Here is a 68,242-nt window from a genome sequence, read left to right on the forward strand (position 1 = left end):
TCATTGTTTTTATTGTTATTGCTTTTACACAGTTGTTTTGCTTGGTGGGGTGTAGGGGGTTGGGGTTTGGGGGGAGTATTTTTCACACCAGTGCAACTTAAGCCAAGCTGATGCGGGCACTGGTCATTTCCCACTCAGTAACAAATTTACAAACCATGTAAAACGTGTAAGACAAATGTAGCAGGCCAGGCCACTATATTATGTTATATATTTTAAAATTTTATTCTTAGAAGACCGTTTTCTTTTTGTCCCTATCCTTGGTACCTTAGTGTTTGACTTCCTCAAACTTTAAGACTGACTCCTTAAAATTCTGTAGGAAGACCATTTAAAGTCATAAGAATTCGCAAGGTTCTTTATCATGAAATTATTCAAGCTAATTATCCACGTGTGAACCTACTGAAATGGGATAATAATTTAGGAGGGAATTATACTCCATATAATTTAGGAGGGAATTAATACTCCATATGCCCTGAATTCTAACATTAGTGCATGGATATTTATTAAACATCAAAGAGGACAAACTTGTAGGCATCATATATGTTTGTTTCTATTATTGTCTATATATTAAGAAAAAGTTCTTGGGTTTTTTTTTTTTATCTCATGACAAAGGCTGTGATGGTGGAGATAGAAAAATGGAGAGCTGGATATTATGTAATGAATTTGATCATGATATAAGTTGCCGATTTTCGTGAAAAACTTGTTAATTTTTAAAAATTGCACAAGCAATGCACACAATCATTATCTTAAACTTTTATGAAATTCAGAAGGGTGAAAGCTAACTTTAAACCCTCGGCTTGCTAAAAGATTTTTTAAAAATCATAAATAAATACTATTTTAACAGCTACTGAAATACCGTAAGGATTTTCTTTGTGAATGTTTCGGTACAATGAATTACCTCGAAAGATTTCCTATATGGAGTCAATCTTGTTTACCTGGAATAAACCCTACTAGGTCATGAACTATTATTCTTTTTATATGTTGTTAGATTCCATTTGTTAATATTATACTTAGAACTTTGGCTTGCATGTTCATAATTGGCCTAGAATGCGCTTTCCTTTCCTTGCCTTCCTGCCTCCCCTCTCTTCCTTTGCGCTATACAGCCTTGTTCCCTTTTAATAACAGTTATATAATTTTCTCAAAAAAAAAAAAAAAAGAAAAAGAGTTTGAAAGCTCTAGGTCATTTCCTGTGCTCTGGAACTCACAATTATTTTAAAATACCCAAAATGAAAAAGTTCACTTGGATTTGAAATCCACTTGATTACAACACTGTACTTGTCAATTAAAGAAAGGGAAAAACTATTAAAACATTAAAATATAATTTCAACTGTAAGTTCTGGAATGGCTTAACATTTTCTTTTGTCACCTACTTGAGGTTACAAAGTCTTGTTAATGCTGACTACCAAGAATTTGAAGAGATCATTGTTAAAACTTTGATCAGGAACTGTGTAAACCATTTTGATCATAAAACCTCATATAAAAAAGCTGTGTTCATAGGAACAAACAAGATCAAGTGTCTCAAGGAAAAAAATTTAAATAGTGTATTTAGATATATTAATCAAAGTTAATTCTTCATATCCGATGAAATATGTTGTATTTCATCTCTCATCATAAAAATATATAGAAATGGAATGAATTTTCCCCCAGGACCCATATAGACAGTCCAAAACCACTTCCAGCTTTTCCTCAGTGTGCATTTCCAGTATTTTGTGTGTGTGCCATGGCATGCTTAAGGTTGGAATCACTGAGTTCAAGGCCTGGTTAAAAAAATGTGGAATATTACATGGCTAGAAAAAAGAATGAATCTGCCATGAGTTAACTGTTGAAGCTGCACAACAGTGGGAGATTCGCGTATGAACATGGAAACTTCTATAAGATACACCATTTAGGTGGGAAAAGCAAGGCACAGTGTATCTGTTACCATTTTTGAAAAAAAAAGTATCAGAATATATTTATATTTATGTATTATGTGAAAAGACGTTTCTGGAAGGATCTCAAGAAGCTGGGGAGGGGACTTGAGTGGCTAGGGTAAGGGATGGGGGCCAGCGTCATGGGCCTAGAGGTGGCGGGAGCCTGGAGGCTTTGGAGAATGGTGACCTTGAGCCCTGAGAGAGCCGTGGTAAGCTGTGAATCCGGTACCCAAGGGGTGGTAGTGTAGACGTCCTTCTGGTGAGCAGGACAGAGGATGGAGGACTCCACGGAAAGCTGGTCAGGCGGGAGACAGAGGTCGCGGGCACGCGCAAGGGTATCTGGGGTTGGAGCAGCTTTCAGCTGGCAGCCCCCGGCCACCAGGGGGCAGTCAAGCTCGCTCCTGGAAGCGGGCAGGGAGGAGCACCCGAGGCAGGTCCCCCGCCTCCAGGCCCGTCCCCCGGCCGGAGCTCCTGGCTCTGGAGTCCTGCTCCCTTTCCCAGGCCCTTCCCCGACCTCCGGGTACAGCCACGTGGAGCTCCGTGTGGAGCACCTCCTTCTTCCTCTTGGGGGTCTGCTTGATGGCAAGGTCATTGATGCCTCTCCCCTCAACTTCCAGTCTTCGTTAGGTTATCTTATTCAATTTTAACCACAATCGCTTGAGATGGGTACTGCTCTCTTACCCATTTCATAGATGGGAAAGCTAGGGCATAGAGAGGCTAGGTAACTTGCCCAAAGACCAGGAATGGCGACCCAGGATACACCCCTGGCCTGTCCACTCTCAGAACTGGAGTGTTAACCAAACCATGGCTTCTCCACTCTGCTCCCCCTCCAGAACCTTCTCCACATAGCAGCCAGAGGGTGCTTTGGGGGCTCTAAGTGGTGTAGCACTCCCTGACAACCTCTCTCTGGCTCTCACTGCCCTCAGGACCAAGTACAGTCCCCTCATCCCACCTGTCTGGCATCATATTGACCCAGGAGCCTCCAGACACAGCAACTGTTCTTCAACCCGGAGAAAACTCTTGCTCATCCTGTGCATTTCCTTCTTCTTCACCAGGACCACTCTTCTTGCCTCCCTGCTTCTTTTGGATAGCTCTTATAGATTCTTCAGGCACTGGCTGTGATATCACTTCCTCCAGGAAGCCCTCCCTGACTCCCAGACAGGCTCAGATTCCGTATTAAATGCTGTTAGAGCACTCACTATGAGCCTCTCGTGTTGCACTGGCCTCAGATGTGTGCTTCATTTTGTGATTATAATAATATCATTATTTCAAAACCTCAAAATCACCCTTGGTTCCTCTTTCTTCCTAGAGCTCTCTCCAATACATCAGCTGATCTTGTGGGATTATCTTTAAAATGTTATCTCAAGTCTGACCCCTTCTTACCTCCTTCCCCACTACGTCCTTCATGTCTTGCCATGCTTCCTCAGGGTCATCCTGTTTCCACTTTTGCCCTGCAACAGCCAGCCATCCTTGTATTCGTCTGGCTGTCTCCCCGACCAGAATGAAGCTCCATAAAGGCAAGGGCTTTGTTCCCTGCAGGATCCCCAGTGCCTAGGACTGTGCCTACACAGAGCAGGGCTCAGTAAACACTTGCCAAGTGGCTATTTGACTGTTTCTCCCACTAGAATGTCAGCTCCTGAGGGCTGGGACTGTGTCTGTCCTGTTAATACACAGCCCCAATGCCCAGCACACAGCAGGTGCTCAATAAAAACCCAGTGTACAGGTGGAGAAATTCAGGCCCAGAGGGAGGAAGAGACTTGCCCAACGTCCTCCCCGGAGAGCAGCAGAGCTAGCACCGGTACCCAGCTCTCCTGCAGCCCCTCTGCCAGCCAAGCATCCCTTCCTTTCCCTGCCCCAGAGCACACAAGAGCCCAGGCTCTTTGCTCACCAAGTCAACACAGTTTATTACTGAACTTCACTTTCACTTTCACACAATTTCAAAGAGCTGGAACAAGTGTGGGGTGGGGGTTGGGGGAGGGACAGGTGCCCCTCAGGAGCCAGGACCCCTGGCTGGCTTCCCCGGACCAGGGCAGGGGAGGGAGCATCAGGCCGTTCAATCTCTGGGCACCAGCTCTCCACGTGCACACGCACAGCAAGCCAGCAGCTCCTCACACATAAATACAGACACGCTTAACAAAAATAGTATATCATCTTCACAAGGAATAAAAATTAGTCTCAAATATGTACAGCAGAGAGCCCGGGGTGGCCAGAGCTAGGCCAGGATCCCCAGGGATGAGACAGGCCATGGGTGGAGCAGAGGAGAGAGGGAGGCCTGAATAGCTCCTGGCCAGGCCACCCTGACCTTGGCAGCCCGGCTGCCCAGGCTGAACGGGGGTGGGGCACAAATCGATCAGGCCAGGCAGGACTGGCCCCTCCAGCCAGCCCTACCTCCACCCCACACACAAGGCTCTCTTTCCCGCCCTTCCTGCCTGAGGTAGGGAAGACCCCAGGGCTCCCACAGCTGTTCCCCGTGGCTCCCCCTCACCTCTGGGCGGAGGCCCCTGAACCCCATGGGCAGCAGCCCAAGGCAAAGGTGCCACAGGACGATCTCCTTGCAGGAAGCGAGGCAGCTGAGGCCATAAACAGCTCTGGGGCACCTATCTTGGGCCCAGTCGGTCCCTCGGTCGTGGTCATGGGAGCCGGAGAAGGGGAAGGGAACTGGGGTGGTGCTCAACTGCAAGGGCCACCCAAGCTTTGGCATGGGGTGCTTCCTGCAGCTACAGCTCCCCCATCCCAGGTGGGGCTGAGCTCTAGCCAGAGGCCTCTAGAGGACACTGGGATTGAGGGTAGGGACTTTGGCCAGGCCAGAGGTGGGGAGGGGGTCCTGGTCCTTGTTTCTGTATCCCAAGCAGTCTGAATCCCTAATTAGTCAGAAGTGGCCCCTAAGCGGCTCTTGGAGGGTGGGGATAAATGGAAGGGGAGCCCAGGTCCGGGAGGAGGGAGCGACAGGAAATGATCAATTCTGAGGCCACAAACATCAAAATGAAGGCAATCTAGTCTCTCTTTCTGGGGAAAAGGGTCAGAAAATTTTCCAGCTCCCTGGCAGGAAAGCATCCTCAGTGAGGCTAAGGGGGCAAGGGGTTCCACTAATCAGGCAGGGCACTGCAGCCCCCAGTCACAATCCCCCCAAACCTGTCAGCTTCCACGGGACAGATTCTGGGGAAATTTTGTGGGTTTTGAGGCCGGGAGAACTGAGGTGTCGGGGAAGGCGGCTTTCACAGAAGCATGGTAAATTCTAGAAAACTAAATGAGGGGACCAGGTCTAGGCCCAACCCTGTGATGTGTGGGTGGCCGTGGGCTGCATGTAGTGGTTCTCCGGGTGGCGACGGTGGCTGGACGGAGGGCTGTGGTGAGGGCAGGATGGCGGTGGGCGGGTGAGTGGGTGGTCAGTGTCTGGTCATTTCCGACTGAAGAGCGAGCCCAGCAGAACCACGCCAGCCACAGTCATGCCCGTCAGGAACCAGCGGTTGAAGCGCTCCTGGCCCTTTCGGCTCTCGGCTGCTGCATTGTTCCCATAGAGTTCCACGAAAGTGTCCTGCAGGGAGACAGAAGAGAAGGGAACATGCTGTTCGAGTCCTCAACAGTAATGTGGCTGGGACAAAGGGGGACCATCTGCATGCGATGGCCTTGGTGAAATGAAAAACTGTAGCCGTCCATGCCAGATAAAGGGTTGAGGGCTGCCCTTCTTCCTGACCCTCAGTTGGGGATAGCCAACCCATTTTATTGCTGAGAAAACAGGTGCAGAGTGGGGAAAGAGTTTTGTCCAAGGTCAGACAGCTAGGAAGTAGTACTTCAGAACCTGAGTTGGGAAAGAGATGGGCAGGGTCAGGGAACTGACAGGAGGTCAGGGGTCTGGAGCAGGGTGGAGAGAAGAAGGGAGATGAGTGTGCAGGGGTGAGCAAGAGCTAGACCACGTGTGGTCTGGAAGCCTCGGAGGAGCCTGGAGTTGAGCCCAAGGGTGGTGCAGAACCACCAGGCCTCAGCCTTTCCACTGCTGCAACAGAGGGAGGGAGGGAGAGAAAAGAGCCAGGGCTAAATTCCCAGAGTGATTCAGGAGCAGAGCAGATCTGGAGGGAGCCTCTGACCAGGGCAGGCTGATGGGTGGGCAGAGCAGGGCAGAGTAGAGAGGGTAACAACAATGCAGGACTGGGATGGGGTCTATGAGGCCCTGTCCCCCACCCCAGGGGGTGTGACCCTGGGCCCAGGAGGAGGTGAGCAATAGCCCTCTCCCTGAAGCTAGTCAGGAGGGAAGCACGTGATCCAGGGAAGGAGGGGCAGTGGGTTAAATGACCAGGCCTGGGGTGGAGTCAGCCTGTGGCGCAGGGAGAGGGGAGCTTGGAGCACCCTTTAATGAGTGTGCTTCGCACCCTACCTGTCCTTTAATCCTCTCAGCAATGCTGTCTCTCCCCACTGACAGACCAGGAAGCCTGGCCTCTGAGCACTGAGGGACTTGATCAGGTCACCCAACTCTCTGGTGGAACCAGAATCCAAACCTGGTGCCTGGTGCCTAGAAATCAGTGTGCTTTGTGTGCCTAGAGAGGGAACAGATCACTGGCTGGTTCCAGAGACTGTGTTCTTGCCTCTCCACCAAGAACTCACATCATGGGCCCACACCTCTACCTGGGCCCGACTGGCTGAGCCACCAGGCGGCTCCCTCAGACAGCACCTGCCATTTCTGGTTGGCCCCAGGTCCCACCCGGCCAGTTTGCTGACTGTGATATCTGCTGGGCCCTACTTCTCGTCTTGATGACGTTCCCTTAACTCCACGCCAAGAAGATTTTTAAAAACATAGGTCAGATCGTGGCACACCAACAGCTTTCCCTTGCACTTAGAAAGCCAGCGTCATGTCTGTTCATGTCCCTGGTACCTAGCAGAGGGCCATGCGCACTGAGCTGCCACCTTGACTCAAAGAATCCGTAACATTTATTAAACCATTAGGGAGGTAGCAGTGATGCATGAGCCAGAGCCCTTCCAGAAAGCTCACCATCTACTGGGGAAGAGGCATTGGGAGGGGAAGGCAGGCAGGTGGGGAAAACCCCACCATTCAGACCATGTCACTCCACCATCTCAAGCTCTCCAAGGCTCCCCATCACACACAGAATCAAGTCCTCACCACGGCCAGCGAGGTCTGGTAGGACTCGGCCCCTCCCCACCGCACACTGCATTCTAGTCGCACTGGCCTCCTTGCTGTTCCTTGAACATCCGCTGAGCTCGGTCGGGACCTGCTGCCCTTGCTGCCTGGAGCACTTGACCCCAGGCTCCCTCATTTCACTCCTAACTCTGCTCAAATGTGATCTCCTCAGAGATGCCTTCCCTGGCTACCCTGTCTAAAATGGTACCCACCACCCTGATCTCTCTCTACCTACCCCCTTACCTTGCTTTATTTTCCTTCTCAGCACTTTTCAGAAGCAGAGCCTACCCTTGGTCTTTGTTTTGATTTGTCTCCTGCAGTAGTCATGGCTTGATGAGGCAGAAAGCCTGTCTTGTTTCTAAATACCCAGAACAGTGTCTGGCACATAGTTGGTGCTCAATAAATACATGAGTAGAACAAAGGTCTTACATGTCTTCTAAGTGCCAGACATTGTCATCCCACTTCTCCTTCATCAGAATCCCCAGATGTAGCGATCTGAGCCCCATTTCACAGGTGAAACAACTGAGGTTTAGAGTCGGAAAGACCTTGCCTGGGGTCACCCAGCTAACAGATGGCAGAGCTAGGATCAAAACTCAGGACTGCCTGGCCCCAACCCAAGTGCTGCTACAGCAGGACACTTCCCTATGTGGGGGGCTGCAGTGGAGGTGGAGCCCTGGCTCTGGGGAGAGAAGGGCAGGGGCAGTGGCAGCAGCCAGCGTCCTTACTCTTTGGCCTGCATCCTGGTTAGCCTCCATGAGTGTTGGCAGACCAGAAAATTCTTACAGGAATTAAAATTTTTCTGGTCCCAAGTGAAGTAGGGCCAGGTGAAGTCACAAAAAAGATTATCTGTGATGAGGGAGAGTCCCGGGCTGTGGGGAGCATGGGAGAGGGAGGCCATGGCCAGAAGGCTCTGGGTTATCCCAAGGGACCAAATGTCCCACAAGAAACCAGGGACATTGGGTTGCAGCCAAAGTGGGAGAGGCCTGGCTCCCTCGATGGGAACTTTCCTGAAGTAGAGGGCTGGCAGCCACAGGAAATTTTCAGCTCTGAGGCTGAGCTGGAGTAAACAGGCCCTGCTGCAAGGCACAAAGCACTCACTGTCCAGGAACAGTTATTCTAGGGTGGCGGGAACATTCTCCTGTCGGTGCCACAGAGGCAAGGCTCCGATCTGCCCAGCCCCACCCCACCCCCACCCCATGCATTCGCGGCTGGACAACCTTCATCTCCATTTCAGAAGCTCCTTCTCCTACGGAGGGGGGAGAGAGGATTCTGGGGATTGCTTTTGCAGAGAGAGCAAGAGCAAAACGGGGCGTGCTGTTCCAGGGCGGTGCCGGGGAGGCAGTGGTGTGGGTATATTTAGCCCACGGTTCACACGACACACTTGGAAACAAACACAGCCATTTTCTCAGCGGGCGCCTGCTCTGGATAAATAAACAGGATTGCGGAGCTGCCCTGGTCTGGAAAAGCAGAGATAAGCCCCCACTGCTGCGAGCCAGAGCTGGCGTGGTGGACAGGGGGTCAGACGTAAGAGTGGGCTGTAGGGAGGTCTCTGATGTCACAGAGGCTTTCAGGAGACCTATCCTCAGTGTGGGTTAGGGCAAAAGTGGGGCAAGTTTCTCTTTGTAGCTATGACCACTACCATGGGACCCATGTGGGGTTTTCAGGACCACTGGGGACAGGCAGTGGCTAATGACCTCCATGGGAGAACCGTGGACTCCTAGGCTGACAGACCCCGAAGTCAACAAGGCCAACCCATTTGCGCACTCTACAGTTTCAAATAGCCTGTTTGTGGTAGAGCTTGGACTCAACCCTCTAGCATCGGGGGCCCTTCAGAGTGGCGAGACAAGAACCAGGGTCCCCAGGAGAAGCTAAGGCGGGGGCCATTTTCAAGGTCCTCCCTCCAACAGTCCTGGCCACATGCGTGGATTGGCCCAGCCCCACACTCCGGAGCGTTTCATGCCCCTGTGCCTTTGCCAGCATTGTGTCCTTTAACTGGTCACCCTCCCCACACCTCCCTTCCTCAGTCAGCCAACCCTACTCAGCTTACATGACTCCACTCTGGAGTCCTGTCTTCCGAGAAGACTTCCCTATTTATCCGTCTTCAACTCCATGAGGAATGTCTCCTTTGTGCTCCCAGAGTTTTTGGACCTTCGTTCACACCGTTAACTACTGAGTGCCTACCATGCTCCAGGCCCAGTACTGGAGACACAGCAGTGAACAAGACAAATAAGGTCCCCACTTTCCCGGAGCTTACATTCTAGTCCATGCATTCTCCATTGGTTGGGGGGCGGGGGGCATAGCACAGAAAGAGATCACACAGCTGTGGTATTCAAAGTCACGGCAGGGCAATTAGGACAAACATGTCTAAAAGGACTCCTTCGTGGGAAGTGGTGAAGAGAGAAAAAGGTTGAGAAACACTGTCCTAGTGGGAAGCAGAGAGAATAAGAAGCAAGACAATTTCAGATATGATGAGGTTTTGAAGACAGTAAGTCCCCGGCAGGTGATAAAGAATACCAGGGGACTGATGTAGGTGGAGTGGCCAGAAAAGGCCTCTCTGGGGAAGCGAGGTTTAAACTGAGACCTGAATGACTAGGTGGCAGTGGCCAAGAGAGGACTAAAAATCTCGGGTGAAAAAGAGCATGTTCCACCAGAAGCAACAAGTGCAAAGGCCCTGAGGCGGGAAGGAGAGGCAGGGGCGTCCCTAGGTTGAAGCCTTCTGTATGTCGGTCTCACCCATCAGTCTGGGGGCTCAGTGCAGGCAGGGACCAAGGACCCATGTCTGAAGCCAGGGGTCCATCCAGACAGGCACAGACTGGCTTCAGCTAGATCTCTGCCCAGAGACAGCCAACTGCACAATGCAGGTTATCCTGCGGCCCCCTGCAACCCTGGAGAAGTCAGGAGAAAGGCTGGCACAGCAGTGCCCCTGGGGCAGTGGCCCAAGTGCCAGCGGACCACCCGCCCCGCCCAGGGGCTGGGGCGCAGTTCCTGCTTGAATCCGGTCAGTCCTCCACTCCCCGCCCTTCTCCTCTCTCACCTCCCACGTCTCCATGCTTCTTCCTAGCAGTGTGACTTTGAGCAGGTTACTTCGATTCTCCAGCCCACAGTGTCCTCACTTTTTAAATGACAATAAAGTATCTGTTATTATGGCAGCTGACCCTTATCACACAGCTGAATGTTTTACCTGTGCCAGGGACTGAGCTAAAGCACTTGACTCCAAGGAGGCCATACTCCCTGCACAATCACGTTCACTTGAGCGATTGTTTTTTGTCCTGTCTCCCCCACTAAACTGCGTGTAGTTTTTGTCACTTGTACCTAAAGAACCTGGTGCTGTACCTGGAACATAGCAGGTGCCGTTCTAAATGAACCTACTATTTGAGATGAACAAATGAATGACTACTTTCAGTTAATCCTCAGAACATCTGTCAGAGCCTCATTCTGCAGACGTGAAGATGGAGGCTTCAGCGTTTCCCCACAAGCTCTATCTAGGAAGTGGTAGGACTGGGATTTGTCTGAGTTCTGGCCTCCTGCTCATTCTGATGTCCAATCCTGCCATCTTGGGTCCCTGCTATCTCCACCCACAGAGAACTAGCCTCTTCAGTGGCGGCAGCAGTGGCTGACTTTTCCCGAGCACTTATCTTGCAAGACACTCTTCTTGGCCCTTTCTGTGGATTAGTTTATTTAACTGTCTCTATGCTCTGTCGGCCAGCAGGTACTACTATTAACCCAGCATACAGCTGACGGACCTGAGGCCCACAGACGATCTGTGACTTGCCCAAGGTCACACAGTGACCTGGTGACATGGCTGGGTTGCCTGCACCAACAATCTGGCTCCAGTGCCTTTGCTCCTATCCTATACACAGCACCCTGCTCACTTTCAAAAGGATAATTCGCCTCAAGGCCCCATCATGGGCCAGGTGCATGCACTTATGTTACTGAAGGAGGTCCTCACTCTAAACCCAGGTAAGCCGAGGCTCAGAGATACTGAGAGACCTGTCCCAAGTGGATAAGTAGAGAAGCCAGTTCATATTCTGGGCCAGGCCTATAGCCCTGAGTCCCTCTAGGAGGAAGAAGGTGGCCTGAGGCCACCAGCTGAATGAATGAGTTCTGGCCCCTAGCCAGCTGAGGGGAACTGGGTGCCACAGGAAAAGGATGTGACGAAGGCCAGGAGAGAAAGTGAAACCCTCCCGTCCAGGCTTCAGTGGAGAACAAGCACCTCTGCCAGACGGGCCCTTCCTTCCTTTAGGGTGACTCTGGAGGGCCCAGGCCCACTGCTTCCTTCCTGCTTGGTTATTTCAGGAGAGGTAGGTGGAGAAGAGGAAGGGGCTCCTAGCAGCCCAGGGAAAGTGCCAGGGACATCAAGACTTTACCTTACCCGGCCTCACCACAGCCCAGCATGGGCAGGCTGTGAGTCACTTTCTGTTCCTGGCCTCAATTTCCCAGGAGGAGAGGCTGATAAATGCTGGCTGAAGAGACAGATGAGGCCTTGCTAGGAGATCCCAAGGATATGGCAGGAAGGTGGGTGGTGGGGCAAACGAAGAGGTCTTATCACCCTCTTGGCAGGGAGCTGCAGGCGGAGACTCGGAAGAAGTGAGGTTTGTGGTTGGAATCCACTTCCCCTGGCTTTCTTGGGGGAGCTGTTGGCTTCAGCAATGTGAGAGGAACACAGCCTCTCTCCTCTACCCTGGGGAACACGGGCCTGGATGTGGGCAACTCAGAGGCGGCTCAGTGGGGCAGGGCAAAGAGATGGGTTGTCAGATTGCTGGGCCGACACCTCAGTCTAGCCAGCCCAGCTGTGGGTGGCACAGCAGGCAGCTCTACTTCTGAGCCTTAGTTTCTCCTGATTTGACCTCACAAGGCAGTGATGGTGAGACCAGCATTGGTAAAGCAAGGTGACCCTGGTGTTACTGGCTGAGGAGGGTGGCATGGGGGACCCAAGCCATCGGGGCTGTAGGTAATATTTGGAGCATCCTCACAGCAAACTTCATGTTAATCTTTCTCTAAGTCTGCCCCTGTCAGCTGCCAGCCTCTCCTCCCCCGCCTCCTCCCCCACCATTAGTTCTAAGAAGCTAAGCCTGACAGATGTGCTTACTTCTCAGAAAAGGAAGTGGTTGTGCCAGGAGGAGATAACACCTCCGCTGGGGAATTGAGAAAGCTATCGCGCCCAGCAGTGCGAGCGTGGGCTCTCCACCTCCTCAGCTCAGAAGTGGAGTGCTAGTCTTGGAGGCAGAGAGAGATAATTCAGAAAAGCATTTACTGGGGGCACAGATGCTCATTTTGGGGCTTTCGACCACCTTCCCAGGGAGTGATGGCTGCTCTTTACCGAGCACTTACCATGCACCAGGCATGGTGCTAAGAGCTTCGGCATGTATGCAAATTCACTTAATCCTCATAATAACCCCATGAAGTAAGTGCTATCATTACTCTCCAAGTTACAGATGAGGAAACAGGCACGGAGAGGTCAAGTGACCTCCCAAGGCCATACAGTTATAAATCGCAGAGTAGGGATTTGAATTCAGGCAGTCTGGCTCCAGAGCCCAAATGCTTAATGGCTCCTGGGCAGCTGCTACCTGCTCATAAGCATTCATTCCCTGGCAGTCTGAGAACTCCCCTCATCTCAATCCTCTCTCATCTCTTCCTTGGTAACTAACTCCCTATTCTTTCATGAGTAGATGGCCACAGCCTTTCATTCCTCTCCCAGTGTCCAGGGTGAGAAGGACCAAGGCTCACCCTTGAAACAGAGTCAGAGGCTCAAAAGTGACCTTACAAGATACCCATCCAACCTTCCATGTGATGCCCTAACTCATCCTCACTTCCCAGATGAGGTTCAGAAAGGTGGAGTGCAAATCTACAGATTCAGTGCAATCTCTATCAAAATACTAATGGCATTTTTTTCACTTGGTTATTTCAGGAAAGAGGTAGGTGGAGAAGAGAACAAATAATTATAAAATTTGTATGGAAACACAAAAGACCCCCAATAGCCAAAACAATCTTGAGAAAGAAGAACAAAGCTGGAGGTATAATGCTCCCTGATTTCAAACTATACTACAAAGCTATAGTAATCAAAACAGTATGGTACCAACACAGAAACAGACACATAGACCAATGGAACAGAACAGAGAGACCAGAAATGAACCCACACTTATATGGTCAATTAATCTACGACAAAGGAGGCAAGAAGATACAAAAGGGAAAGGCAGCCTCTGCAACAAATGCCGCTGGGAAAATTGGACAACTACATACAAAAGAATCAAACTGGATGATTTTCTCACACCATGCACAAAAATAAATTCAAAATGGATTAAAGACTTAAATGTAAGACCTGAAACCATAAAACTCCTAGAAGAAAACATAGGTGGTATGTTCTTTGATTTGTAATGTTTTTTCGATATGTCCCCTGAGGCAAGGGAAACAAAAGCAGAAATAAACAAATGGGAGTACATTAAACTAAAAAGCTTTCTCATGGTGAAGGAAACTGTCAACAAAACTAAAAGGCCACCTATTGAATGGGAGATGATATCTGCAAATGATACAGCTGATAATCAGTTAATATCCAAAATATACAAAGAATTCATACAACTCAAAAAAACATATAACCAGATTACAAAATGGGCAGAGGACCTGAACAGACATTTTTCCAAGGAAGACATACAGATGGGCAACAGGCATGTGAAGAGATGCTCTACATCACAAAACACTGGGAAATGCAAACCAAAACCACAATGAGATATCACTTCACACCTGTCAGAATGGCTATTATTGAAAAGGCAACAAATAACAAGTGTTGGTGGGGACATGGAGAAAAGGGAACCCTCACGCACTGCTGGTGGGAATGTAAACTGGTGCAGCCACTATGGAAAACAGTATGGAGATTCCTTAGAAAATTAAAACTAGAACTACCATATGATCCAGCAATACCACTCCCTGCATATTTATCTGAAGAAAACAAAAACACTAATTAGAAAAGATATATGCACCCCTATGCTCACTGAAGCATTATTTGCAATAGCCAAGATATGGAAGCAACCGAAGTGCCCATCAACCGATGAATGGATAAAGAAGATGATGCGCACACACACACACACACACACACGCAACGGAATATCAGCCATAAAAATGAATGAAATCTTGCCATTTGTGACAACATGGAGGGACCTAGAGGGTATTACGCTTAGTGAAATAAGTCACACAGAAAGGCAAATTCTATATGATTTCACTTATATGTGGAATCTCAATCAAAACAAAACAAATGAACAAACATAACAAAACATAAATAGAGTTACAGATACACAGAACAAACAGGTGTCTGACAGAGGGGAGGGGGCTGGGGGAGGAAAGAAATAGGTGAGGGAGATTAAGAGATATAAATTTCCAGTTGCAAAATAAATGAGTCTCGGGTATGAAATGTACAGCATGGGGAATATAGTCAATAACTATGTAGTATCTTTGTATGGTGACTTATCTTAACTAGACTTACTGTGGTGATCAGCTTGAATTGTATAGAAATACCGAATCACTTCGTTGTATAGCAGGAACTAATATAGTGTTGTAGGTCAATTGTACTTAAAAAATAAACTCATAGAAAAAGAGATCAGATTTGTGGTTACCAGAGGCAGGGGCCGAGGGAAGTGAGGGGAGGGGAAAGGAAGAAGGTGGTCAAAAGGTACAAACTTCCAATTATAAGATAAATTAGTACTAGGGATGTAATGTACAACATGATAAATGTAATTAACATTGCTGTATGTTATATATTAAAGTTTTTAAGAGAATAAATCCTAAGAGTTCTCATCATAAGAAAAAAATTTTTTTTCTATTTGATTTTGTACCTATACGAGATGACATGTTCACTAAACTTACTGTGGTAATCACCTTATGATGTATGTAAATCAAATCTTTATGCTATAAACCTTTTAAACTTCTACAGTACTGTATGCCAAATATATTTCAATAAAACTGAAAGGAAATAAAAAGAAAGGTGGAACATCCAGATCACATAGTAGGTCTGTTTCATTCCAGATGGTCCATACTCATGGAGTATCTCCAGGGCATTCTCTGCTTACACACTGTGAGCAGGGGCTCCCTCCCTCTTGTGTGGAGCATTTCATCTTTGGACAGCTCTTTTGGAAAACTTTTCCCTTTGATCAGCTCTCCTGGAAAACTTTTGCCTCTTTCCCTCTACCTCCCGCCATTGCTGGGCCTTAGTTCTGGTTCTCTCTCCTCTGCTGCTCTCCTCCAACTCTGTCCCAAGGGCTACCCAAGAAGGCAACATGAGCTGGCAAAGGAAGCTATGCCAGCCTTGCCGAAGGCCCTGGACCAGGTCCTGCTGCTCTCTGAGTATCAGCTTCCTCATTTGTAAAATGGCAGTGCTATCCAGATGAGGCCAAGGCTGGTGACAAATTAACTTCTTTTTCTCCACCAAACTGGGCTGCCAGAGCAAAGAATAGGCAGGTACCCAAAAAGTCTTGCAATTAGACTAAGATGTTTAGCTTTGGACCTCATCTATAACACGGGAATTAAAAATGTACTTATTTCACAAGAACATTGTGAAAATTCAACAGTAATACATATAAAGGGCTTAGAACTATATGTGACACATAGTAGACTTTAAGTAAATGCCAGCTATTATACTGCTCTTATTATTAGACCAAGGCTCAGCCCGAGTCTTAGACCTTTCTCCATGGTCTGCAGGGTTTCCTTAGCTTTGTCGAGGGCCAAGCTGCTTACTCCTCACATGCCATGTTCTGTTCGGCCTCAGGACCTTTGCTCATGTTGGTCCCTATGCTGAACTCTCTCCTGCTTATCTCTTAGGTCTTAACCTACAGGCCACTTCCTCAAGGAGGCCTCCTGCTCTCCCCTTCCAAGTCTCCTTCGGCTCTCTCACCAGTTTGCTGAGCTGCTCATTTCTGACCATGAGCTCTGTCCCGCAGGCCTAGCCCAGTGCTGGGCCCAGAGAAGGTGCTGATGAGTATGGCTGACTGGTGGGAAGGGAAGAAGGCCAGTTCCCTCTCTCTTCATCCCCACCCTCATTGCCTGGCAAAACTAGGAGGAGGCCCCAAGACACCAGGTGATTGGGCAGGGTACCTGGGGCTCCCCAGACACCAAGTTCTCCCAGGCTCATGAGAAAGTTCTGGAAAAGGCGTCTTCCGCATTGTGTTGAGGCAACAGGCAGGAGGGACTAGGGTAGCAATCTACAAAAGGAACAGGGGTTTGGTCTCTGGGGTCAAACCCCTCTCTAAAATTCTGCTGCTTTCTGGGGTCTATGCCTCTAAATACTCCATGGTCCAAAGCAGCCACTCCCTCCTCCTTTCTGCCCAGAGCTGCCCCCATTCCCTCATCTGGTGCTGATCAATGCTGCATGCTGTGGAAAAAAGAGCAATGGGCTGAGCATCAGCAGGTGTGGGTTTTGTGTCCCAGCTCTGTCACTGGCTTGCTTGGGGTGAGTCCATTCCTCTGTCTGGGATGCTGGGAAAGCCTGGGACTTTCCTCATCTGCAAAATGAAGGGGATCATCTCAAATCACTCTTACCAGTGCTGCAGCATGAGGAGGATGAAAATAATTCACACACGGGCAAATAAGTGACTACCTGTGTTCTCTCTCAGGGGTATCCACAAGATCCAATAATTTAGTACAGAAGGTGAGAGGCAACATTCTGGAGTAGAAGAACTTGTTGCCTCCACTTTAAAGTCTGCTGAGCCTTGCCCTCAAACCTGCAGATTCCAGGGGAAAAGGGCAATGGGCATGTCTGTGACCAGGGCCAGCTCCTCAGAGGGCCAGACCTCGCCGGGCTGTGCCCCAGTGGCCTCAACCTCCTCACCCCAGCACCGCCTCCAACTAGTCCAGACAAGTCCCGGGTATTTTCAGCCACCTTTATCTGATGGGAAATGTTTGGAATTCCACAGCAGAAGGCAACGGCTCTGGAGGATTTGGGGACAGGAGCAAATCCCTGCAGCCCCCACCACGTACAAATGGTCACACACACACCCCTGTAACCAAAACCTCAGAGCTGAAGGCGCCCTCAGGGTGCATTTCTTTCATTCTGGTTCCTTCTAGTCTCCCCGTTTCATCTTCACCCCGGTCCACCAGCTCCCACAAGGTACAGAACAGCAAGATGCCTGAAATGGTGCCAGGAGAGCTGAAGTACTCTTGTAGCCATGACGCTGAGGAGGGGCCACCTGGAGGTTTGCTGTTCACGGTCAGTGCCCACAGCACCAACAAACTGCAGAAGGTCACCACCACCATCACCAGGCAAGCCGAGAAGCAACTCACTGTCCCACCTGATGTGGCATGACCTGTGGTTCACAGAGATGTCTAGTTCAACCCTTACCCTAAACAGATAGAAAACTGAGACCTGACGAGTTGAAGGGACTCCCCCGCAAGGCCTCTTGAGCCCTGGAGCACAAAAGTACAGGTTCCAACCCTAGCTCTGTGACTGCCTACTTGTGGGACCTGGGTCAAGACTTTACCTTTCCAAGCCCAGGGGCCTGTCTACAAAGTGAGAACACTGTCCTTACATCACAGGCTTAGCAGCAAGAATTAAATGGTCCATGGAAGGTGCTCAATAAATGTTAGCTGTTATTTTTTTATAGCTAAAAATGAATGGCCCCATTTGTGCTTCTCATGTGGTATTCTCATTATTTATAGCTACAAACAAACCCCCCAAAAAAACCCAAAACAGCTCATACTGACTCAGCCTCTGCTTGAATTCTCAAAATCTTCCAAGTAGGTCTTGTCCCCATTTTACCAATGAGGAAACTAAGGCTCAGAGAGGTGAGGAGACTTTGCCTGAGATCTCTGGTTACCAAGTGAGGGTGTCTGACTCCACAGCTCGTTAAATCTGCCAGCGCAATAGGACAGATGCAGAAGGATGTGACTAAGCTCTTTCTTCCTTCCCCTTTCACCCACCCACTGCCCACTACTTACTGAGGATCTTGGGCCTTGCATCAGAGATGACTCTGAGGACAGGGCAGAGGCACATCTCTTGGTTCCCCCCAGGTACCTTGGGGGTGGGAAGGACAGAGGTATGCAGATGGCTGCTCTGTGCTTCCCCACTGCCCCCCAACTCAGCCCCTGCAAGGCCACTCCTTGCAGAGTCCCTCCCTCCACCTAGTCATTATCTTGGAAACAAAAGCCATGCCATAAAGCTTTGGTGGAATTGTTAGCTGAGTTTTTAAAGACAGACCATGACTCCTTTCTGGGCTGACCTGTGGGGTTGTAGGAGGATTCCCTGCTTAGCTCTGGACACTCATTCATTCCATAAATCTTTATTAAGAGCCCACTAAATGCCAGGCACCACGTTAAGTGCTGGGGATAAAGCAGTGACTAAATTAGAAGAAAATTCCTACCTGCATAAGTTTATCATTTAATGGGACGAGACAGGCAACAAACAAATGTCAGATGGTGATAAGTGCTAGAGAAAAACTAAATGAGAGAAAGGGGTTAGCGAGAAACATGGAAGATGGCAGAATTAAAACCCTGGTCAAGGAAAGCTTCTTTAAGAGGTGACATCTGATCAGAGCCCTGAATGAAATGAGGAACCGCACTGCAAGGATCTGAGGAAAGGCAGAGGGAAGAGCAAGTGCCAGGCCCTGAGGCAGGAACACACCTGGGGTGCTCCAGGAGCAGGAAAGACAGTCAGTGTGGCTGAAGCTGAGTGAATGAGGGGAGAATGATAGCGTAGGGTCTGGCAGTAGCCAAGGGCCAGATTGTGCAGGGCCTGTAAGGCCATTTAAAGACTTGAGCCTGTCCTTCGAGTGACATGGGAACACTGCAGGGTTCTGAGCAGGGGAGGGACATGATCTGACTTTGATTTTAACAGACTCCCTCTGGTTGCTGGGTGGAGATCTCCATGATTTTAACAGACTCCCTCTGATTGCTGGGTGGAGATCTCCAGGGGTAAGGGTGGAAGCAAGAGGTCTGGTGAGGAGCTGATGCAGTCATCTGGGAAAAATATGAGGGTGGCCTAACCAGGATGGTGCCAGGGAAGCTGGAGAGAAGCAGTCAGATTCAGAATTTATTTTTAAAAGTAGAGCTGAGGACTTCCCTGGTGGCACAGTGGTTAAGAATCCACCTGCCAATGCAGGGGACACAGGTTGGAGCCCTGGTCCGGCAAGATCCCACATGCCGCAGAGCAACTAAGCCCGTGCGCCACAACTACTGAGTCTGCGCTCTAGAGCCCGCGAGCCACAACTACTGAAGCCCGCACGCCTAGAGCCCGCGAGCCACAACTACTGAAGCCCGCACGCCTAGAGCCCGTACTCTGCAACAAGAGAAGCCACCTCAATGAGAAGCCTGTGCAACACAACGAAGAGTAGCCCCCGCTCACCATAACTAGAGAAAGCCTGCGTGCAGCAACAAAGACCCAACACAGCCAAAATTAAATAAATAAATAAAATTTTAAAAAAAGTAGAGCTGAAAGGATTTGCTAATGGATTGGATGTGGACTATGGGAGTTGCTTTCTTCTCTGGCCTTGTTTCTCATCTACAAAAGGCAGGGGATTTTTTTCCAGCTTGATAACTATGGGAACCCTGTGACATGAAGAAAGAGATAAAACCATTTCTGCTATCAAAGCAATTTGCTCACCTGACCTCCAGCCATGTGCAGGATCATGGAGTAGCCAGGCCCAGGGTAGGGGTGGGGATAGCTTGATTTCTATGGGGAGGGAAGGGGCATTAGAGCTGTGCTGTGTGTGTCCAGGGCCTGCTAGGCAGAAAGTGCTCAGTGAGTGAGTGAATGAGGCAATGCTAGGAGGCCAGGATGTGTGCAAGAACTTTCCAAGTCCTTCCAAATTAACAACAGGTAAGCCTAGCCTAAGGGATTCCTCTCCTGGCATTCCTTCTGCATCCATTACATTCTAGGCTGAGTGTCAAGTTCCCATTCTTCATGAATGGGAGACTTAGAGGTCTGAAATCACCAAAGCAGAATTTTAGAACTGGAAGGAAGCACAGACACATCTGGCCCACTCTATCCACAATTTTAGCTGTCACTGTTTTGGCCTTATCCATGTGTCATGATTATTATTAACATTTTTCTATCAATTGACTCACTTTTTAAACACTTAAATGTATTGAAAATTTTTAACCCATCCCCCAACTTGTTCTTTCTGTATCTTTCCCCCTTTTACTGAATGGTAGCAGCTTCATCCGTCCAGGTACTGAAGCCTGGAACACCTTAGAGTCAAGATCCTTAAGTCCTCTCTAGCTCTGATCTGTCAGCAAATTCCGCTGGATACATACTCAGAATTTATCCAAAATCCCACCACTTCTCACCACCTCCACTGTCCAAGCCAACATCACCTTCTGCCTGTATTGTTATAACAACCTCCTTACTGGTCTCCCAGCTTCTTACTTCCCTCTCTGGTCCCTCACGCAGCAGCCAGAAGGGTCCTTCTAAAAGCAGTCGGGGGACTTCCCCCAGTGGTCCGGTGGTTAAGATTCCGTGCTCCCAGTGGAGGGGGCACAAGTTCAATCCCTGGTTGGGGAACTAGGATCCCGCGTGCCACACAGCGTGGCCAAAAAATTAAAATTAAAAAAAAATTAGGGCTTCCCTGGTGGCACAGTGGTTAAGAATCCATAAGCCAATGCAGGGGACACGGGTTCGAGCCCTGGTCCGGGAAGATCCCATAGGCTGCAGAGCAACTAAGCCCGTGCACCACAACTACTGAGCCTGTGCTCTAGAGCCTGCAAGCCACAACTACTGAAGCCCACGTGCCTAGAGCCCGTGCTCCACAATAAGAGAAGCCACCACAATGAGAAGCCTATGCACCGCAAGGAAGAGTAGCCCCTGCTCACTGCAACTAGAGAAAATCCGCACGCAGCAACAAAGACCCAACGCAGCCAAAAATAAATAAATAATTTAAAAATAAATAAATAAAAGCAGTTGGACCCGAGCCTGTCTGGTCAAACCACTCCCCCCGCCTTCCCATCTCACCCAGAGGAAGAGCCACAGTGTCTCACCACGGCTCACACAAACCTCTGTCTTCTACCACTCTCTCCTCTGACACTCTGTTCTAGCCACCCTGGTCTCCTCTCCTCTTCCTCAAACATGCCAAAAACACCCTTCTCACCTTGGGGTCTCGGTACCTGTACCCTCTGTCTACAATGTCCTTACCACAGACTGTTACATGGTTTACTCCTTCAGGTCATACAGATCTCTCCTCCCATGGCTCCTCCTCAGAGAAGCCTTTCCCAATCACTCTTTATTAAAACAAACAATACCAACAGATACCTAGCCACCCTCCACCCCCACCATCATTCCCAGTCTTTTTTTTTTTTGTGGTACGCGGGCCTTTCACTGTCGTGGCCTCTCCCATTGTGGAGCACAGGCTCCGGACGTGCAGAACCAGCGGCCACGTCCCACGGGCCCAGCCGCTCCGCGGCATGTGGGATCCCCCCCAACCGGGGCACGAACCCATGTCCCCTGCATCGGCAGGCGGACTCCCAACTACTGTGCCACCAGGGAAGCCCTCCCTGTCTTTTTAGAATGTTAACTTCATGAAGGCAGATATCCCCAGTAGCTAGAACGGTGCTTGGCACAGAGCAGACACTCAGTAAGTATGTGCTAAATGAATAAATGAAATGAAAAGGCAACTTATATTATTATGAATACTACTATAAACAGAAAACCAGTATCATTTGCCACAGATGGAAATCAACATAAAATAAAAACACTATTAAAAATCTTAAATGTTTATCTGCATATCAACTATAAGTTACCTTAAAGATCAATGGTACAGGTACTGATCTTGGTCCCACATCTTTACAAAGGAGATACATGAAGTCTAGGGCAGGAGAAAGCTCAGGACAAAATCAGCCAGCCCATTAGAGGCCAGTCCAGAGCAGCCACACAAGTGCCCCTTCCCTGCCTTGGAACCACAGCCCCGCCCCCCAGAGTGCAGGCAGAGAGATTCAATCTTGGGACGGGTACAGCTAGGATGGACCAACAGAGCCTATCTGAGGGGACAAGAAAGCTCTCCCCTTGGCCAGGCACAGAACTGGCAGCTCTGCTGAAGAGAACAAAGGCCAAAGTGGAGTATGCCAGGCAGAAGGAGCCTCGTGGGGCTGCATCGTGGGGGACGGGCATGCATAAACCTGTAGGTGAGGTCTGCGGACACCAGACAGCTGAGAGCAGAAATGAAAACAGGCTAGGTCCCAAAGGGTGGCAGCTTCAATCCCGTAAACACCAGACAGGCATGGGGATTCAGGTGCAGGCCTAGGGGCCCAGCTGAGCCCAGCATGAAGCTGAGACCTTCCCAGTCTCCTCCATCAGTGATGATGATGCTAAGTTGTGCTGAGCAGAGGACCACCAACCCTGCTACTACTAACCACAGCAGGCATTAGACATTAAGGGGGAAAGAGACAGAGACACCCTCCTAGTCCCCACATTCCAGATGGTCTCTTCCAGCACCCTCCTAATTCCAGCCAGCTCCGCCTACGTAGGCCCTTGAGGATTTGATTCCTGTTTGGAGAGGAACATCCTTTTCCCATCCCCACAGGGCTTAGCAAACATGGCTGCAGGTGCAGGGGTAGAGACAGAGCTGTTGTAACTGCCAGGCCAGCAACGCCTGACCTACATCTCCACGGTTGGTCGCATGCAAAGAAAAATACCAGGGATTTCCGTTGGTGTTCACCAGATGCAGCTGCCAAGGGAAGGCTGGGTCTTCTGAAGACCTATTGTGAGTTGGGCGGGACCAGTGGTGAGCTGGCTGGGATAGTCTAGGGGCTGGCCTCTAAATTATTTCCTGGCTTTGAGGACCTCCCTAGACTTCAGAGAATCTATCAAATTTTTACCTTTTTTCTATCAAGGTCTTCCACTGAACTTCCCCCTGCTCCCCCTTCTAGTATATCATCCTTAATAAGAATTGAGAGAGAGAGAGAAAATGAGAATGAGATTCTATTTGGGAAAAAACTCCCCAAACTAAACAGCTGTTCTAATTGTAAACTGCTGGCATTTGGAGTGAGGTTTAGATTTGCATAGAAAAAAAGCAATTTGGAATCCAGTTTTGCAAGATAGTATGAAAAGGACCTGGGACCTTAGTGTCAGGACGCTGGGTTTACTACTGCTCTGTGGTGACAGAGACACGTTTGGCTCTGGACATGTCAATTAATCACCCTGGCCTCACTCTTCTCATCTGTCAAGTGTGGAGGATGGACCAGAGGATCTCTAAGGCTCTCTCTCCAGCTCCAGAGTGCTATGATCCCATCCCTAGGCCTTCCTCCAGCACCCCCGTACCCCTGCGGGGGAGCAGTATTGTATAGGGAAGAAGTAAACTCTCTTAGGTGACAAGAGACCCGAGTTCTAATCCCAGTGTTGCTGTTTATTAACTCACTGTGTGGTCTTGGGTAAGTCACTTTACCTCTGGGGGCACATCACTTTCTGCATATGTAAACCAAAGACTTGAAAGTTCGTTGAAAAAAGCACTATAGGAACTTTGGCATTATTATGCCTCCCTTATGTCATTCACCCCTTAGAGTATGTCTGCCTCCCAAAGGGCATGTTCTTCACCTGCAATTGCCTCAACCTGCAAATCTTAAGATCCCAGAGACACAAAATGGAGGAAGGGGGTTAGAACCCCCTTCTAACCCCCTTCTGTCTGATCGCAGAGCCTGTGTTCTCCCACTACAGAAATGTGGAGGTGGCACGGATGGTGGACAGGACTTGGGATTTGGAGTCAGAAGACCTCAGTAGCTTCCATGGTAAGAGGAAGACCTCCTCTACACCTCCTGGCATAAACAGAGGCTCAATGAGATAATATATGAACACAAAGCAGCACTGGACAAACCTTAGTCAATGTCTCCAGGCCACCGAGCATAGAGCCCACAGTGCTCTCCCTGAGAGGCCGTGGAGGGGCTCAGAGTCCTAAATCTGACACTTATTTGCGGTGCACTCTGGGCTGATCACTTAAACTCTGAGTCTCAGGGTCCTTGTTTATAAAATGGGCATAAGACCTACCCCATCGGGCTCAATAAATGTTTGCTATGATTCTAATTATGTTACGCTTCCTCCCTCTTCTGAACTCTTCTAATCCTGTAGTCGTTTCCATTGACTTTGGTACTTGCAGTCTCATGACCTAAGCTGTTGAGAGCTAGGCCCGTACTTTATACATCTCTTCTCTTCCATGGGAGCAGTGAGCACATGACAGGTGTGCAAAGAGCACCTGTTATACCATTGGGAGATGGGTTCTTTCTGAGGGAATATCAGTGGGGGCCATCGCCAATGATCACCAACCAATCCTCGGGCATCACACTGCAGCACACTCTTTGCTACCCTGTGCTGAATAGTGGGCACAGGGGTGGGGAGTATGAGGTAAATGGAAGCTGTAGGCCCTCTCCTCTAAAGCAGTCAGTGTGAGGTGGAGAAGCCAGATTCACCATCTGGAGAGGGCACCAAGCAATACAGAAAAATGGAAGAGGCAGAGAGAGCCAAGGGAAATCAATGGACACCAGAGGGAGCGAGTGAGTATGTCTGAGTCTAACAGATTGTATTTGAATTCTGCCCTTATTAGCATTTGACCTGTCTTACTCTCAGTTCACTAATCTGGACAACGGGGACAATAATATGTTTCCCAAGCAGAATTATTGTGAGGGTTAAAAATACGACATAGTGCACCTTACAGCACCTTGCACATAACAGGTACTCAATAAATGGGGTTATGTCTATGGGCCCCTCTGACGGCCAATAGATTGCACACCAAGAACCAGTACGACTTATGGCTCTCTATAGCAACTGGAGCTCTGGATGGAGAAAGTCCTCTTGACAGAATCCTGATTAGATTTGGAAACTCTTTCTATAGAAGGAAGGGAGGCAGCTCAGTACAGATCAGAGGCCTCAGATCAGACATATGTGGTTCCCCCCTGGGGACTCCACAGCTTCCTGGCTATGTGTTCTTTTGGCCAGTTACTGTGAGTCTGATTCCTCATCTGTGTTAGACTCTAAGACCATGTGTTACTCCTTCCAAGAGGCAGCCAGGGTGTTCTTTAAGAGCACGGAACACAGGGGTTAGAGGATTCAAACCTGGGTTTAAATCCCAGCTCCGCAACTTACTAGCTTGGGTGAGTGACCACAGCACACTATTTAAACTTCCTGAGCTTCAATTTTCTCATCTAAAAACCTTCCTCCTTGGGTGGCTTTATTACCAGATAACGTGCTTGTGTCTGGCACACAGTAACAATTTCACTTGATACATGAAAGTGTTATCTTTGTATCCAGAGCCTGGCACTGGAAAGCACTCAATAAATGTGCTGAATCAAACCCTGCCCAGTGGAAGGGGTGCGGGGAGGAAAGATGCTCCTGTAAACTGGCACTTGCTGCTACCAGCCCAGGTTGGTGACATCTATCAAAATCACAAGTGCACATGCCCTTTGACCCTGCAATTCCACATCTAGGGATTTATCCTCCACAGATACCCTGTAGTCATACATGGGCCAAATGACAAATATATTGGGCTCTTCATTGAGTATCCTAATGGCAAAAGACTGCAAAAAAGTGTTTACCACTGGAAACTGGTTAAATAGAGGACGGTACCATGTATGGAATACTCCGCAGCTATTAAGAATGAGAAAGCTCTTGATGGACTGATACAGAGTGATCTCTAAGAGACACTGTTAAGTGAGAAAATCAAGGTACCAAATAGTATTTATAGCACACAACCATTTGTATAAAAACCAGGGGAAACAAATGTGTTTGCTTATGTCTACAGAGTCCATTCTCCCAGGAAGGGAACTGGGTGGCTAGGAGAAAAAAGTGGGAGGGAGACATTTATTCCTTTCAAAATTTGAACCCCATGAATATATTATCTATTCCAAGAAAACTAATAAAAAGTTAAAGGGGGGGTGGTTTGAGAGAGGAGAGAAATTAATTCTCCCACGAGAAGCAGCTGGGACTCCCCAAAGACAGACCCTTTGGCCAGTTATCACACTATCAGAAAAAAAAAAGACGACTCTGGTATTTGCATCCTGTGACAGCAAAATAACATCACTGCTGTGTGACCAACTGCACTAGGGTTGCCAACATCTCTGATCCTTTGGCCCTAGGAGAGGACCAGGATCCATGATGAGGTCCCTCTCTCCTCTGGGTTAAGTCTGTCCAGGTAGAGTAACAGGGAAAGAAGGTTCAGGTTAAAGTAAAAATTATCCCTGATAGTCTCAGAAGAAAAAAGGGAAAGGAGGGAACCTAGTCCTGGAGGGAGCCCTCTTCCCACCTTTCCTTCCTTCTTTTTTTTTTTTTTTAAAGAAGGCATTGGATCTTTTTTTTTAAATTTTTTTAATTTATTTTTGGCTGCGTTGGGTCTTAGTTGCTGTGCACGGGCTTTCTCTAATTGCAGTGAGTGAGCAGGGGCTACTATTCGTTGCAGCACATGGGCTTCTCATTGTGGTGGCTTCTCTTGTTGTGGAGCACGGGCTCTAGGCGCGCGGGCTTCAGTAGTTGTGGCAATGCGGGCTCAGCAGTTGTGGCACATGGGCTCAGTAGTTGTGGCACGCGGGTGGCTTAGTTGCTCCGCGGCATGTGGGATCTTCCCGGACCAGGGCTTGAACCCGTGTCCCCTGCACTGGCAGGCGGATTCTAAACCACTGTGCAACCAGGGAAGCCCCACCTTTCTTCCCCTAAGGCCCCTACTACTCCTTCTCCTCCTGTTTTCCTTAACAATCTGCCTGCATGCTAAAAACACTCTATCAGGGACTCCTGGAAGTAGATGGAGACCCAGCTGGCTCTGTAAGATATATACCTGGCTAATAAAATATAATAAAAGATGCTTTACCTCATAAGTAACCCTGGAAATAGTCCTTGGATATTTTTAACTTTTTATTATGAGAATATTTAAACATGTACAAAGGTAGACAGAATGATAAAATGAACCACCGTCACTCAGCTTCAACAATTATCAACTCAGTATCAATCTGATTTCATGTGTTTCAACTCTCCCTCACCTCTCTGTATTATTCTGAAGCAAATTCTAGACATAGTTTAGCATGTATTTCTAAAAGAGAAAAAAAAATCCATAATCACAATACCATTATCATATCTAAATTTGAAAAATCCAACAAAAGTCTTGGAAGGGTTTTAAATGTGATCAAAACTCTTTCCCAAAGAGGGCACCTTTGTTCAATATGAAATATTAATGCAGTGTATATAATAAGCTCCAGGTACAACTCAAGTTATAAATAATTCAGATCTGTAGATGTTTAAAACCTATCGAAATAAGGGTATTCCACCAACAAAAATACTAAGATGACACGAGAGTCAATTCCAGATCTATTAAGAACTTAAACGTGAGAGGCAAAACTTCAAAACTTTTAGAAGAAAATATAGACAAATGTCTTTAGGACTACAGATTAAGGAAGTATTTCTTCAACATAACATAAAGGGTGTAAATCATGGAAGAAAAGATTCAACTACATTAAAATTAAGAAATTCTAGTTATCAGAAGACATCATATATAAAGTGAAAAGGCAAACTGCGAGCCTATATTCATCACACACGCAGACAAAAGATTAGTATTCAGAATACGACTTCCCTGGTGGCGCAGTGGTTAAGAATCCGCCTGCCAATGCAGGGGATACGGGTTCAATCCTTGGTCCAGGAAGATCCCACATGCCGCTGAGCAACTAAGCCCGTGGGCCACAACCACTGAGCCTGCACTCTAGAGCCCATGAGCCACAACTACTGAGCCCATGCGCCACAACTACTGAAGCCTGTGCGCCTAGAGCCCATGCTCCGAAACGAGAAGCCACCACAACGAGATGCCCACAAACCGCAACAAAGTGTAGCCCCTGTTCGCCGCAACTAGAGAAAGCCCACGTGCAGCAACGAAGACCCAACACAGCCAAAACTAAATAAATTTATATATAAAAAAGATTAGTATTCAGAACACGTAAAGAATTTCTAAAAATCCATAAGAAAAAGGCATATGAAAAGAAAACAAAGACTTTTACAGGTATTTTACAAAAGAAGAAACACGGTCAACAGATGTAAGATTCTCAACTCCACTGAGAAATGCAAATTAAAACCCCAAGACACCATCTCACACCTACCAGCTATATAAAAATTTTAAAGTCTGACCATATCAAGTATTAAGATGTAAAGCAATGGAAATTCAAATGCTGCTGTTTCCAGCATAAATTCTTACAAACACATAGGGAAACATTTGGGCATTACCTTCCATCAAGCAATTCCACTCCTGAGTATATACCCTACAGCAATGTTTCCCACAGTGTTGTTCCTGGACCCGCAGTAGCGGTATCACCTGGGAAGTTGTTAGAAATGCAAATTCTCAGGGCCCCAACCCCAGACATACAGAATCAAACACTGGTGGTGGAGCCCAGCAATCTGTGGTTTAACAAGCCCTCCAGGTGATTCTGATAAGCAGCTGAAGTCTCGGAACCACTGCCCAGGAGAGACTCTTGAACGTGTGCATGCGAGGGAGACACACACAGAATGTTCAAAACCACATTGTCTGAAATAGCAAAAACAAGGGAACAACCCAAATAATCACTGACAGTAGAATGGATACATAATCTGAGACATAATCATACAAAGGGATATGAAAATGAATGAACTAGAACTATACACAGAACATCGAGGGATCTCACAATGTTCAATGAAAAAAGAAAACTGCAGATGAATACACACAGTATGATATTTAAATGAAATTTAAAAGCATGCAGAAGCATACACACACACACACTAAAACGTTTTTTTTAAAGGCAAGGGAACGACAGACACAAATCTCAGGAGAATGGGTAGGGTGTGGCTGTAATTGGAGGGGACACACAGGGGGCTCTAAGGTATTCATAAACTGGGTTATGAGTTTACAGGTGATTATTTTCCTAGTCTTGAAACTTTACATACACATAAGATATTCTCTGTTGTATTTATGATAAATTTCTTAAAAAAAAAAAAAAGGTATACTGGAACAGTGCATACTTGGAGCCAGAACTGCAACCACTAACTCTGGCTACATGTGTGGTGTCCAAAGAGTTAAGCCTGTTTCTCAGCCTGTGGGTGGGAGGGTAGGCAGCAGCTGGGGCACAGTGGGAGTCTCTGGCTCCAGCTGGCTCCAGCCTAGATCTGCCTGGATCAAGCACCACGCCCAGGAACTGGCACCTGTGGGGGCAGGGCCCTCTGGACAGGTGGCACCTGAAGCCCCTGATGACCTGCACATGTAAGGGACTGGGCCCAGTCAGATGGATGGCAGTCTCCTCCTTTAGGAGCCCCTCCATCTGGTAAGAAAGTGTGCTGGTGGCAGCTTAGAGATGGTGAGAAGTGGGAAGAGGGTCTGGGACTCAGCGTGGAGGCGGGGAAGGAACTGGGTGGGCTGGGCTCAGATACCAAGGGAGGCTGCTGGGATTAGCACCTGCTGAGAATGAGATTAGGTTTCTTGGGAAGGGCTCATCTATCTAATGCCCCCCAAAAGCTGTCTCCCTACAGCTTTTCTCTGCTGGACAGATGGTGTCTGAGCTGCCTCCTTGAGAGGGTGGTGGAGGTGGGGTGGGAGCTGATGCCTGCTTGGTCTTGGGCTTCCCTGTCTTCCACAATAGTAATGATCAGAGACCTACTACACGCCAGGCACTGTCCTAAAAGCCCTTCACACAAATTACCTCCATTTAGTTTTCACAGCACCAGACTGCCTATGGCCTAGAGAGCAGGTTTACATTCAAAGAGACCTAGACTTGGTATACTTAAACACTTGCCCAAAAGTCAAAGAGTGAACAAACTAGGACTTGCATGCAGGAGCCCTTGCAGGAAACTACTGGCCATGACGCCTTCCCCTTCTCATTAACTGCAGCAAGTTCCTTCCTGTTGCGCAGGCCAAAAACCTGGACTCCTTTTTCTCTCACATACCCCTTATCCAATCATTAGCAGATCCAGTGGCCCTGACCTTCAAATTATATCTATGCTCTGACCACTGCTCACCACTTTGGCCACATCTCTACCCTCGTACAAACAACCATCATCACCTGCCCAGCTTCTTACTGGTCTCTTGCTCCCACCTTTGCTCATATAGTGAATACAGGGACTCTGGTTTGTTTACACTGTATGCCCAACCTATAGCTCAGTGTCTAACACATGGCAGGTACTCAATAACTATTTGTTAATGAACAAATGAATGAATGACCAACATCTCTCAGGAAATGACTCAGATTCAGAAGGGAGGAAGACGTGCCTGAGTGCCCTTAGCTTTCTCAGCCCAGATGACCTTTGGTACTCCAAAGCAGTGGTCAACATCCTTCCCTATTATGAAATGTCCCGGATGTATAGCATAACCACTGTGTCATCTACTTGTGCCTGTACACATGCACACACACACAGGGACAAAGGTGCTGGAACAGGACTGCTTCTGATTAGGAATGAGCCTAGGGCACTTATTTCTAGGGGACCGTTCCTGCACTGTATACATGTTGGTTTTCATTCTCATGAATGAAGAGTCACTGGAGGGTTCTGAACTGAAGAATGACAGGATCTGACCTCTACTTTAGAAGCATCACTGGTTGCTATATGGCTAACGGATTGGGAGGGGGGGCGGTGTGCAAGGGCAGAAGCATGGAGGTGGCTGTAGAGTTGTCCAGGTGAGAGAGGGAATGAGCAATAGTTCTGCCCTCAGCCAAAGCAATCTTGAGAAAGAAAAACAGAGCTGGAGGAATCAGGCACCCTGACTTCAGACTATACTACAAAGCTACAGGAATCAAGACAGGATGGTAGTGGCACAAAAACAGAAATATATAGATCAATGGAACAGAATCGAAAGCCCAGAGATAAACCCAAGCACCTATGGTCACCATATCTTTGAAAAAGGAGGTAAGAATATACAGTGGAAAAAAGACAGCCTCTTCAATAAGTGGTGCTGGGAAAACTGGACAGCTACATGTAAAAGAATGAAATTAGAACACTCCCTAACACCGTAAACAAAAATAAACTCAAAATGGATTAAAGACCTAAATGTAAGGCCAAACACTATCAAACTCTTAGAGGAAAACATAGGCAGAACACTCTATGACATAAATCACAGCAAGATCCTTTTGACCCACTTCCTAGAGAAATGGAAATAAAAACAAAAATAAACAAATGGGACTTAGTGAAACTTAAAAGCTTTTGCACAGCAAAGGAAACCATAAATAAGACTAAAAGACAACCCTTGGAATGGGAGAAAATATTTGCTAACAAAGTAACTGACAAAGGATTAATCTCCAATATTTACAAGCAGCTCATGCAGCTCAATATCAAAAAACAAACAACCTAATCCAAAATTGGGCAGAAGACCTAAATAGACATTTCTCCAAAGAAGATACAGATTGCCAACAAACACATGAAATGATGCTCAACATCACTAATCATCAGAGAAATGCAAATCAAAACTACAATGAGGTATCTATCACCTCACACTGGTCAGAATGGCCATCATCAAAAAATCTACAAACAATAAATGCTGGAGAGGGTGTGAAGACAAAGGAAACCCTCTTGCACTGTTGGTGGGAATGTAAATTGATACAGCCACTATGGATAACAGTATGGAGGTTCCTTAAAAAACTGAAAATAGAACTACCATACGACCCAGCAATCCCACTACTGGGCATATACCCTAAGAAAACCGTAATTCAAAAAGAGTCATGTACCACAATGTTCATTGCAGCAGTATTTACAACAGCCAGGACATGGAAGTAACCTAAGTGTCCATCAACAGATGAATGGATAAAGAAGATGTGGCACATATATACGATGGAATATTACTCAGACATAAAAAGAAACGAAATTGAGTTATTTGTAGTGAGGTGGATGGACCTAGAGTCTGTCATACAGAGTGAAGTAAGTCAGAAAGAGAAAAACAAATACCATATGCTCATACATATATACGGAATCTAAAAAAGAAAAATGGTTCTGAAGAACCTAGGGGCAGGACAGGAATAAAAACGCAGATGTAGAGAATGCACTTGAGGACACAGGGAGGGGAAAGGGTAAGCTGGGACGAAGTGAGAGAGTGGCAATTACATATATACACTACCAAATATAAAATAGATAGCTAGTGGGAAGCAGCCACATAGCACGGGGGCGATCAGCTCGGTGCTTTGTGACGACCTAGAGGGGTGGGATAGGGAGGGTGGGAGGGAGATGCAAGAGGGAGGGGATATGTGGATATATGCATACGTATAGCCGATTTACTTTGTTATACAGCAGAAACTAACACAACATTGTAAAGCAATTACACTCCAATAAAGATGTTTAAAAAAAAATAGCTCTGCCCTCTCACATCCCACTTCTAGTTTTTTTAAACTTTAAAAATTTTGGCTGTGCTGGGTCTTAGTTGTGGCATGGCATGCGGGATCTTTCGTTGTGGCGTGCGGGCTCAGTAGTTGTGGTGCGCAGGCTTAGCCATCCTGCAGCATGTGGGATCTTTAGTTCCCCGACCAGGGATCAAACCCACGTGCCCTTCATTGGAAGGCAGATTCTTAACCACTGGACCACCAGGGAATTCCCCCCACTTCTAGCCATTAACCAGGCTAGTTCTCCTGCCAAATGAGAAACAACAACAGCACATGCTGGGGACTCCCTCAGCAGCTTCCATTATCAAGATAGCACCTCACTAACCCCCTCAACAGTCCTGTGAAGCAGGTTCTAGCAGTACCGAAGTTTTAGAGAGAAGAAAACGGAGGCTCTAAGAGGTAAAGTCACCTGTCAAGACTCCACAGCAGACTGTCAGCATCCAAAGTCTGTCCTCTTCTCATCTGAATAGTCTGCTTCCAGCCAGCATCCATCCACAGCCTATCCAGATGCCAAAGCCCAGTTCCCCTTCCTCAATGGCCTTCTTTTGAGAACCTATCTACAGGGCTTCCATTCACTGAGTACTCCCTGGGTGTTGCATGCACTGCTGAATGCTGTACATGTGATGTGCTGCGTAATATTCCAGTGATCAAAGGAGCCACATACCTTGGTGACTTCCATTTTACACATGAAAACAGTGAAGCTGAGAGAGGCAAAGTCACAGAGCAAGTAAGCTGTCTATTGTTCTAGTCACCTGGCCCTGAGCCATCTTATTACTTTTCTTTTTCTTTATTTTTTTCCTTTTCAGTCATTGGGTCAAGGGAGGATATCCAATAGATCATAGTGTGGTGGATGCTCTGCTCTAAAATATAAGCTGTCTTTTTGTCCCCTTGACCCGACGCTACATGCCTTAAGGTCAAAGTCCACAAATAACATTTGTTTGCCCATCCTACAGTGCTGGACCTGAGCCTTGGACTTGGGCAAAGGATATCAGAAGGGTCAGGAATTCTCGTCAAAGGGATAAATGAAGGTGGAGGAGAGGGATGGAGGCCCTCCTGTGAATCCTACCCCTCAAGGGTACTGCTCCTTTTAGCTTGAGAAGCCTTGAGGACACCTTTGTCCAGGAAAATGCACCTTCTAGTTCCTTAAAAGTGGGGAGCACTGTTCCAGCTAAGACCCTGCAGACAGGTGGAATGTCTGTACCCCAGCCTCGTTCTGAAGAGACTTGCAGAGTGGGAAGGAAGGGGCAATGACTTTCAGTTCCCGTTAATGTGTCTAGAAGCAGCAGCTGATTCAGCTAGATGATGTCACCTTCCTAAACCTCCTGACCAGCAGCTGAGATGGTAAAAGCAGGAAACTGGGGGATACTCAGCTGGCTAAGCCCGAACATGCCTCTGGAAAAGGCCAATAGTAACCCCGGGCTCTGGGAGCATCCTCCTGAAGTTTAGCAAAGAGTCCTATCAGATGTGAGGACAGTAGGTGTCCTTCAAGACCCTCATTCCAAGATGCTGCCCTAACTCTCCTTTTGCTCAGCAGCTTTCTGCACATCCTGAACTAACAATGCTTCGCTTATTTGAGGGTGGAGCACTGGAAAGAAGCCTGGCTTTTGGAGCCAGACCAATGTGGGTCTGAATCCAGGATCCACTGTGTCCAAGCTGCAGGACCCTAGGCATGGAACTTCATCTCTCTCAATCTCAATTTCCTCATGGAAAAGAAACTGGAGCCGATAGCCCACTCATCACACAGGCTGGGTGGGAGAATAAACGAGAAAATGGATGTAGAGTGCCTGATTTGGGAAAGGTGCTCAGTAAGTGGTAGTCGCCGTAACTCCCTTTGGATCCCTGGGAGGGAGGAGTGAAAGACCCATAACACAAAGGGAAAGCAAGGCCCACAGTGGGCCCACCAGTGTCAGAGCCGAGTATCTGCGTGGGCCCAAGTCTGGACGAGCCAAGTTCAATCTGCCTTGCTTTTGTTTGCAAAATCTTTGCTTCAAATCTTCCCAGGCCGGCTTGCTCCTTAATCTACTCTCAGGTCAAAAGTCACCTCCTCAGAGAGGCCTTCTTGATCTCCTCGTATAAAGTTGGTTCCCTAGACACTGCATTACTCAGTTTCATTTTAAATTATTTAACTCTCTATCTGAAATCATCTTATTTGTTTCTCAGGCTAGCTGCCTCCCCAGCTCACATATGTGAAAGCAGTGTCCTTGACTGTCTAGTTCATCACAGCACCCCCAGCACTCAGCACAGGGCCTGGCATGTGGTGGTGCTCAATAAACATGTGCTGAATCAACAAATGAATGAATGCACCTGGGATAGCCACCGGCGAAACTGACAAGGACCCCACACTTACTCCTCTGCTCACTGTCAGTTCTAGGTCCTGGCTCTCATTCCAGATGCTGGCATTGCTACCTGGGAGTCAGTGGACCAGAAGGTGGCCAGGATGGGCATCTGTACCTGGCAATGGGATATATATATTGGGATACCAGGAATGCCGAGGAGGGCCTTGGACTCTCTCCCTGGCACTTGAGGCTCCCACAAATCTGGCTCCAGCTGACCTTTCTGGCTTTATCACCTAATAAGTGACCCTTTCACACACACTCCAAAATGGACTGCCACTCCTATGGGTCTCTTCTTGAGAGTCCATGCCAGCCTGCACAACTTAGCTCACATGGAGCACCAGCTCCTCTTTTCCCTGACTCTGCGGTAAGTCCCAGCACAAAAGTCACCTCTCCAGTAAAGTGCTGCTCTTATTTGGCATTTAGCATTTATTGTTGGCTTTCACAAGATCTCTTTTCATGTGCATTACGTCTTTTCTAATTCAACTGGAAGTATTTCAAGGATTGAACTGGGTCTTCAAATGGAGATATCTCAATTAATAAATCTGGAAAAAAGGCTCTCTTTTTTATTTTAATTAGTTTATTTATTTATTTTTGGCTGCATTGGGTCTTTGTTGGTGCATGGGCTTTCTCTAGTAGCAGTGAGCGGGGGCTACTCTTCGTTGCGGTGCGCAGGCTTCTCATTGCGGTGGCTTCTCCTGTTGTGGGGCACAGGCTCTAGGCGTGCGGGCTCAGTAGTTGTGGCGCACCAGCTTAGTTGTTCTGCAGCATGTGGGATCTTTCTGGACCAGGGTTCGAACCTGTGTCCCCTGCATTGGCAGGTGGATTCTTAACCACTGTGCCAGCAGGGAAGCTCCCAAAAGGCTCTCTTTGAAACAAAGCTGGCTGGGTCCCAAAAGGGTTGGGGGACTCCTCCCTGCTGCACTGGCCCCTCTGGTGAAGGAGGAGAAAGATCATCATGCTGTCTCAGCCCAGGAGCCCAGGCATGAGGCAGTGAGGGAGCCAACAAATCCTGGACTATCACATGCAGCCTGGGACAATCCCAAGGTCATGTGTGTAACTGGCTTTTTAAAACTCCATCATTTTCACGAATCTGGGCATAATTTACTTATCAATCATAAAGAATGATAGAAAAACTCTGCTCAGTTCAATGCGACTTCCATGCTATCTGCTTCTGTGAATTAAGCTTATCCATCTTATCAAATCTTCTTTTTTGTGTGTGTGGTACGCGGGCCTCTCACTGCTGTGGCCTCTCCCATTGCGGAGCACAGGCTCTGGACGCACAGGCTCAGCGGCCATGGCTCACGGGCCCCATGTGGGATCTTCCTGGACCTGGGCACAAACCCGTGTCCCCTAGCATCGGCAGGCGGACTCTCAACCACTGCGCCACCAGGGAAGCCCCATCTTATCATCTTCTTATCCATATTTTCCTTTCCCTTGACTCCCCCTGCTATTTTATCCTTTTGATCATATGAATTTTCCTAAGTTGCCTCCAACTCTTTGTAAAACAAAGTGAGGCTCCAATAAAATGAGTTGGTCCAGTTCTCTTTTAAATGTTACAATGGTGTACAAAAATGATGTCCGAAACAATTCATTATAACAAAGATAAGTGACAAAAATAATGCATGTGAATCACTAAGTATAGTACATGGCACTTAGCATTCAAAAGGTAAGTTGAAAGAACACTCACAATTCTTACTAGCTTCTCTGGGCTGACTCAGTTTTCTCATGTGTAAAATAAAAACAACTTCTTAGGTTTATTCATTTGTTCAATCATTCATTCCAAAATCATTCACTGAATGTTTACTACCTATAAGGAACAGTTTTAGGTATTAGAGATAAAATGATGAGCCACCTAAAGTCCTTATAATCATGGGGCTTATATTCTAGTAGAAGAGTGACAAAAACCAAATAAACAAACAAAAAGAAAATTTCAGATAGAGGTTGGTGCTGTGACAAAAATACAAGAAAGTAAAAGACTAGAGAGTGATTTAGAAGTACCTTGGCTACTTTAGACCAAAGGTCAAAGAGAACCTCTCAGAGGAGGTGACCTGTGAGCTGAGTCAACTGAAAGAACCAGCAAGGCAAACACCAGGGGCAGGGCACTCCAGGCAGAGGAGGGAACAGCAACTACACAGACCCTCAGGCAGGGACAAGTGAGCCAGGAACCAGAAACAGCAGGAGCCCCTGAGCCATGAGTGCAGAGAGGGAAGGGGGAGTGCTGAAGGATGGAGAGGCAGCCAGTACCAGATCATGCAGGCCTTAGAGGCCTAGGTAAGGACTGGGTTTTATTCCAATTGGGTGGAGGGTTGTAAGCAAGAATGTGCCAAGATCCGAACTGGTTTTCAAAAGATGACTCTGTCTGCAGTGTTGGGGCAGAAGTGATTTTTTAAGGTCCCTCCTTAGCTCCAAATAGCTGACTTTTCCTCCTGTCATTATTCTAGGCTCCCACAAACTGGCTGCCAAAGCAAGAAAGATGCATCCTCCTCAATAAAGAGAGAGCAAAGAGAAGGAGCAGTTTCTACCCCGGGCAGAAGCAAGGAATCTGTGTCACCTTGTTCTGCAGGAGATGGAGGGAGTGGCCCCATCAGGGAGGGGTGGGAATCCCAGCTTGGAAAACATCCCCAAGCCACCTGTATTGTTTCTGCCTCCTGTGTGGAAGTTTCTGCCATGACACAGTGCTCTGGAATGCTCTCCCCACCCCCCCCCCCACACCCAATCTTCCGTTTACAGAGGCAGAGTTGTACTTTGCATTCCTCCCAGGATTTAGCTCAAATCTAGCCTACAGGAAATGGTCGATAAAGAGCTACTGACTGATTAATGAAGAGAGGGAATATTCTCAGCCATTAGGCAAATATTAATGAGTACTATGAGTACTATGTTGGTCTCTGGGGATACAAGGTGATTAAGATGGGTTTCTTGCCTTCACTGAGCTCAGAAGTCAGCAGATAGACCAAAAACCACAGACAGCTACGATGCTGGGTATAAGAGTAACAGCAGCAACATTTACTAGGCCCTCTTTATCCACAAGTAGAGCACTGTGGGCTTTAGAGCCAGACTAAGGTTCAAATCACAACTTTACACCACTTACCAACCTAGCATCTTTGTACAAATTCCTTAACTTCCCTATGCTTCACTTTTCTCCTCTGTAAAATGAGAATTATAGTAAGAATGCCTACCTCAATCGTACTGTTTTGAGAATTCAATGAATTAACACACATGAAATACTTAAGGGTAAGTGCTCTATAAATGTTAGCTATTATTAAAATTACTATAACATCTGTGCCAAGCTCGACATGTATGGTCTCATTTCATCCTTACAAAAACCCTACCAGGCAGGTATTACCATCTCCATTTTTGAGATAGGGGAACTGAGGCTCAGAAAGGGGGAGGAATGAGCCCAAGATCAAACGGCTGGTATGTGATGGAGCCAGATTCAAACTCAGCTCTGTCCCACTCCAGAGGCCATACTTCCAATAATGAAATGATCCCATTCTCTTCAGAAGCTCACAGCACAGTGCCCCAAACACAGCAGAGGCCCCGTAAAGGGAGCTATGGTTGTTATTCCATTGTTCCTGGAGATCTTCCAGTAGTAGGTGCTGTGGAGCCTAGAGGAAGCACCTCTTTTACCCTGAAGGGGTCTGAGAAGGGATGAAAGGAAACTGACCTGGGTGCCAACTGCAGGCTTTGCTCTGGAGTCCTATGGGTTCCCCTCACTGAAGCGTGGTCTAATTTGGAACCCTACCTTCCACCACTAAATCAGACCCAGAAACTGCTCCCAGGTGCCTGGACACCTGCATGGACAGGCAGGCAGTTTCCTCTGGGCTGACTTCTTGTCTGGCTCTACACACCTCTCAGTTTCATCACTTAGCCACCAGCCTGGGGCCTCTTGCCTGCACCTGCTGCTGGACCCAGTCCCAGGGGACCCTGCCCAAAGGGCCATTTCTGAGTGACTCCCTGGAGACTTCCTTGATATGGTAACCCCCAGGGTTCCATATGAATGTGGGTGCTGTGAGCAAAGGGAAATTTTTCTTACCGAGTAGCAGAAGGAGAGTGGGTAGAACAAGGGGTGGTTGTTCTTGTTTTGAATCAGAGGTGAGTGTGGGGTGAGGCCCACTGTGCCTCCTAGTTTTATATTTAAGCAGCACTGATTCTGGCCAGTCAGAGCTCCCACTCAGCAGTCTGTGGAGCCTAGAGGTGGGTGAGAACATCTGGGGGTGAGGAGTTAACAGTCATCTCTACTTCCCATTTGACCCTTACTCATAGATCTGTCCTTGCCAAGTAATTAGACTGCAGAGGGCAACCAATGGATGAATTAATGAATGACCAAACCTCACAGTGAGAGGAAAAGGAAAGACCCAGCATTTGGTAAAGGAACCAGCTTTTACTCCATACCAGGCTCTGTGCTGGGGCACTTTACATACACCGTTCATCATTATGAATGTTCACTAACTTGGACACTACACACTCAGCCACCAAGTGCCAGGCACAAGAGTAGCTGATGGCAGTGAATGAGATGCAGTTTCTACCTTCAGTAAGCTCAGCGCACCTTGCTTAATTAGTCTTTCTCTCAACAATCCTATGAAATGATTATTTCCATTTTATAGATGTTCAGGCTTAAAGAAGTAAAGTAACCTGTCCAAATTCATGAAGCTAGATAAGTGAGAGAGCTACGATATTGCTTCCACTCAAAAAGTGCTTGTTGGTTGAATGAATTAATGAGTGAAAGAATGAAATGAAAGAATGAGAGACACAGGGTTCTGACCTCAGTCAAGGAGCAGCAACAAGACCAAACATTTATAGTTCTCAAAGTGCTTTTTCATCTATCATCTCCTTGGGCCTCTCAGATAGCCCATGAGGGAGGCAAGGCGGGTGTTATCTTTCTTCAGCAGATGAGGCAACAGACTTACAGCCACACAGCAAACAAGGAGTGGGGCCATCCTGGAAAACTCCAGAGTCCCCACGGCACCTTGTTTAATCATTCAGACGCATGTCAAGCACCTACTATATGCTAGGCATGCTCCTACGCTCTTTAAATATTCAACTCATTAAGTCTTCCACTCAGTCAACAAATAATGATTGAATGTCTTCTATGTTCCAGGTTCTGTGGCAGGATCTAGGGATACAGCAGTGAATAAAGCAGAGGAGGAGATCCCTGCCTTCCTGGAGGCACTTGGCAAAGTGCCAAAGAAAATATGCCCCATCACCAAATGTCCAGCCAGCAACAATGGCCAAACCCCCACTGTGTACAGCATGATTTGGGGCCCTTGTGGAGGAGGTGGGGGACAAGGTTATGAGCTACAACCCCCAGCTTCACGAGTCTTAAAATCTCCAAGTTCTTGGTTCAAAGGATATACATATACTCTGTCAGCCTAAAAGTCTGCTCTTGGAGTGTAGCTCCGATAGTGATCACAGCTTCTTGATCACCTGTGAAGGCAATCTGCTAATAACAGCTGTAATAGTAGCTGTCATACTGAGTAATTACATATGCCAGACTCCATGATAAATGTTCCATGTATCTTACCACTTATTTTTATGATCAAAAGAGTCTTTCAAGAAAAGTACTGCATTATTTTCATCTTTTAACAGATGAGGAAACTAAGGCTGCGACAGATTAAGCAATTTGTCCAAGGATAACCATAGAGCAAGTAGGATTCAGCAGTGGTTTGTCAAATTTTGTATCTGGCTCTGAACAGTGATGGAATTTCTCCCAGGGAGGCACTGGAGATGGAAACATCAAGAATACCAAGAGCAGCTGCTTCCTGGGAGGGCTGGGACCTCCAGAGCCCCCAACAGATTCTTCCTCCCCCACTTTTATCAGGTCTGAACATCAGACAGAGAGGGAAAGGTTAAGTAAGCTCAAGCTACCCCTAGGGCAACAGGAGTCTCTCTCTCTCTCTGCTGAACCTCCAGGGGAGGAGTCTGTGACCTTCATTTGCCACCACCAACCCCCCACAAGAGAGACAGAAGGAAGGAGGGGATAGGGGCAGGGGAGTCTTTTCCCTGGGTTGGGGAGGGGTGGGGCACACCAGGGAAGAAGGGAAAAAGCATGACTGCTTCTTTCCTCTCTTGGACAAGAAGCCCGTACATGTGATGTGGTGTGTGTCCTGCACATGGAAGCCCCACAGGGGAATGCCAGGGTACCTTTTGGACCCAAGAAGACTCAGAGAGGAGAGACTGGCACAGCCCTGAACTGCAAGCTAAGCTAACAATTTCTAAGCATTGTAACTAGGTCATCAGGTTCCTGGAGAAGCCAGCTGTGTCTGGGGATGGGGGATGGGGAGGGAAATTTTGCAGTTTACCCAGATCCCTACTTCCCTTCAGGCCCCGCCCTCCCTGAAATCTGCACCTGCTCCCAAACTGACCCCTCCCCCTAGCTGGGCCCAGCTGTCAACGGCTCCCAATGCCCCACCCCTGCCTTCCATGGGCCGGAACTATGGGGGCCTCTCGGACAGGAGGTACCTTATTGCCACCTTAGCCCTTCGGAAAGGGAGCTGTGGGGCAGGGAAGGAGTGGCCTCGCCTGGGGGGTATTTCTTACTCCTTGAGGGCAGCAAGAAAGCTGGGTTCCTTTGGACCTGCCCAGGGTACCTTCCTGGCATTGTTGCCACAGGTGGCAGGAGACAGATGATGTTTCCCCTGCTGAGACCAGAGTTGCCAAAAGGCTTCAATCAAGCCTTTGAATCTGCACCTGGCCTGGAGCCCCAAAATAACAACCATGGCAGCCTACCTGATCCACAGGTCGCAGGTGCATCTGTCTTTTTTCTCCCTGCTGAGCCCTGGCTGGCAAGGGATTCTCTCTGCCAGCGATAACTAGAGACCTGGCTGCATGGCTCTGGTGTTGGGCCTCTCCCCATTGGGCCCACCTCTACCAGCAACTATCTCCATCCCTCTGCCCAGGGGCCTCCACCATCAGTCACAATTCCCTTCTCCCTGACCAGCTTTACTGACAGCCCAGACCCTCTTCCGCCAGACTGCCTCTTCACTGTCTCCCAAATGCTTCATCATATACATTCCACCCTCCAGCTGTGTGGATCTTTCACACTATCAAGGCTGCCCTCGCCACATTCGTTTCACCTACTGAAAGCCTTCACGGTCCAAATCTTCCTAGTAGGTAGTAATGATGCCTGACACCGACTGAGCATACTGTACTCAGGCACTGTGCTAGGTAGGCTACAGAATCACTCACTCATTCAGCAAGTATTCGCTGAGTGGATCCCATGTGCCAAGCACTCTGCTAGATGCTGGGGATGAAGGAAACTTGAAACAAACCCCCTACACTCCGGGAGCTTAGCTTTTACAAGAGGAGTCAGGCAGTAAGGAGGTAAACAAAGGTGGCCTCTTTACTCTTTAGGAGAGGTGATATTTGAGTTGAGACCTAAATGCTAAGACAGCCCTGATCAGATCTAGGGGAAGAGTGACCCTGGCAAGCCTATGACAAAGAGATTATCTTCATTAAGGGATGATTACTACCTTCATTTTACAGATGAGAAAACTGAGGACTCGGTGTGAACTGCACAAAGGCACACTGCTGAGAAAGCTATTATTCAAGCCTCTAGTGACCTTTCTCCTTCCTGACACTAGGGTTTGGGCTGGTAATGCAGTTGGTGAGGGAGAAGGTGCATGGGGTGATGCAGGCTGAGGGTGGAGGTCCCTGGACCAAGCCACCAATTGAGTAGCTAGCTGATGGTGGAAGTGGGCTGGTTTGGCAGGGGTCCAGGGCACCTGTGGGATGCAGCCAGGGGGTCTGTCCTCTTCCATTTCTGGAGTCTACAATACAGATTTGGCAGTTTGCCTGGAGCCATTCACCAAGGGTTGTGAGTCTATTCCTACTGCTTTAAATGAGTTTGCTTCCTTAAGGACAGAGACATTTTTGTAGCCTAACCTGCATTTAATAATAACAACCCTTCATGTTCATTGAACAGATCCTGGCTGAGCCCTTGCCCAACCCCAGGTCCTGTGCCAGGTACTCAGGGTAAAGTAAGCCAATCCAGGCCTGCAAAGAAGCAACGATGCCGTGACTTGAGGGTAGGCTTTGGCATGAGATACAGCTGGGTGCAAGACCCAGCTCTGCCTCTTACAAGGTGTGGTACTGTGGACATGTTATAAAGCCTCTTGAAGCTCTGGATTCTCCATCTCCACACCAAAGCAGTTGTGAGGACCAAACACGATGATTATGTCAGGGGCATAAACATAGCACCTGGCACAGAGCAAGCACTCAACACATAGCACCTGTCATTATTACTAAAAAAAACACCTTTGCATTTCACTTTCTCATTTGAGCCTCGCTTACTCTGGTAGGCTGGTACTATTCTCTCAGATTTATGGATGAGAATTTAAAGCTGATTTGTCTAGTGCTACACCACCAGCAAGAAATTAAGCTAAGTTTCACAGTGAGAGGCCCATGTACCGCAAAAAAAAAAAAAGAAATTAAGCTAAGTTTCAAATCTGAGTGCAGAGTTTTATCTATGGGTATGTAGAAAGTGATCAATACATACTACCATGACCCTTGCCTGGAGTGTCTGGGAGCTGAGGGGACGGATGGGTGATGCACACAGCCTGACTCAGATGGCAGAAAGACACCAGCAAGGCCCAAGGTGTGGGGCATGGAAACAGACCATTGAGGGATGGGACCCGGTCCCCCTCATTGCAGTACCCACAGTATCCCCAGCCCTTAGCGCAAATAAAGTATTCACCAGTATTTGCTGATTTAACAAATGAAACAAAACTCTGAAGACAGCTCCAAGCAATGAATCCCGCTTTAGGGAAGGCAGGCAACATTGATAACACTGAGTTAAAAGCTAGAATTCTAAGCCATTTACTGTGGGACTAAGGCCCCTTGCCTTAGTTTCCTCCCTGAAATGGGACTGAACATACCCACCTCACTGTGAAATCATGTATACAAAGAAGTCTGGTGAGTTATAAAGTGTTATCATGCATATAAAAGCAATTATCATCAGGCTACAGACCACTAAGGCAATGAAGTGTTGTGAAGACAAGCACCTCAGGTTTGAAGCCTGGGTCGTCCTGGCACCAGCCCGTGTGGCCCTGAGCATGTCGCTTTTCTCTGAGTCTCAGTCTTCTCAACTATAAAATGAAGATGATACCACCTACCTTGTAGGGTTTTTTAAGATGGCTTAGAGATGAAGAACACAGGCTTGGACTAAGACAGACTTGGTTTCAAATCCTGACTCTGCTTCCCACTAACTGGGTCCCCCCAAATCTCACTGTCCTATAATGCTGAGATTGTTGGACAGTAACACAGAGATAAAATTGGTGAAAGCCCTGTCACATAGTGAGCACTGAATAAACGCCAACAATCATTTAGACACTGGTACAGTCAGGGGAGGGGGCAAGGTGTAGTGTTTCAAAGTGGGAGCTTGGAAGCTACCCTCACAGGCTTTGCCGCTTACTAAGCACGCTACCCTTCATAAGTTGATTAACATCTCTGAACCTCAGTTTCCCCATTTGTAAAATAGGGATAATAATGGTAGCAACTTCAGAGTGTTGCTCTGCGAATGGAGTAAATTAATACATGTAAAGCATTGTGAACAACGCCTGGCATAGAATAAGCACTTGATAAATGTTAGGTGCTATTAATAGTAACGTTAACAATAGTATTAATCACCAAGTGGAATAAGAGGGAGGGACTGTGTAATCCTGGGACACGGGTATCCCATGGAAGAATTCTAGGGAAATCCCTGGGCAGCTGTTTGTAGGCAAGTTCTCAGCCTCTGGGAGAAAGACTCTTCTATGGAAAGGACATGAGGCTGGGGGCTCCTGAGCAAAAATCTCAGTCCTGATGACCAGGAGGCCAGTCTCTGGGGAGGCAAGTCAGGCTGCTTGGAAGGACACAGTGTTCCTGGCCCCGCCTGACTCAGGGGAACAAAGGCACGTGTGTGGCCAGGGAGGAGGGAGGGGAATGTTTCCCTTTCAAGAGCGGAACAAAGGATCTGAGGCATAGTTGAGTGCGTTCCAATCCCCTCCCAGGCTAGCTCCCATTCCTCAGATGATTGTCCAACAAGGTTTTCAACCTTCTAGCTTCCTCCTGAAAGGTGACCTCGGGAGGGAGTGGCAGGCTCCACTTCCCTCTGTCATCGGTTTCCAAGAGGCAGGATTTCTACGTGCCAACCTCTAAGACCTCTCTTAGGAGTCCCAGGCCTGTGCGGGGTGTGGGGTGGGGACCCCGGGGGAACCCAGGGTTAATGGATGACACAAGGCCCTGCAAGCGACAGGTTTAATGTCCCTCTAGGGGGAGTCCAAGACTAAAACTGCTACTTAGTGTGGAGCCAGGAGAGAACCCAGGAGTTCTGACCAACCCCCAGTGTGGGGCGGGTGTAAAACTCTGACAGAACTCAGTGGAAATACATTTTCTAAACCTTAAAGGGATGATCACAGGCTGGAGAGAGAAGCTAGGTGAAGGGTGAAGGGGGAGGAAGCGAAGAAAGTAACTGACAAGAGGAAAGGGAGAGACATGGCCAAAAAAAGGAGTTTGTGTGAGGGGGGAGCCTTTAGGGATATTACTTTCCAATTTCCACACTCTAGCCAGCAGGAATCCGACTGCAGGGCTGGGACAGGAAGCAGTCCATGGAAGTCACTGCAATGGCATTTCCTGAAGAGTGAGAGAAAAACCTCTAGTTCCGAGGGGAGCTCTGGAGTCTGCCCAAAAAGCCCTGTAGCTAGCCTTAAGGCTCCGGCTTGGCCTGAGAGTCTCATCAGGGATGAAACCAAGTAGCAGAAGGTCCCAAAGGCAGTTTCTTTCTGCAAAAACACTATTTACAAAAATCAATATGTAATAAACGGGAAGCCAGATGATGTGACTGAAGGAGCCCTTGTTTGCGGCTGCTGGTTGCTGCTGATACTGACAGTCACTATTCTGAGAGCCTTTCGACATGAATTAACTCACTGAATCTTCAGTGCAAAGCGCTATTATTATAGCCATTTACAAGTTAAAAGACTTGCCCAAGGTCACACATGACATAAGTGGTCTAGTCCAGGTGTGAAAGCCCAAACCCTGCATCTTCCTCCTGATGTAACCTTGGGTAAGTCACTTCATCTTTCTCAGCCTGATTTCTCTCTGCTCACCTCCCTGGGTGGTTGGTTATAAGCATCAGAAAAGCAAGGTGGGGGAAATTCCCTGGCAGTCGGTGGTTAGGACTCCCACTTGCAGGGGCACAGGTTTGATCCCTCATCAGGGAACTAAGATCCTGCATGCTGCACAGCCAAAAAAATACAAAGTATCTGGGAACCACAGTCCCTCAGGGAAATAATGAGCAGAACTCACTCCATTAAAAATAATAATAAAAAATTAAAAAAAAATTTTAAAGGCAAGGTGGATATGAAAGTGCTTTCTAAGCTGTAAAGTGCTACATAAATGTGAAGCAGAAATATTGTGGGGTCAGGGATAAACCACCCTACATTAACACTGGGATTAGTTAATTTTTAGCAATTAAAGTGCTGCAGCTGTTGATAGGAAAGAGCCATCCTAAAGCATAACTATCGTGAAATATGCCATAATGATGGAATCCACAAGGCCTAGGGCCAGTGAGAAGCAGGATTCCCAGACTCAACTTCAACTCTCCATCTTACAGATGGGGAAACTGGGGCCTGGGGTAAAATGACTTGGCCAAAGTGAGACAGTGAGTCAAGGCAGATTTGAGACTAGAACTGGGATCCTGACTAAGACCAGTGCTTGACCAACATGCAAAGGAACACTGCGGAGCTCCTGGCAGGATAGGAACACTGCTACGGCCTGCCTGCCCTAAGGATATGCCCAAAGGTCACTACGGAGTCCAAAGAAGGGAGAAAAGACGCTGTAGATTCTGTGAATGGGTCTCCAACACGAGCTCTGTGGCAAAGATGATCAGAATTATGATACCAACCTGTGCCGGGCTCTATGCATCTCAGGCAGATCTCGTTAGGTCTTCGCCATGGCCGTGTGAGGCAGGTAATATTTGCCCCAAGGTTCAGAGAGTTCAAGGAGCTTGCCCAAGGTCACAGAGCTAGACATGGGTGATGTGGGACCTCAACCCAGACATGGTGCAGTTATCCACACAGAATTAGCGCTAGAGTGGAGGAGGACCATTCAGCACACCACATTTGAAGAGACTATCCCAGAAGAACATCTAGCTTATGTAGCCCTGATTCTATGATCTCCAAGTGGTTAAAAAATGTGGCTTTCAAGGTGGCCAGACCCATCAATATGCCATGTGCAAGCCTAGTCTTGGTCCCTTTTCACCATTTCCACCTCTACCTCCTGATCCAAGCCACTCTTCTTTCTCACTTGACAGCTTTCACCAGCCTCTTCACTGGGCTCCTGGCTGCCACCCTTGCAGAATTCAGATCATTTCACCTCTGCTCCTAATCTTCTCCTGGCCTCTCTCATTCTACCAAAGCCAAGTCCTCACCATCACCTGCAAAGGGCCATGTGATTGGGCCCCTGGCTACCTCTCCCCCCTCAATGCCAACCACTCTCCCCTCTCACCTCCTACCACTCTCTGTTTCTTCTCCAGCTACACTGGCCTTCTTGCTCATCCTTGAGCATGGCAAGCACACTCCCTCCTGATTCCATCCCTCTGCTTATAACACTCTTTCTACAGGTACCCACATCGACCACCGCCTTACCTTCTTCAGGCCTTGGCTCAAATATTACCTTTTGGTGATGCGTTCTCTATGCACTCTTTTAAAATTGCAGCCTTACCTCCTTTTGCTAGGCATGCCCTATGCCTCAATGTGCTTTATTTTCTTCATAGCACTTAGTATCACCTGATATATGTTATGTATGTATGTAATTACACGTTGTCTGTTTCTCCCCACTAGAATGTAAGCTCCACAATGCAAACTTAATTTTATTTAATGCTGTACTGCTAGTGCCTAGGACAGCCTGACACACAGCAGGAGCTCAATTAATATTATCTGAATCAATGAATGAATGTTTAGGGACTTCCCTGGTGGCAGAGTGGTTGAGAATCCGCCTGCCAATACAGGGGACATGGGTTCGAGCCCTGGTCCAGGAAGATCCCACATGCCACGGAGCAAGTAAGCCCGTGTGCCACAACTATTGAGCCTGTGCTCTAGAGCCCGCAAGCCACAACTACTGAAGCCCGCACACCTAAAGCCTGTGCCCCGCAACAAGAGGAGCCACCACAATGAGAAGCCCGCACACCCAATGAAGAATAGCCCCTGCTCTCCACAACTAGATAAAGCCCACGCACAGCAATGAAGACCCAATGCAGCCAAAAAAAAAGAATGAATGATTAGATAAAGGGCAATTCCTATTACTATTATTCTGGTTTGATAAGTGTCTGTTTCTTCAGAAATTTAGGCAGCTTCCCTTTCATTAGGTACCTGCTACTCCTAAGACCTCTGCTCAGTGCTGATTAAACAAGTATGGACAAGATGTGGACTCCACCCTCAGGAAGTTCCTAAACCTGGTAGAGGTATGGTAGTGCTAGATGTCTTCTTTATACTAATTTAAACTCTACCACTGTGATTTACCTATCCAAGTTCTGCTGGGTACTATACCAATAAAAAAGTCTTAGACCCTCTTCCTGCAGATATTTGAAACCAGTGACCGTGGTCTCCTGGGTCTTCTCTTCCCCAGGCTAAACAAAAAGACCCAGTGGGATTGTCTGACTCAGATCTGCCAACTGGGAACGGGGAAGACAGACTGTCGGCTGGAGAGACAGAAGAGAAGCGGATCCAGGAGCAGAGTGGCTCCTTCAAAGAAAAGAGAGGGAGTCCTTGGGGAGGAACTCCATGGAATTAGGTTGAAGGTTGGGGGTGGCGACAGAGCCCTGCTCATTAGGTAGTAGGAGATTATGTTTCTGTAGAAGAGCAGCTCACTGGGAATTACCCCTAAACCTATCTATGCTAATCCCAGACAAAACCATCGCTACTAAAATAAAAGCCCTGTAATGGAAGGCTGAGGGCACTGGAAAAACCAGGGAGGACGCTCAAGTCACTGGCCTCAGGACAGATACCTGCTGGGGAAGGGACAAGTAACAACTGCTGCTTCCTGTAGCCCAAACAAATCTGATGACTACCCACACAAAAGCCAAGAAAACCCTCTAGGTTCTGTTGGGGCCCCCTGAAAAAATACTTGGGTATTTTCTACCAGAAGCTGAAGGGCTCTGTGGGGCTACTGGGGCAATCAGTCTCAGGAAGCCTGGAAAACCCTGTGATGGTGATGGCATTTTAAGGGCAACTTCAAATGTACATCCAGAAGAACCGGGTGTTTTGAGGGGGAGCCCCTGAGACACTTCTACCTCACTTTGGGACCTGAATGAGAGATTACTAAAAATTTCCACGTTTGGGGTTTCTAATGGGGTTTCCCCAAGAAAACCACAGAATTGCGAACAGCTGCTGAGATCTGCAAAAGTCGCTGAGGTGCTTCAGCGAAGCATACATTAGTGCCAAAGAAGACAGAACAGGCAAGAAGAAACCTACAGAAACTAGAAGACTACAGAGCTACGCAGCCTGGGAAAGGCCAAATTATGGTTTCTCCGCCACCCCCGCCCCAACAACTGTTCATTGCTTTCAACAATGGTGTTTCCATCAAGCTAAGGGGTTTCCCAGGGACAGTGATAACAAAATGGCCTGGCCCACTTGGGTTCCCACCACATAACTGTCCACATTCCCATTGGAAAGCCCCAGAAACACTCTGTCCCTATCATTCTAGTGAACATCTCAGTGGCTGGCTTTGTTTCTCAAGAAACTCTGGGGGCAAAGTTCAGTTTTCGTAGGCAGATAGCCCATTCATTAAAAGAGGTGCCTCCATCCTACAATTAAGGCCCAAGGAGAGCCTTTGTTCTAGATCCTTTACTAGAGTCAAGCTATGGCAGGTGTCTATCTTTATTTCATTTTACAGGTGGGAGAGATGGATGGACAAGAGAGATAAACAGGTTCAGCATCTTGGCAGGTGACTCCAGGTAGGCGGTGGTGTGGTTATATGTGTGGAATTCCAGTCCTTGGAGCATCACCCACAATTAAGTAGACATACCTGGAGCAGGCCATCTTCTCCCTTTATGCACACAATTCTTACCTACTGGTAGGGCTTGAGGAAGTTTCAACAATGAAAAATTAATAAGCCCACTCTCAGGACTTCCCTGGTGGCGCAGTGGTTGAAGGTCTACCTGCCGATGCAGGGGACACGGGTTCGTGCCCCGGTCTGGGAGGATCCTGCATGTCGCGGAGCGGCTGGGCCCGTGAGCCATGGCCACTGGGCCTGCGCGTCCGCAGCCTGTGCTCCGCAACGGGAGAGGCCACAACAGTGAGAGGCCCGCATACCGCAAAAAAAAAAAAAAAAAAAAAAAAAATTAAGCCCACTCTCACTGGGCAAAACCCTGATACCCACTTGAGTTTTACCAGTGCCAGAATGTGCGGAGGCTACACACATGCCTTTGGCAGCCTGCTACTGCCAACAAAGGTGCTGTTCTTCCTGCAACTCCTGAACAAGGCCAGCGTCAGACTCGAGTGAGCACCTCCACAGGCATGTTTTGCTTGGCCCAACAGCACCTTTGGCTCACATTATTACTCCTAGGACAACCTGAAATGGAGGGAAAGAGTTTAGGCTTTGGAGTCAGGCCCACCTAGGTGTAAATTCTCACTCAGTCACTTAACTGGCCGAGGAATACCTGGGGCCAGTCACTTAGCTACCAGGAGCTTCATATATAAACTGGGAATAAACCCACCTACCTTATAAGGTTATTGTGTGGAGTATATGAAATAGCACGTCATTTCCATGAAAGAAAGTACCATGTTTTGCTTATGGCCAGCACCTAGCACATGCCTTCCTCATAGTAGATGCTCAGTGAATTTTGGTTGCATAAGTAAAATACCTAACATAATGCCTCATGCATAAAATGTACTCTCTAAAGGCTCATTTCCTTTTCCTTTCCTGTAGGGATGCTAAATTTAGAGCACATCCCAGGGTGGAATGGCCCGTAACTCTTACACTCATGGATCCCCCAGCCACAGCCTCCAGGAAGGTTATGAGATGCCATTGCAGTAGCCAGTCGGTAAGTCAAACAGGATGGTCCCTGAGAGGGAAGTGGGTGGGTGCCTTCTACCCAAAGGATCCCATGTCACGTGTTCTTTACCTCCTGGCCTCAGGGAGAATGCGTGCCCAGAAATGGTTCTGACATAACTGGCTCTTCTGCACACATCCCCTCTGTTCACCAAGAGGAAGTAACATACGGTATGCTGTCCAATGGGCTCTGATAATTCTTGAGCAAAGAGACAGAAGATGGAATTTCAATCCAGTGGTGATCTAACGAACTTGCCCAGTGCTGCTGTGTCTAAAACCTCTTTCTTGAGCAAAGAGACAGAAGATGGAATTTCAATCCAGTGGTGATCTAACGAACTTGCCCAGTGCTGCTGTGTCTAAAACCTCTTTCTACGTGCAATACCTGGTGACTAGCAATTCTCTGGTCCAGGCAGCCCTCTCAGAGGCTGTCTGGCAGGCCAGGAACCTTTCCCATATTGCCTTTTGTTAATAGCTGCCAACAACCCACCTGTATTAGGACCACCGGCCAAAGACAACGGTCAGGCAAAGTGGGCAAATGGCCCAAGTCTCTACTTGGAGATGCCTCAGAGGGTGTGTCAGAAATGCTGGAATCCTGTCCCTCCTGTAATAAGTTAAACAAATATTTGCCCCCAAAGAGAATCAAAGCAGGGGGGAATAAGAGAGGTCATCCCACAAACCAATAGGAACTATTTAATCATTTATCTCTCCAGGGAGTTCATTTACAGAAAAGCTTTCAAGTCTGGTCAGCCTTAGCTAAAGAAAGCCCTCTATCTTTACCTTCCACAACCCCACCCCAGTCTTCTGACCTCTACTGACTTGACCCCTTTGCCTTTTACAAGAACTGGGAGTGGGAAGAGTTGATGAAGTTGCAAAGAAATGGGAAATAAGACAGGGGGTGGGGTTCCAGGAGGTCCCTTGCTCTGTGGTAAACTGAAGTGCCTACCACACCCTAGGCCCAGCCTCTGGATAACTGCATTCTTAACATTCCTGACTCCACGATGCATGGCCCTGTCCACCTCGGCTCCTTCAATCAATGACTTATTTTCCACAGGCTGCTTGATTTTCTGGGTTTTCTGAGGGGACAAAATACCTCTCATAAGCCCTGCCCCTCCCCGAGGCAGGGAGATAAGCAAGGAGATAGAACTGAGTTCACTGCAGAAAAGCAAAAACTGCCTACAATGACCACCAGTAAAGAATCTCTCACCACCAGCTCACCCTGACTTGGTGATGGACAAGGGAATTCCCCTCCCTAGCAAAGGAACGAGGCACAACTGCTGGGCCCAGAAAGTGTACCTGGGACCGACGACGACTACTACAGCAAACTTGCTGGTGTCCATCACTGTGCTCACATTAGCTCCAAAGACTGCAAGGCAAGGAGGGCTTGCCACATTTTTTTAGTGGAAGAAGCTGAGGCTCAAGGTAAACTGTCCGGTCCAAGGTCACACGGCTAGTTACGTGACAGGGCTGGAACTCACACCTGTGTCAGTTTGTTTCTGAAGTCTGTCACTGAATCTCAATGTTCCAAGGAGCCCCACAGACCAGGTTCTTGCTTTGCCAGCAAACAGTGCTCAGTGAAGAGGCCCCAGGGCCCCGCCGGAAAGCAACAGGCGTAACAGGGCTCCCCAACCAACCCCAGGCAGTGAGGTGCAAAGTCCCTGGGCTTAATGAGTGACACAGCAAGAGCTCCGCAAACTGGCCAACCACACAGAAAGTTGCACACTTTAGAGCCAATGAACATAGGGGCGCAGCACAGACATAACTGACCCACTGGCACAGCTTACACCCTAAAATCAGACAATCCTCAGCCATCCAAGCCAGTGGGATGCAAAGTCTGGTCATGCAAACTCTGAAATAAAGGGAACTTGATTTGGGGGAGGGAAGCCCGGGACAGGATTGACATCCCAGGGGAGTAAGATTGAAGGGGCTTGTGGGTCACTGATACTATCTTCTGCAAGCATTACACTCATTACCCCTTAGCACGGAGCCATTATGTCAGGGTGAGGGGAACACTGGACTCACTTCCCACTCTCAAAGGTTTGGGGCCAAATGAACACACAGGCTATGTTTTCCTCTGCAGAGAAACTGGAACACAAGTATGAAAGAGTAGGGTCATGAGGATGGCCAGAATGAAGATGTCTGGTCCTTGCAGAACTAGGTCACCTGTATTTCAGAACAGTTAACCTCTTGTGGTGCAATGAGGCCAGTCAGGTCTCCTTAACAAACAACGTCTCCAATAATCACCCAGCATAAGAGAGAGACATAGGGGAAAGGCTGTTGGGAATCTGACCAGAGGCCAAGGAAAAGGGACACACAAGGGGCGTGGTCCTTACCCAGCCGCCGTTCTCCTGGATCCAAGGCTCTAGGTGGTCATTCAGGTAAGTGGCCATCCAAGCTGCAATCCGACTCACCAATACCTGCATCTCCTTGTCTACGCTTTCCACGCACAGTGCCCCACCGAAGGAGAAAAAGGCCACAATGCGACCCCAGTTCACCCCATCCCGGAAGAGTTCGTTCACTACCTGCTCAAAGCTCTGATATGCCGTCCCTGGGGTGATGTGGAGCTGGGATGTCAGGTCGCTGAATGCCCGCCGGTACCTCAGTTCAAACTCATCGCCTGCCTCCCTCAGCGCTTGCTTCACCGCTGCCATGGGGATCACCTCCCGGGCATCCAAGCTGCTGCTGTGGCCAGTGGCTCCATTCACCGCAGGGCTGTCTGCCAGGTGCCAGGACGGGTTGCCATTGATGGCACTGGGGGTTTCCATGTCTGATTCAGTCCCTTCTGGGGCCTCAGTTCTGTTCTCGTCCACATCGCTAAACTGACTCCAGCTGTATCCTTTCTGGGAAAGCTTGTAGGAGAGAAAGTCAACCACCAGCTCCCGATTGCTCTGAGACATTTTTATAATAGTGATGGGCTCCACCAGTCCATTGTCCAAAACACCTGCTCACTCACTGAGTCTGGTCTCTGCTTAGTGGTTCTCTTCTGAGATCCAAAGCCAAGATAAGGTTCTGAAGGGAGAGAAAGAGCTTCAGGAAAAAAAATTAATATGCATGCCATTTACCCTACAACATCCCATTCCCTCTCCAGGTACCAGCCCTGGGTTCTTTGCGGCTCTTATGAAGGTCTGGGTCTACCTTCCAAGGGACTTCAATGAAGTCAAATTGAAAGCACCAGTGGGCTCTGAATCATCACACCGGCTTTTTTTTTTTTACCTCAACCATCCCATTTTCCCCAAAATGTCTTCCTCAGAAAGTCACCCCAGTGGGTAGTCTGCCCCCCAACCCCACCCCCGCACCACCTACATTCAAATGTCTCGGGCAACGGCAGGCAGGTGCAGCCCCCGGAAAATCTTTTGTATCATAGGTCGGGCTAGGAGGTGGCAGCCGGGATGCCGGTAACTCAACCGGCCTCGCGGCGGCTGGCAAAAAAAGCAGCTCCGGCTGGAGGGATCATGCGACCCGGCGGACTGAGAGCTCAGAAGGCGACACAGGAATTACGAAGCTCAAGAACCGGCCCCCTCGCTTGCTTCCTCCTCCATCGCCCAGATCGAGGGCGGCCGCTCAGCAGCCGCGGCCTCCTGCCACCCGGGAGCCCAGCCCCCTCGCTCTTGCACGCCCCTTGGCTCTCCGCCTCCTACTGGGAGCCAGGAGAACTCTCTCGGAGATGGCTGGTGTGAGGTTTAGTTTTTGTTTTTTTCTATTTAAGTACCAGCCCAAGGTGAGGTTTCCGAAGAAACCCTGAAGGGACTTCTCAATGGGGCTCAAGGTTTCGATGAGGGGCGGAGAGAGGGAAAAACTGCCTCGGATCTGCGCTCTGACTTTGGAAAGGCCATCCCCGGGCCTTTCTGGGAGGCTGAAAGCCGGGGACCCCCCAGAAACGCCGCTGGTTTTCTCTGAATTCCCCAAAGGCCCTGGACTTGGCGATGCGGGATTGCCGGGTCCTCCATTCCCCGCACGGACACAATGGCCGCCGGCGCCCTACACAAAGACCGGGCGAGGGTGAGGCGCCGGGCCTCTTCTCGTGTCAGAAAGAGGGGTCGAGGCCAGCTCGAGACCCCCCACAGCTGAGACCACGTTTTCCTGGGGACAGGCGGCTTCCTGGCGCCCCCGGGAGGGCTTGGGGGCCGGGGGCTGCACCTCTCCGGAGCCCGGGGTCGGTGGGCTGCGGCCTCGCAGCTTCCTCCGCGCGTTAGGCCGGGTACCCGCCCGGCCACCGCCCCGTTGCTAGGTAACTACTCTCCCTCAGGGGCGCCCCCTAGACCTTTCTGGGAGGAGGGGTCTCGCCCCCGGCGGCCCGCCCCGGCGTAGCCAATCAGCGAGCCCAGGTAGCACGCAAGCAGGACGGCGAGGGCTCCCATTGGGCGCAGCGCCTGCCACGCACAGGGGAGGCGGCGCTCTCACCTGCGAGCCCCGCGAACCGTGGGGGGCCACATACCCCCTTCATGGGCCAGGTCGTTTTCGGACGCGAGCGCTCTTCGCGGCCAAGTTCCGCGCCGTGGACCTGGGCCGGCCTACCTGGCTGAAGGCTCGCGCTGTCTCTTCCGAACGAGTCGGCCTCAGTTTCCCCTGAAGAAACCGGGAGAACTTGCAAGCTCCGTCACTTCCGGTGCCGCGGCAGCGCGCGCGAGCCCGAGACGCAAGGGGAGTGCGCGCCTTGAGGACTGGCGTCAAGAACTGGGCGAGAGCGCCCCCTTGCGGTAGAGCTGGGGAACCCGGAGACGCAAGAAAAAAAAAATCAGCGTTTACGTTCACATTTCCATTCATTCATTCATTTAGCCAGTTTCATCCACCCGTCAGTTTATATATCGAAAAAGCATCGCGTTGTGGCTAAGAACCTTGTGTCTGGGATTCCAGCTTTGCCGGTTGGGCAAGTTACTCAACTGCTGCGTGCCTCAATTATCCTTAACTGTAAAATGAGTAAAAACCAACCTCCCTCATTGAGTTATTGTGATGATTAAACAAGTTGTTATTTGTGGAGTCCCTAGTATACGCTGCATAATTTCTCTCAGCAAATGTTTATTGTTTGGATTGCTGAAGTTAGAGTTAGGAACAAGACAAGACATGGCCCGTGCTTTCATAGAGATTTAAACCCTTGAGATGGAGAGAGACAGTAAACAACTAAGAAAACGAACACGGTAATTTCAAATAGTGACTAGTGCTCCTAAGAAGGCAAATCAGGGTATTGTATAAAGAGGGTGAAGGAAGAGGTGCTCCTTTAGAGTGGGTGGTCAGAGATGTAAGCCTTGTCCTCCCTGCCCAGTGAGGAAGAGAGGCATTTTTTCAACTGTTTCAATTGTTTGTGTAGGGTGTCAGAGACGGCCTCTTTGAAGAGACAACACAGGACCCAAGACCTGAAATGTAGGAAGATGCCAACTCATCGGAAGAGTTTAGAGAGCATCAACCTTGGCAGAGGGACTGGCTTGTGCAAAGTGTCCCTAGGCAGTAAGATTTTGGCATTTCCCAGAAACTGAAGGAGAAGCAGTGTGACTGAGGCAAATGTGGGTTGAGAGGAGGTTGAAAAGTTGACCATGGAAGTGAGTTAGACTTGATTCTAGACATTCAAAGGTGTTTTATTTTGTGGTAATTTAATTGATTAAAAATAGGATATTAAAAATACACCAAAGAGCATAGAATTAAGTCCTCTTCCCGCACCTGCTTTCCAATCCCTAGTTCCCCTCACAGAGGTCATCACTCTTAAGCCCTTTCCTCTGTAGTCTTTCAGAGACGGTCACTGTATTCACAAGCAAATTTATATGTATAAATGTTTTTATACAACCAGTCGCTTGCTATAGACACTTCTACATCTTGCTTATTTTTTGCTGAGCTCTATGTTTTTAGTCGGCCTTCATTGTTAAAATTAACACACAACTTTATAAAGATATGCCATAATTTACTTGCCCAATCCCCTATTTGGGAACACTTAGGTAGTTTCCAGTCCTATCTTATTATAAATAAAGCTATAACTTATCCATTTGTTATTTTGCATATGTGGGAGTTTATCTGTTAAGTAAATTCCTGAAAGTGGAATTACCAGTAACTGAGTATATGAATTTGTTTTTTGTTTCGTTTTAATGCATATTGGCAATGTGCTCTACATAGCAGCTGTACCAGTTTGTCCTCCCATCAGTAAAGTATGAGACTGCCTATTTCCTCACATCCTGAGCTACACAGTGTGTTATCAAACCTTTTTATCCTCACCAATCAGATAAAAACTGAGAGACACTCTTATTTTGATTTCTTTTTATTAAGAGTGAAGTTGAGCAATTTTTCATATTTATGAGTCTTTTTGGGGGGGAATGTCTTATTCTGATGAATTCTCTATTCATTTCATTTGCCCTTTTTTCAGTTGGTCTTTCTGTTGAACTTTTTTCTCATTGATTTGTGGAATGTTTATCCTTTTTTTTCTACATATAAGTCATAAATAGTTTTCCAGCTTATTATTTATTATTATGGAAAAACTTTTATTTTCTATGTATTTTAACGTATGTCTTCTTCCTTTGTGGTTTCCAGGTTCTATGTCATTCTTATGAAGACCTTCTCTGTGTGATATCATAAAAATAATTCTGTTTTCTTCTACTTGGTTTCATATTTTACATTTCAATCTATGATCCATCATAAATTCCCTTCAGTGTAAGATGTGAGGCAGGAATCCATAAATTTTTTCTAAATAACTACCCAATTATCCCAATATCATCATCTTTTCCAACTCACTTGAAATGTCTCCATTACCATAATCTATATTCCCAAGTGTATTTGTGTCAATTTCTGAATTTTTTATGTTCCATGGAAAGGTTTTTTTTTTTTAATTTATTTTATTTAATTATTTTTATTTTTGGCTGTGTTGGGTCTTCATTGCTGCAGGCAGGCTTTCTCTAGTTGCGGCGAGCAGGAGCTATACTCTTCATTGCCATGCGCGGGCTTCTCATTGCGGTGGCTTCTCTTGTTGCAGAGCACGGGCTCTAGGTGTGTGGGCTTCAGTAGTTGTGGCACGCGGGCTCAGTAGTTGTGGCTCGTGGGCTCTAGAGTGCAGGCTCAGTAGTTGTGGCTCATGGGCTTAGTTGCTCCGTGGCATGTGGGATCTTCCCAGGCCAGGGCTCGAACCCGTGTCCCCTGTACTGGCAGGCAGATTCCTAACCACTGTGCCACCAGGGAAGTCCCCATGGGAAGGTTTTAAACTGGTACAGGACATGATCTGATTTCCATTTTAAAAACCTGTGGTGTCACAATCACTTCAATGTGGAAATTTTTTTAAAAAATAAGTTTATTTATTTATGGCTGTGTTGGGTCTTCGCTGCTGTGCATGGGCTTTCTCTAGTTGCAGTGAGCCAGGGCTACTCTTCGTTGCAGTGCACGGGCTTCTCATTATCGTGGCTTCTCTTGTTGCGGAGCACGGGCTCTAGGAGTGCAGCCTTCAGTTGTTGTGGGACGTGGGCTCAATAGTTGTGGCTTGCGGGCTCTAGAGCTCAGTCTCAGTAGTTGTGGCACACGGGCTTAGTTGCTCCGCAGCGTGTGGGATGTTCCCAGGCCAGGGCTCGAACCTGTGTCCCTTGCATTGGCAGGCAGATTCTTAACCACTGCGCCACCAGGGAAGCCCTGGAAATTTTTATTATGGAAGTCTCTGATGTGCTTTGGGAGGCCAGGAGAGAGCAGAGGTGTGAGGGGTATTTTAGGTGGAAGGTGCTGCCTCAGCAAAGGCATGGAGAGTTAACAGGAGAGTCCAGATGGGATGGCTAAGAGGGAATGGTAGCAAAGGAGACTGAATGTAAACCTGTATCTGCATGTGCAGGACACTAAATAGGCACTGGAGGAGCCAACCAGGCTTTTTGAACAGAAAGGACATGAAGAGATTTATATTGGGGGAAGATAGAGCCTTTGGGGAAGGGAACTTTGCAATATTTATCAAGAGCCTTAAAAATGGCTCTGGAAAGATCATTGAAAAATAATCTTTGATTGGAATTGAATTTAAGAAAAGAAGTGAAATGCAACCAAATTTTATCCACAGAGGTGTTTATACTAGGTTATTTATAACACAGGAAAGAAAAATTAAAACTGAGAATTCAGTAAATAGGGTGATACTTTAAATGGGTTAAATTCACACATATTTAATGATGGGGAAAAATACTCAAAACATAACAATTTGTAAAAAAAAAAAGGGTTACAAAGCTATACTAAGAATTACTCTAATTTACTAAAAAATGTACATTACATGCAACATATAGTAGAAAGAATTATGCCAGGATGCAAAAAGGTGGTTATTGCTACATAATCAAATTATGGATGATTTTATTTTCCTTTTTATAATTTCTATATTATCTAAACATGACTTTTTTTTAATTGGAAAGCATTGTTTAAAAAACACATTTGCTGAGATTTAGATGATGAGGAGATGCTTATGGTGTAATATGAAGTGAAAATAAAAGTATACAAAATTATATGTGTGACATGATCTCAACTCTAAATACCATGTGTAGGAAAAAAGGCTGGGAAATCAATATGATAAAGACAAAAGAAAAATGGAGAAAGGCCTTGTGCAGATGCTAAAGAGGAATGGAAATAGAGCGGTCAATAAACCAGAGATTGAGGTAGATGCTCAACCTCACTAGTTATCAGGAAAAATGCAGATTAAAACCTCAGTGAGATATCATTTCACACCCACCAGATAGGCAAAAATGAGAAAATCTGCCTTTTTTTGGTAGATGATTATTCAGCAGTCAGTTGTGATTTTGGCGTTTTCGTGAGAGGAGGTGAGCTCAAGTCCTTCTACTCTGCTGACGGCACTACTGCCTCGCCAACAATTCCCTCACCTCGGCCAAGAAAATTTGATAAAATCAAGTGTGATTCAAGAATATGGAATAACTTTGGAAAAAATTGTATTGTTACCAAGTAGAATTGAAGATGCCTACAACCTATGACCCAGCAATTCTATTTTTTGATATATGCTCTAAAATAACTCTTAACACGTGTGAGATGCAGGTATAAGGATGTTTATAGCAATACTACTTCTTTTAGCAAAAATATGGAAACTACCCAACTGTTAATTATAGCAAATGATTAACCAAATAGTAGTATGTTTTTACATAGTAATATGACACAGTGAAAAAATAAGCAGATTTAGCTATACACAGCTTGAAAGAATCTTAGAAACACATTGCATGAAAAACATTGCGAAAGAATAATGCAGTATGATTCCATTTATATATAGTTTGAAAACAGGCAAAATTAATTTGCACACTGTGTAGGGTTTGTGGTAGCCAGCCACCTCCAAGAAGGCCCCCAAAGATCCCTGCCTCCTGGTATTCACACCTTTGTGTAGTCCCCTCTCACAATGTTCTGTGTGATTGATAACAAATGGCAGAGATGATGGCATGCCTCTCTTTCTCTCTCTCTCTTCTATCTCTCTGTCTCATCACTCACTCTGGAAGTAGCTAGCTGCCATGTTGTGAACAGCCATGGAGAGTAACAGTATGGAGAGGCCCATGTGTAATGAGAAACTAGATCTTCCCGCCCCATCGAGCCTTCAGATGACTCAGCCAACGGTTGACTACAAACCTTATTTGAGACCCTGAGCCAGAACCACTCTCTTAAACTGAATTCCTGACCCTCAGAAACTGTATGAGATAATAATGCTTGTCATGGTAAGCTGCTAAGTTTGGAGGTAATGTGTTCTGCATCAATAAGTAGATAATTCATACAGGGAAATATACCTATGTGGTAAAATTATAAAGAAGTATAAGGGAATAATCAACACAACATTCAAGACAGCCATTGCACCTTCACAGGGGAGGGTACAGGATGAACCAGGGAACAGGATAAAGTTGGGAGCTTGAAAGAGAATAGAAATGTTCTTCTTATTAAATTAAATCGTATGTATGTGTACAGAATGTGTTGCCTTACTATTCTTTATACCTTTCATTCATTTTACATATATTTATATTTGTATCTACTCAATATCTAATAAAATCAGTTTATTAGATTTAAAAAACTAGAAGGAAATACACTTAAATGCGAAGAGTGGAGAGGTTGCTTCTAAAGGCTAGGTTATAGTTATTTTTTTGGTTCTTTATTATTTTCTATATTTGCTAAATATTACAAAAAAGTAGGCAATACTTTTGAAATGAAAAATTTTTAAATATATAAACACACACATATGTAAAAATACAAAAAGGCATGCGTTTATAGATATAGATATATGAGGGTTTGTATTTGCATTAAAAGCCTTTGAAAGATTCACACTCATCTTTTAACACTAATTTTTTTTTTTTTTTTTTTTTTTTTGCGGTACGCGGGCCTCTCACTGTTGTGGCCTCTCCCGTTGTGGAGCACAGGCTCCGGACGCGCAGGCTCAGCGGCCATGGCTCACGGGCCCAGCTGCTCCGCGGCATGTGGGATCTTCCCGGACTGGGGCACGAACCCGTGTCCCCTGCATCGGCAGGCGGACTCTCAACCACTGCGCCACCAGGGAAGCCCTAACACTAATTTTTAAACTGAGGAGTGGGATTGACAATGGGGTAGGGTGGGAGGCTTAGGGCATTTTTACTTTTTACTTCATAAATATTTATAAACTCATATGGATCTGGCTGCAAATCTTAACTCTGCTGTGTGACCTTGAGTAAGTTATGTCACCTCTTTTTTTTTTTTTCTTGCTGTACGCGGGCCTCTCACTGTTGTGGCCTCTCCCGTTGCGGAGCACAGGCTCCGGGTGCGCAGGCTCAGCGGCCATGGCTCACGGGCCCAGCCACTCCACAGCATGTGGGATCTTCCCGGACCGGGGCACGAACCCACGTGCCCTGCATCGGCAGGTGGACTCTCAACCACTGCGCCACCAGGGAAGCCCTATGGCACCTCTTTTGAGCCTCGGCTTTTTTCATCTGGAAATTGAAAATAATAGCACCTACCTGGTAAGGGTGTTGCAATGATTAAATAAAGTAATAAATATACGGCACCTAACATATATTCTCACTCTGTCATAAGCGTGTATAATATTTTTAGTTTAAAAACTTTTTTAACATAGAAAAGTCTCCCATATTAAATCCCATATTAAAGTAGTTTGACCTAGGCCAGGGCCCACTGCAAATGGAGAGGATGGAATTTCAAGTGATTCCCCTCTTCCAACTCCCAGAAGAAGACAAAGGCACTCCTTGAGTCTGGCTACCACTTACCTTACATGAGCTTATTGAAAAAACACCCTGCATCAGTAGTTCCTCTCTATCCCCCCAACCCCCAGCCCCTGGCAACCACTAATCTAATTTCTGTCTCTATGGATTTGCCTATTCTGGAAATTTCATATGAATGGAATCATACAATATTTGTCCTTTTGAGTCTGGCTTCTTTCACTTAGTATAATGTTTCAGGTTCACCTACGTTGTATGTATCGGTATTTTATTCCTTGTATTAAAGAATACTATTCCATTGTATGGATTTACCACATTTTATCTACTCATCAGTTGGTGGATACTTGGGTTGTTTTCTATAATTCATCGCTTTTAATCACTGTGTGCTAAGGTGTCTGTAATCCTTCCTCCAAAATGGATTACACATCAGCTAGGAAGGAAGAGACCAGGACACCCACAGAGATCCCTGTGTTTGGTTGGAGGGGAACTGCAGAAGACAGATCTTTTTGATGACTGTCACCAATGGCTCACACTTGCAACCTTCTCCAGGGGGTGTCCTTAGGTGATCACAGCCACCTTGCCTGGAGGTGTCTGAGGGTTACGTCGCTACCCAGAGCCAGTGACCAGCTGTTGTCTGTTCTCCATGAAGCAGGAGGTCTCCAGTGAGCTGGAAGGCAGGTCCAGATTTCTGGCCTGGTGACCACAGGTTGGATGGTGGAGGGAGTGACAGACACGGAGTGAAGAAGATTTGGAAGGGGCAGGAGTAGACGTTGGGTCTTTCCCTCTCACTTTTTAAATATAGAGCTTGTCTCCCCCTCCTCTCTCCTTTGCAGACTCCTCTCCCCTTCTATAATAATAAATAATAAATTCAAAGCACACAAGTAACACGTGGATATATTCTTTTAAAAAAATTAAAGATAGGGCTTCCCTGGTGGCGCAGTGGTTGAGAGTCCGCCTGCCGATGCAGGGGACACGGACGGGTTCGTGCCCTGGTCCGGGAGGATCCCACATGCCGCGGAGCGGCTGGGCCCGTGAGCCATGGCCGCTGAGCCTGCGTGACCGGAGCCTGTGCTCCGCAATGGGAGAGGCCACAGCAGTGAGAGGCCCGCATACCGCAAAAAAAAAAAAAAAAAAAATTAAAGATAAAGATCCAATTATCTATCCTTTCTGTCCACGAGTCCTGTTTAGCTCCTTCCCTCTGAAGTTCCCACTCTTGTCAGGTTGTTGTGAATTCTTCCATACCTTTCTCTCTATATACACATCCATGTTTAGGAGAGGTAATATAGGGCAGTGGTTAAGGGTTTGGCCTCTAGAGCTGGCCTACTTGGGTTCAAATCTTGGCTCTGTTGCATACAAACTATGTGACCTTGGAGAAGTTTTCTAACCACTCTGAGTCTCAACTTCCTCAATCTATAAAATGGATATATAACATTACCTACCTCACAGGGTTATTGTCAGGATGAAATGAGTTAACTATGTGCACGGTACTCCAAACAGTGCCTGGCCTGTGGTAAGTGCCAGGTAAGTGCTAGCTGTTAATACTTAATCACACCCATGGGAAAAGTGGTACACTGTTTTGCATATTTTTAAAAAACATTATGATCAACTATACTTCAGTAAGAAAATATAGTTCTTAAAGTTCAGAAAAAAAAAACCCATAATGGTTTCATAATGAAAAAAAACCACCCATAATCAATCAGCACTTTGTGTTTTAACTCCAGAATGTGTCTCAAACATTATCTCCATATCAGTCCAGATCTATCAAACTCGTTTTTTTTTAAAAATTTATTTATTTATCTTTGGCTGCATTGGGTCTTCGTTGCTGTGTGCAGGCTTTTCTCTAGTTGCAGTGAATGGGGGCTACTCTTCGTTGCGGTGCGCGGGCTTCTCATTGTGGTGGCTTCTCTTGTTGTGGATCATGGGCTCTAGGCGCGCAGGCTTTGGTAGTTGTGGTGCACAGGCTTAGTTGCTCATGGCATGTGGGAACTTCCCGGACCATGGCTTGAACACGTGTCCCCTGTATTGGCAGGTGGATTCTTCACCACCGCGCCACCAGGGAAGCCCCCAAACTCTTTTTGAACTGATGCTTAGTATTCCATCCCATAGACAGTTTATTGAACAACCCCCCTCTACTAATGGACCATTAGGTGGTTTCCAATTTTTCACAACTACAACGCAGCAGCCTACTAATTGATTTCCCTATTTCCACTCTTGTTCCCCTTCCCCCTGTTTTCAGCACAGCAGCCAGAGTTATCCCGTTAAAAGTAGAGAGTAAATCAATGCTCAAAACCCTCCCAGGACTCCCACCTCATTCAGAGTAAAAATCAGCTTCCTTACTAAGGCCCAGTTGGTCTGCATCCTGCCCCAGAATATCTCTGGCCTCATCTTCTGATACTCTCCTCCTTGTCCATTTGATCCAGTCACCCTGACTTCCTAGCTATTTCTAAAACATGCCTCTCTGCTCCTGCCTTTGCACTTGCTGTTCCCTCTGCCTGGAACATTCTTCCTTCAGATATCTGCATGGCTTACTCCTTCACCTCCTTCAGGTCTTTGTTCAAACGTCCCTGAGCTACCCTATTTATAATTGCAAACCCCTTTCACATGGATAAGGCCAAAAGAGTAATGACTGAGGGACTTCCTTCGTGGTCCAGTGGTAAAGAATCCACCTTCCAATGCAGGGGACGTGGGTTCGATCCCTGATCCGGAAACTAGGATCCCACATGCCACGGGGCAACTAAGCCTGTCCGCCACAACTACCGAGCTCGCGCTCCTCAACGAGAGGGCCTGCATGCCACAAACTACAGAGCCCACGCGCTCTGGAGCTGGCTTGCCACAACTAAAGAGAGAAAGACCCGCACGCCACAACTAGAGAGAAGTCCGCACGCAGCAACGAAAGATCCCGCATGCTGCAACTGAGACCCGACACAGCCAAAAAAACAATGAAGAAAATAAATAAATAAATATACAAAATAAACCAACAAAAGAGTAATGACTAAAATTGTGGTTAGGGTCTACCAGATATGTCTGCGCTTCCTTCCAGGTCTAAAATTCTGCTTTGGTGATTTCAGACCTTGAAGTCTCCCATTCGTAAATAATGGGAACTTGAGACCCAGCCTACACTACAATGGATGCAGAAGGAATGACAAGAGAGGAATCTTTTGGGCCAGGCTTATTACCTCTTGTTAATCTGGAAGGACTTGGGAAGATCTTGCACACATCCTGGCCTCCTGGCATTGCCTCATACACTCATCCACTCACCGAGCACTTTCTGCCTAGCAGGCCCTGGACACAGCACAGCTTTGATATCCCTTCCCTCCTAATATAAAGCAAGTACCTTTACCTCCACCCCTACCAGTGGCCCTGCATGTACCTTGAGGTCGGTGGGCAGCCACAGCCTAGGCAGACCCTGCCCTTCCTTTGTCCCTGTCCAGTCCTCCCTTCCTCCGCTTCTTGTCATGGCTTTGCATTTATCATCTCTTATTATGAGATATTATTTACTTATTTATTTATTCACCTTGTTTAGTGTCTGTCTTCTCCAGTAGAATGTCAGCTCCCTGAAGACAGAGATTTTGTCTGTCTTTTCACTGCTATATCCCCACATTTAGTACAGCGACTGGCACATTGTAGGTGCTCAGTAAATGCTGCAGTGACTGTGCCTCTGTTTCTCTGTGTGAAAGTTGATAAGTGTGTCTCTTGGAACTAAACCTAGAAATAGAAGTGCTAGGTTACAGGGCACACACGTTTGACATTTTAAATACGTGTTGCCAAGTTGCCCTTTAAAGCAGCTGAACCCATCCTTTTCCCCAACCTTCTGAGTTACCTTGTAAATCTTTGATACCATCAAACTTTTAATTTTGGTCAGTTTGATAGGTGAAAAATGGTACTTCTTTAAATTAAGTTTAATTTAAAGTAATGGTACTTCTTTAAATTAAGTTTAAAATTTAATTTCAGTATTACTACTGAGGCCAAGCACCTTTTCATGTCTTTAATGGCCAGTTTTGTTTCTTCTTCTAAGAATTGCCTATTTTCCCCATTTTTTCCCCCTATTGAGCTTTTGTCCTTTTCTCACTGATTCTTAGGAGTTTTTGTTGTTGTTGTTTACATTTTAGGTTCTAATACTTTGTTACATGTGTTGGAAATATTTTATCCTTCAGTTTTGTTTGTTTTTCTTTTGTCAAACAGAATTTTAAAATTTTGGTTTGGTCAGTCTTTTCCTTTACGTCTTAGTTTTCCCCTTATGTCTTACGTAAAAATTTCCTACACGATGTCATAAACATATATTTTAACTTAAAAATTTTAATTTAAAAAAGTCTATTTATTTTGGCTGCACTGGGTCTTAGTTGCGGCACGCGGGAACTTCATTGTGGCATGCAGAATCCTCAATTGTGGCATGTGGGATCTCCCAGTTGCGGCATGTGGGCTCATAGTTGTGGCATGCAGGTTCCTTAGTCGCGGCATGCATTTGGGATCTAGTTCCCTGACCAGGGATGAAACCCTGGCCCCCTGCATTGGGAGCGTGGAGTCCTACCCACTGGACCACCAGGGAAGTCCCTAAAATTTTTAATTTTTAAATATCTTTAGGGTTTTAATTCATCTGAAATTTGTTTTTGTAAACGGTGTTGGATAAAAATCTAACATAATATTTTCCCCAAACGAAAAGCAAATGTCCCAACTCCATTATTTGTTTCCATCTGATTTGAAATTCTACTCAGCATTTACTAAATTCTGATATACATGCGCCTGTGTCTGAACTCTTAAATTCTTCTACTGATCTTTTGTTGTTAAAAAAATTTTCTATGCCAATACCCTGCTTAAAAAAATTGTGGAAAATTTCAAATGCATATATGTATGTGTATGTATATATGTATATTGAACCTGTCACTCAGTTTTAGCAATTATCAATTTGTGGTGAATCTTGTTTCATCTATACTCCCATCTACTTCCCTTCCTGGCATATTCCAGATTATTTTGAAGCAAATTCTAGAGTCATTTCATCCTCATCATTTCCATGTGTATCTCTAAAAATAAGGAATATTGAAAAACAAAGACAAACGAAAAGACCCAACTTTTGCTGGGTTTTTTTGTTTGTTTGTTTTTGTTTTTTCTATTTATTTTTTGAAGATACTAGATCTTTTGTCCTGTAGAGTTTTCTCGTCTGGATTTTGCTGATTGTATCCCCATAGACTCAACTGACGATACTTTTTAAGTTACTATAATTTCGTAGTACGTTAATATTTGTGAGATCTGTTATGGCGATTGCCCCCTATTATTTTTCAAAATTCAGATGCCACTTCTTGTGCTTTTTTCCTTCCATGTGAATTTTAAAATCAACTTGGCAAATTCCATGACAAACCTATTGCGATTTTCATCGGAATTGCCTTGAACTTTTAATATGGAGAATTTACAATATTAGATCTCCCCATCCATTAATAAGGTCTATAGCTTATTTAATTATTTTTATAGTTATTCAACGAAGTTTTAAAATTTCCCGTAAAGGTCTTAGGCTTATTTTTAAAAACTTTGTTGCCTTTTTCGTTATTATGAACGTTGATCTTTTTGTTCTTGTTGTTGCTATTATCTTCTAATTGACTATTGATGATATATAGGATCAGACGTTCTTAACTCAAATCCCATCTCCTCTACTTAAAAAATGTGATCTTAGATAAGTTTACTCAACTTCTGTGAGCATTTGTTTTCTCTTCTACAATACGAGGGTAATAGAGCCAAGGATGCAGACGGCATTAAAAGTGAAAGACCAAACCTCCAAAAAGCCGCCGGCTTTAGCCAGTAATATTGGGGCGTGGACTGGATAAAGAGTTTGAGAGACTCCTTCACGATTGGCAGAGAATCTGGGGGCGAGACTATGTTGCTTGCAGGGGACTCGATGTTAAAACGAAGTGAATTCCTAAGAATAATCAAAGGCACGATGCACAACTACAGGGAGAATTATAAACTAATGAAGAATTTCCTTCCGTTAAAGTTTTGGGGAAGTTCAGGACGCGCGCCTGTTACCTAAATAGACTCCCTCTCTCTTCGGTGGGTAGTACCACCTTTCCCAAACAGTGTGTAGCCGACCTTTCTGGGCCTTGTGGTAATTTCCTCTTTCGAGTTGTTGCAGCCGGCTCGCACAGTCGCACTACATTTCCCAGGAGTCTCCGGGGCCGGTTGTTTTCTTGTCCCTCATCCTGACTTCCGGCCTCCCTACGATCTCTAGGGCCAATCGGAAGGCTGGGATAGCTGGTTCCCGGCACTCTGATTGGTGCGTTTGACTGGAGAGTCTGGGTTCAAATTTTCAACGGTACTGAATGAGTCCCGCGGCGGGTCTTCCTGGCGGTCGGTTGTCAGCGCTAAGGCGAGGTGAGCCGAGGGGAGAAAAGGGGAGCAGCTGGGGCGCCGGGCAGCCTTCTCCCTGATTTCCAAGTGGCTGGAGGTCTCCTCCTCGAGGGCTCAGCTTCTGGGACGGTGTGCTGCTGGGGCGCCGACCTGACC

General features: G+C 47.1%; 1 protein-coding gene across 3 annotated transcripts; it reads right to left on the reverse strand.

Annotated features, from left to right (window-relative positions):
- Positions 1-3,791: 3,791 nt before the first annotated feature.
- BCL2L1 (BCL2 like 1) lies at positions 3,792-55,249 on the reverse strand. 3 transcript variants are annotated; one of them, XM_065891885.1, is made up of 3 exons: positions 55,044-55,249; positions 52,976-53,651; positions 3,792-5,442 (listed from the first exon to the last, which is right to left on the reverse strand). In XM_065891885.1, the coding sequence occupies exons 2-3, from the start codon at positions 53,537-53,539 to the stop codon at positions 5,305-5,307; spliced, it is 702 nt and encodes a 233-aa protein (XP_065747957.1). In that variant the 5' UTR covers positions 53,540-53,651; positions 55,044-55,249; the 3' UTR covers positions 3,792-5,304. The 3 variants fall into 3 exon arrangements, with proteins under 3 accessions (XP_065747957.1, XP_065747958.1, XP_065747959.1); XM_065891886.1 differs by lacking the exon at positions 55,044-55,249 and adding an exon at positions 53,946-54,281; XM_065891887.1 differs by lacking the exon at positions 55,044-55,249 and having other exon boundaries at positions 5,305-5,442; positions 53,165-53,539.
- Positions 55,250-68,242: the final 12,993 nt, after the last annotated feature.

Source organism: Phocoena phocoena, chromosome 15 (assembly GCF_963924675.1).
Source record: "Phocoena phocoena chromosome 15, mPhoPho1.1, whole genome shotgun sequence".
Taxonomy (NCBI): domain Eukaryota; kingdom Metazoa; phylum Chordata; class Mammalia; order Artiodactyla; family Phocoenidae; genus Phocoena; species Phocoena phocoena.

Bases quoted from the DNA above. Each gene is read 5' to 3' on its own strand.
- BCL2L1 (XM_065891885.1), bottom strand. From the start codon at position 53,539: ATGTCTCAGAGCAATCGGGAGCTGGTGGTTGACTTTCTCTCCTACAAG. The intron at 5,443-52,975 runs GTAAGGACCACG...GTCTCCCTGCAG, and splicing joins TCCAGGAGAACGGCGGCTGG to GACACTTTCGTGGAACTCTA.